Consider the following 60,948-nt stretch of genomic DNA (forward strand, 5'->3'; position numbering starts at 1 on the left):
TAGCGGACAAGAAAGGTAAATCCCTCTACCAGCAGTCCTTTCGGGGTTGAGGAAGAGGTAGAGGAGGAGGAAGATTTCAGGGGGAAGATAGAACCCAGAGGCGTTCTGAAGGTAGTAAGAGAGGTAGGGGTCGGGGTCGGGGTCGCGGTCGTGGAAACCGCAGAGCTAATCTATGACTCTCTACAGCCCGTCAATTCCGCTTCCCCACCCCCCGGAGTTCCAGAGGAAGGACCAGTTTCCAATCCCCCAGTCGGTGGACGTTTGAGTTTATTCAAAAGTTTTTGGATGCAAAAAATTCCAGACCCTTGGGTGCTACAGGTGATAGCATCAGGGTACAAAATAGATCAAATTTCCCTTCCTCAGGACAAGTTCGTCCTGACAAGGACTTTAGCACCCGACAAACAATCAATCCTGGAAGACTCGGTTCTCCAGTATATACAGAAAGGAGCATTAGAGGATGTTCCTCCTCGCGAATGGCGGCAGGGGGTTTATTCTCCCATCTATCTGGTACCAAAACCATCAGGAGACTGGCGGATGATCATCGTTATTTACGTTACTTAAATCGTTTCATCAGGAAGAAGCATTTCCGGATGGAAACCATTCGCTCTGTATTAAACATCCTGAACCCAGGAGATATGATGGTAACTATAGACCTGAAGGATGCTTACCTTCATGTTCCCATCTACCCAGCACACAGGAAATATCTCAGAGTTGCTGTGGCCTTGCAAGGGGTAGTGAAGCACTACCAGTTTGCTGTATTGCCCTTCGGCATATCCTCAGCTCTGCACACCTTCACAAAGGTAGTGGCTCCTGTGGTTGCCCATTTAAGACTTCTTGGGCTAGAGGTCGTACCGTACTTGGACGATTGGCTTTTAAAAGCCGCAAACGCAGACGTCCTGCAGAGTCAGCTTCAACAAGCTCTCCAGATTCTCCAGGGTTTAGGTTGGCTGATAAATTGGGACAAGTCACACTTAATCCCGTCAACCACGAGAACGTTCTTGGGGTTTGAGATCGATTCACAACTGATGACCCTGTACCTGTCCCCACAGAGGAGGGACAGAGTAATAAAAGCCGCACAGTCTCTTATACCACCCAGACGAGTCTCCATAAGGGTTCTTATGAGGATGTTAGGCCACATGTCAGCATCTGCAGAGGCAGTTCCTTGGGCTTTATGGCACCTACACCCACTTCAGGAGGAGGTCTTAGGAGCTTGGAGTCACAAGCCCAAAGACCTAGACAGAATGCACTCCCTGTCGGTAGAAGTCCGTTCTTCGCTCAAGTGGTGGAAGAACCTAATAGATGGGAGGTCTCTGGTTCAACCTCGTTGGATCACGTTGACCACGGACACTTCCCTGCTGGGCTGTGGAGCCCATCTGGAGGACAACCCAGTACGAGGTACTTGGAATCCCCAGGAGAAAATCCTCTCATCCAACTGGAGAGAGTTGAGAGCAGTCAAACTAGCCCTCCTTCATTTTGCTTCTCTCATCCGCGGTCAGGCGGTGAGAGTCCGGACAGACAACACAACTGTGGTCGCTTACCTGAACAGACAGGGGGGGGACGAAATCCCAAACCCTCCTGAGGGAGGTGGGTTCTATTCTCTCTTGGGCAGAGATCAACCTATCCCACCTAATGGCAGTCCATATCAAAGGAGATCTCAATGTGGTGGCAGATCGCCTGAGTCGGGGCCTGCCGGTTCCAGGAGAATGGTCCCTGAACAAGAGTATCTTCTCCATGATAGTCCAGCGGTGGGGTACCCCGGAAATCGACCTGATGGCTACCCGATTGAACGCCAAGGTGAGCAAGTTCTGTTCCCTTTACAGGGAGGACAACCCGGTAGCGATAGACGCTCTGTCCATAACTTGGAGGTTCAGGCATATATCATCCCTCCAATTTCCATGATACCGAGGGTATTGATGAAGATCAAGCAAGACCAGACCTTGGTGATTGCCATCATGCCATTCTGGCCGAAGAGATCTTGGTTCACCCAGCTCATGCAGATGAGTCAGGGCATTTATTGGAGACTTCCCCTAATACAGGACCTCGTGTATCAGGACACAGGTCCCTGTCTAGATCTGAGGAGGCTCAATCTGACAGCCTGGAGATTGACAGGTCCCTTCTAGAAGCTAGAGGGTTATCTGCGGAGGTCTTGAGAACAATCTCTCACTCCAGAGCGGAATCTACAAGCAAAAAGTATTCTAGAATCTACAGAATATTCCTGCAATGGTGTAATGACAGAGAGGCAGTTGCCTCAGACCCTCCGCTCTCCGCTATTCTACAATTCCTCCAGGATGGTCTAGACAAGGGTCTAAGCCCATCTTAGCAGACCGATTTCTCAGGACCACCTAATCAAGAGATTCCTGAAGGAAGCCGAGAGGCTTAAACCCAGAATCTTGAGACCAATCCCGCAGTGGGATTTAACAGTAGTTCTAAAAGGGTTATGTGTTCCCCCTTTTGAGCCTTTGAATGAGGTAGACTTGAGGTTCTTATCGCTAAAGGTCACCTTCTTACTGGCTATCTCATCAGCTAAGAGAGTTGGGGAACTTCAGGCTCTGGGGGCTTCCGAGCCCTATTTAAATTTCCTTCAGGACAAGATCCTGTTAAGGTTCTTGCCAACCTTTTTGCCAAAGGTTCCTACCTTTTCTAATATCAATCAGACGATATGTCTACCCACTTTTTTACCGCCTGCGTCTTCTCCCGAGGAAAAAAGGCTTCGTAGATTGGACATCTCAAGAGGTCTTAGGGTGTATTTGGACAGAACAAGCGATTTTAGAAGATCGGAAAACCTCCTTCTGACCTATTCAAGGAAGAACAGGGGTCTGAAGGCCTCCAAACCCACTCTGCGCAGGTGGATTAAAGAAGCAATTCTACCAGGGCTGTATCCACCTCTTATGCTGAAAATAAACTGATCCCTTTAGACTAGATTTGTGCAGCCGCTTCTTGGAGTTCCCAGAACACCTTCATCTCACATTATCATCTAGAGGCCAGACGAGCGGAGGTTTCTTGCTACTTCCCCACTTGTGCTGCTGTTAGGACAAAAGGGAAGCGTCAATTTTGACGTAAATTTGTTTTCCCTTAGTCCTAACAGCAGCACACAAATTTCCTTCTCTTTGTGTGATTTATTATCAGTTACTTGTTATAAAGCAACCCCGTCCAGTTAGGGGCCGGGTTATATGGGGTAGGGGCTTAATTAATGACTAATTAGGATACTTAGGCAGAAATTTTTTGTTCAATAAAAATTCCGCCTGTCCTGACCAGCTTCACAGGGGCAAATACCCCACTTGTGCTGCTGTTAGGACTAAGGGAAAATTTACGTCAAAATTGACGCTTCCACGTGTTAATTCATAGTTTTGATGCCTTCAGTGTGAATCTACAACTTTCATAGTCATGAAAATAAAGAAAACTCTTTGAATGAGAAGGTGTGTCCAAACTTTTAGTCTGTACTGTATATACACAGTGACTCCACCAGCAGAACAGTGAGTGCAGCTCTGGAGTATAATACAGGATGTAACTCAGGATCAGTACAGGATAAGTAATGTATATACACAGTGACTGCACCAGCAGAATAGTGAGTGCAGCTCTGGAGTATAATACAGGATGTAACTCAGGATCAGTACAAGATAAGTAATGTATGTACACAGTGACTCCACCAGCAGAATAGTGAGTGCAGCTCTGGAGTATAATACTATATACAGTATAATATACAAAACCTACAAACTAAATGTGCACACCCAGGTCATGGAGATGCGCACAACCATTTAGAATCTTTATTAAATACAGTTAATACAATTAATAAGAGAATTAAAAACAAGAGCTGTCGCGGCCGGCACTGCCACATGTGTCTATGCCAGGCATGGTCAACCTGCGGCTCTCCAGCTGTTGCAAAAACTACAATTCCCACCATGCCCTGCTGTAGGCTGATAGCTGTAGGCATGCTGGCAGTTGTAGTTTTGCAACATCTGGAGAGCCTCAGGTTGGCCATCCCTGGTCTATGCGATCACAAATAATCATTTGCACTGGCATTCAAGAAACTTCGCCGTTGTGCTCTGTCAGTGATTTAGTCCTTATAGTAATTTGTACTGAGGGAAAAGAAAGCCCCGCGGCACTCGTCACTAATCTCAAAGTGCAGTTTATTCCATTGTTGCACAAAAGTGGTGGACGCGGAGGATACGCAGGTGCATGAATCGGCTACAGCAGTTCTGCGCCGTCTTGCGCTTTGTCAAGCCTCCTGTGATGTAGAGGGGAGGGGGCTATAAATACCTCCACCCCATATACGTCACTGGTATACATTTATGTGAAATACAAAAACATATATACTTAAAACCAAATCAAATGAAGACAGACAAATAATTTTTGTCATTTAACCCTAAAGGTCCCATGGCTTGCGTTCTGATTATCCATGCGGCTTCTCGCTGCAAAAGGATGCGTTTTCTACCCCCTCTCATGGGGGATTGGACTAATTTAATACCTGCACATTTTAACACTTCACTACCCCCCCCCCCCCATGTCCGGCATGTATATGCTCAATTAGCCTAGTTGCTCCGTTTTTAGTTGTTATTGATTTCTTGCGCTCCCTGAAGCGCACATATAAGCACCTATGTAAAACCTCCAACATGGGCAAAAAATCACGTATACTACATACTGGGTCTTACAATGTATAAATTGTTTAACTATGTGTCCTACGTTGCCCATCTGCAGATATTTCTGTTTATATACATGTTCACATGCGTAATTTCCTAGGAGGTTGGGGGGCGGTTTTACATTGGCAAGACACATAGGTGCTTATATGTGCGCTTCAGGGAGCGCAAGAAATCAATAACAACTAAAAATGGAGCAATTAGGCTAATTGGGCATATACATGCTGGACATGGGGGGGGGGGGTAGTGAAGTGTTAAAATGTGCAGGTATTAAATTAGTCCAATCCCCCATGAAAGGGGGGGGGGGGATAGAAAACGCATCCTTTTGCAGCGAGAAGCTGCATGGATAATCAGAACGCAACCCATGGGACCTTTAGGGTTAAATGACAAAAATTATTTGGCAGTCTTCATTTTATTTAGTTTTAAGTACCGGTATATATGTTTTTGTATTTCACATAAATGTATACCAGTGACGTATATGGGGTGGAGGTATTTATAGCCCCCTCCCCTCTACATCACAGGAGCCGATTCATGCACCTGCGTATCCTCCGCGTCCACCACTTTTGTGCAACAATGGAATAAACTGCAATTTGCGATTAGTGGCGAGTGCCGCGGGGCTTTCTTTTTACTCAGTACAAATTAATAAGAGAACATACAACGGAGTCTACATGATTCAGTGGGATAAAAATGTACACAAAGGGCGACCATGGGAGGGGGCTGATGATTAGTTATGTATATAAAAGGAGCAAAAAAGCATAATTTTAATCAAACCTCAGAGTAATTCTCAACAGTTTTGTTGTAAACCATGTCCAGCTCACTGCTGTCAATTCTCAACAGTATCTACCGATGGTAAGTAAGTAAAATACAACAAAAACCTCCCAAACAGGCACAGGGCTGATGTTCCTGGGGGGATACACCAAATGGAAAAGGATTTAGGAAAACTAGAGGAATAGTCAAAAATCTGGCAACTAAAGTTTAATGTTGATAAGTGCAAGATAATGCACCGGGGGGGTAAAAACCCAAGAGCAGAATATACAATCAGTGATACAGTCCTAACCTCAGTATCTGAGGAAAGGGATTTAGGGGTCATTATTTTAGAAGACTTAAAGGTAGGCAGACCATGTCATAGAGCAGCAGGAAATGCTAGCAGAATGCTGGGGTGTATAGGGAGAGACATTACCAGTAGACAGAGGGGGCGCTCATGCTGCTCTACAGAGCACTAGTGAGACCTCATTTGGAGTATTGTGCTCAGTACTGGAGACCATATCTCCAGAAGGATATTGATACTTTGGAGAGAGTTCAGAGAAGAGCTACTAAACTGGTCCATGGATTGCAGAATAAATCTTACCAGGAAAGATTAAAGGACCTTAACATGTATAGCTTGGAAGAAAGACGAGACAGAGGGGATATGATAGAAACTGCTAAATACATAAAGGTAATCAACAAGGTAAAAGAGGAGAGAATATTTAAAAGAAGAAAAACTGCTACAAGAGGACATAGTTTTAAATTAGAGGGGCAAAGGGTTAAGAGTAATATCAGGAAGTATTACTTTACTGAGAGAGTAGTGGATGCATGGAATAGCCTTCCTGCAGAAGTGGTAGCTGCAAATACAGTGGAGGAGTTTAAGCATGCATGGGATAGGCATAAGGCCATCCTTCATATAAGATAGGGCCAAGGGCTATCCATAGTATTCAGTATATTGGGCAGACTAGATGGGCCAAATGGTTCTTATCTGCCGACACATTCTATGTTTCTACATGTGAAGACGTCCCATCAATTAAAGTGCATAATAGTGCCAAGGAGACCAAGAGACAGGGAACGCCATCTGGTGAAACGCGTTGGCTAAGTGGGGGGCACTGGGATTGGGCTGTAATATTGTTTCTATGAATTTCAGAGGAGCCTTCTGACACTCTTGATCTCCTTGGCACTATTATGCACTTTAATTGATGGGACGCCTTCCTATGTGCTGCCTGTTTGGGAGGTTTTTGTTGTATTTTACTTACTTACCATCAGTAGATACTGTTGAGAAGTACTCGGAATGCTTTTCTTGCTCCTTTTTTATACTTAACTAATACCCATTGTCGCCCTTTGTGTACATTTTTATTCCGCTGAATCATGTAGACTCCGTTGTATGTTCTCTTATTAATTGCATTAACTGCGTTTAATAAAGATTCTTGGTCAACTACATGGCCGTGCGCGTCTCCATGACCCGGGTGCGCACATTGAGTTTGTAGGTTTTGTATAATTTCCGTGTGGCCCTGATAGGTCGTTTCTATAGGTATACACACACACCATATTCTATAGGTAACCTGTATCATGGGGCGAGGAGGTGACGCTATACAATCCCGCACGCTCGGTAAGATGTCTCTCTACCATCCACTGCTTTATTAAAATAAAAACCTTTCATAACAAGTCCACACATACGTGTTACATATCAGCCCTCGTGCAGCACGTGAAATGAAGATACAAAGTACACCTGAACTTGTAGAATATTTTTTTTTTTTTCTTTTTAAACTATACAAGCACCTCAGGGTGGGGCCCCGGGCGTCTCTGCTCTGTACAATACCATAAAATACTTCATCATTTGGGGGCTCTAAAATATTGGGGAACTTTACCTACATCTAGCTCTTAAAACAAATTTGAAATGTTATATCACCGATCACCTCTAGGAGGCACCCCGACACCCAGGCCTGCAGAGCATACCATCCAGGGGGGTGCGCTCTGCAGTATTTCTTCAGTAACAGCTATGTGCCATGGATCAAGGTAACGGCTAAACCCAGGAACATGGTAGGACCGCTGCCCCAGTCCTGCATCACGGTCGGGGGGGGGGGTCATACCTATATGCCTACGAGACTTGTCTATGGAAGAACGCTGTAGATTATATCCAGCCATTTCTTAAAGGACATATGGCCATCATAGGTGGTGGTGGGCGATCCTCACTCGTGGCCCGTTTCCAGGAGTCACGGGAAGCACTGAAGTTTTCTTGACCCTTCTTTGCCCTCACGTCAGCCAATACTGCCACGGTCCAAATACCCAAGTAACCCGAAAGACTGGTTTCTAGGCCTTTACACCCCGACAACCTTATTGACAATACCAGTTGTCAGACAGCAAATCCCTAGCAACCGGACAGGAGTCAAGCTTGAGTGGCGCGGTGCAGATCACGTCAACCATGATCTCAGAAGGACTCAGACCCTCTTGGAGTGATGTGAAGCTACTGTAGGGGGCAATCGGTTTCCTTGAAGGCTCCCCCAAGTAGCCATCATACCGCAGCCTGAACGCTGAGGATGGAGGGGAGACCACAAGGAATTTGAGCATCTCCGGCTGCAGAGGGGATCAATGGTCATGACATTTTATCAGGGCGACTGCCAGTTAAGCAACTACTTTTAACATTTCTGGCTTAGCGCCTCTACCCCGAAGCACTCTGATAGAAGTTTACACCCCCCCCCCCCCCAAAGGTGGATCATCATTTTGCTTTTCGGTCCAAAATTCTTTGCAGATCTGTATGGGGGTCGGAGTGCTTTTTATCTGCAGCCTCCACTAGGGGGAGACCACTGTATGTGATTATACAGCTCCCCCTAGTGGTGGGAGCAGGCAGCTCAGATCTTAATGGAAAGAAATAAAACACAAAGCATATGAGAAAGTTTAAAAAAATGACCCCACTGGAAGATGATTAAAGGGGCAAGGAGCAGAAAAACATGGCTGCTTTTCAGTACAGCTGAGCTGCCAACCACGCACGACCTGTGAGCAAGCGTGGCCCTGCTTCCTAGAGAGGCAGCCGTGTTTTTTTTTTTTCCTTTTAAATAAAACCCTGGAGAACCCCTTTAAGCAGATCAACTGTGGAAAACCCCTTTAAACTAACAAAACGGGGTATTAAAAGTTACTATGGTGACAGCGCAGTACTTTAAGGGGCGCACCCCCCCCCCCCCCCATGTGGCAGGTTCCTAGGTTTCTCGTGTGTATCCTTCAGGTAGAAGACCCTGGTAATGGCTCTTACAGCTACAATGTCATCTAGATATGAGAAGCTAAAGCGGGATAAGACAAGTCAGCCCGATGACCGCGGGGGCGGTGGGCCGTCTGCAGGGGGCGCTGAATGCTCTATCTCCGCTCCGTTCGGAAAATTGGCGGGATTTTGGTAGTGGCTCGGCGATGCTGATAGACACTTGGTGCAGTTCTGTATCCATAGGACAAAGTAATTAAAATAGGTGAGGTCCGTAATGCTGGTTCTCGTCCTTTTTTGTTATTTTTTTTTTTTATAGAAACAAGTTTGTCATCTGTTATAGACAAGTCCGTCTACGAGGAAACCGCGGCCGATCATCAGTCCCTGTTTGTGTTATTGGCAGAGAAGGCGTGGAGGTTTCCCATCTGACTCAGACCACTCTGAATGTGCGCCACGTGGATCTCCACATTGTCCTGAAAACACCTGCAAAAGGAGACACACACTGGTTTAAGCCTCCAGATCGGTTAATAGTGAGTGCAGCTCTGGAGTATAATACAGGATGTAACTCAGGATCAGTACAGGATAAGTAATGTATGTACACAGTGACTGCACCAGCAGAATAGTGAGTGCTGCTCTGGAGTATAACACAGGATCAGTACAGGATAAGTAATGTATGTACACAGTGACTGCACCAGCAGAATAGTGAGTGCTGCTCTGGAGTATAATACAGGATGTAGCCCAGGATCAGTACAGGATAAGTAATGTATGTACACAGTGACTGCACCAGCAGAATAGTGAGTGCAGCTCTGGAGTATAATACAGGATGTAACTCAGGATCAGTACAGGATAAGTAATGTATGTACACAGTAACTGCACCAGCAGAATAGTGAGTGCAGCTCTGGAGTATAATGCAGGATGTAACTCAGGAGCAGTACGGGATAAGTAATGTATGTACACAGTGACTCCACCAGCAGAATAGTGAGTGCAGCTCTGGAGTATAATACAGGATGTAACTCAGGATCAGTACAGGATAAGTAATGTATGTACACAGTGACTCCACCAGCAGAATAGTGAGTGCAGCTCTGGAGTATAATACAGGATGTAACTCAGGATCAGTACAGGATAAGTAATGTATGTACACAGTGACTGCACCAGCAGAATAGTGAGTGCAGCTCTGGAGTATAATACAGGATGTAACTCAGGATCAGTACAGGATAAGTAATGTATGTACACAGTGACTCCACCAGCAGAATAGTGAGTGCAGCTCTGGAGTATAATACAGGATGTAACTCAGGATCAGTACAGGATAAGTAATGTATGTACACAGTGACTGCACCAGCAGAATAGTGAGTGCAGCTCTGGAGTATAATACAGGATGTAACTCAGGATAAGTAATGTAATAGTATAGTATAAGTGATCCATTTACAAGACGACTCAACATTTGCTGTAGATTACTTGCGTATAAAGCTATGGTGGACATACTCTTTATAAATGCCAGTTCATATTGAAGTTCAGATTTTTTAAAACCATTTTGTGGAACAGAGTAAAGAACTGATGAGCGACTTTTTAAAAACCAAGATGGGAAAGACTGCAATAAGCCTGGCTACGGTGACGTGACTAGGACACGAGGGCCACAATGTGTGTGGAATACCGGTTTCATGTTGCCCCACATTTCATTCGAAGCCAACAGAAGGGCAATTGTTCCTTGTGTCTTCATTTACAATAGACAGGAGATGCGTTCTCCTGCCACCTCCACACCGGTGCGGGTAAACAGATTTTCAAGCAGATGTCTGCGCCTTTTCTCACCAAATCCGCATGTGTTACAAGCGGATTTTGTTGGGACTTTCCCCCGATCTCACCCTTTGCATGATGCAGATTTCAAAATCCCTGCAGAAGATCAATTTCCGCGTAGAAGAAAAAAAACTAAGTGCACAAGAGATTCGTGTAGACTTTGCTTGCACTCTATTACGCTACGGGTTTTCCCCACAAAAATCGGTGGAAAAAAATATATAATTACACCGTGTAAAGCAGTGGTCAGCAGCCTATAGTTTGAAACTACAATTCCCAGCATGCACCTTTACTCAGCCACTCTTGAAACTCCCATAAAAGTGAATGGAGCATGCTGGGAATTGTAGTTACAGCTGGAGTGCCGGAGGTTGCTGACCCCCGGTGTAAACTAAAGACAGTGAAGTCTAAAAATGCTCCGGAACTGTCACAGCGGCTGATGCTGGACGATAAATCTCTCCCGGCCTGAGACGGTCTCGTCTAACGTTACGCCAGAATACGGCGCCAAAATGTTGGCATCTCAAGCTACACCTCCTGTATAATAGGTCTCACCCACTTGTCATACAAGTCTGAAAAGAGGCCCTAAACACTGTCAGTTGTTTAGCACTGCATTTGGTATTGTAGTTATTCTGCTAGATTTATTTCAAGATGGCCGCTCGGGGGACGTGTCCTTTCTCCGGCAGCTCTCTCCCTAGCACAGCTCAGGGGGCGTGTCCATTCTGCTGTAGCTCTCCCCCTAGCACAGCTCAGGGTGTGTGTCCTTTCTGCTGTAGCTCTCCCCCTAGCACAGCTCAGGGTGTGTGTCCTTTCTGCTGTAGCTCTCCCCCTAGCACAGCTCAGGGGGTGTGTCCTTTCTGCTGTAGCTCTCCCCCTAGCACAGCTCAGGGTGTGTGTCCTTTCTGCTGTAGCTCTCCCCCTAGCACAGCTCAGGGGGCGTGTCCTTTCTGCTGTAGCTCTCTCCCTAGCACAGCTCAGGGGGAGTGTCCTTTCTGCTGTAGCTCTCTCCCTAGCACAGCTCAGGGGGTGTGTCCATTCTGCTGTAGCTCTCTCCCTAGCATAGCTCAGGGGGCGTGTCCATTCTGCTGTAGCTCTCTCCCTAGCAGAGCTCAGGGGGTGTGTCCTTTCTGCTGTAGCTCTTTCCTTGCAAGTGCCACAGCTTCTAACAGAAGATATGTCTGGTGACAGCTGAAGATTTAGGGTCCATTCACATATCTGCAAAAAACACGGACACCGGCCATGTGCGTTTCGCATTTTGCACTATAATAGAAATGCCTTTTCTTGTCCATGGCTGAGGACAAGAATAGGACATGTTCTATTGTTTTGCGGGGCCGCGGACCAGAATTGCGGATGCGTGGACAGCAGGTCTGCATCTTTTGCGGCCCCATTGCAAATGAATGGGTCGGTAACCGTTCCGCAATTTTGTGGACCCATTTCGTAGACGTGTGAATGCACCCTTAAACTGAGCGTGTGCGATCACCTCAGTGAGCTGGACAGAGAAATAAGGAAAAGAATAAACAGCAGGTGGCGCTATCCAGATACATTTTATTGAATAGCTCAGCGGCTATGCTACATTTTTAAACACACGGAATTACAGAAGTATTCAGTATTCAGATCCAGGAGCCGGTTTGAAAAATGTAGAATGTTTTTAATGGCACAAGCCCTTTAAGACATCCACCTACTGCGCTCCTGGAATATAAAAGTATGTTCACACACGGTGGAAAAACTGCAGTGCATTACAGTAAAAGCAAAGTCAATGAGACTAACAAATGTGATCCACAGGCAGTGGAAATACTTCCACACGGTAACAGAACTGCGCTTTTGTGGGTCGCCTGCTAGTTTCTGCGATGACTTCTTGTCACGCGTGACCACTGCCGCCAACCACAGTGGTCACATGAGTCAAGATATCATCCCAGGAGGCTGGATGCACAGAGGGCGCCAGGAGACCAGACGTGAGCTGAAGTATCATTTCTTATTTATGGTACCCGGTGGGTTTCCAAGGGTGAAATCCACAAGTAAATCTGCACCAATTTCCACATTTGGTTTGGATCGGCAGCTGCAGATTTCTGCGCAACTGCTGTGGGAAATTCATAGACTATTGTTTGCTAGAAAAACTGTTCAGACAGCGGTTGTGTGCTGGCGGGAGCTTGTAATGGATGTGCGGGCTCTGGGCATGACTCCAAGGAGACGCCCGTGACTAATGTCAGCTGTCCACCGTTATTAGGCAGAGGGCGAGGACTTCTTGGCGCGGTGCTTATTATACCAGTGCGCAGCCAAGAGATACAGATGCAGACCAGGCCGGGCAAAATGGCTTGTGTGTATGTCACCATAAGGACGCAGATATAGGAATAAAAAATAATGGGTCCCTAAAGCAGATATTTCCACCCCTATGGATCTGGACAAAGGGTGTCAGGCAGAGGGGTGGACATATAGCTAAAAACGGGGAATGGTGCCTGAGGCCAAACGAGGGGTCTTCCTGCCTCCGATAGGTTGGTATAGCTTTTATCTTTGCTGTACAGAATAGCGCAGTAGAAGACTGCACTACTTCATCCAGAGGCACCAGTATACATATAGAATAGCGCAGTAGAAGACTGCACTACTTCATCCAGAGGCACCAGTATACATAGAGAATAGCGCAGTAGAAGACTGCACTACTTCATCCAGAGGCACCAGTATACATATAGAATAGCGCAGTAGAAGACTGCACTACTTCATCCAGAGGCACCAGTATACATATAGAATAGCGCAGTAGAAGACTGCACTACTTCATCCAGAGGCACCAGTATACATAGAGAATAGCGCAGTAGAAGACTGCACTACTTCATCCAGAGGCACCAGTATACATATAGAATAGCGCAGTAGAAGACTGCACTACTTCATCCAGAGGCACCAGTATACATAGAGAATAGCGCAGTAGAAGACTGCACTACTTCATCCAGAGGCACCAGTACACATATAGAATAGCGCAGTAGAAGACTGCACTACTTCATCCAGAGGCACCAGTATACATATTACTGTTACAGTGGGAGTCAGTGGGTGATGTATGTATGCCTATACACAGTAGCGCACGTCAGAGTCTTCTGTTGGGGGCAATACCCTGGGTTAGGTGTGAGGGGAGTAAGCCTCCAGGGATGCCCAACCTGCGGCCCTCCAGCTGGAAAACCAACTCCCAGCATGCCTGGACAGCCTACAGCTATTAGGGCATGCTGGGAGTTGTTGTTTTGCAACAGCTGTAGGGCCGCAGTTTGAGCATCCTTGCTCTAGGTATTAGCTGGACAGTTCCTTCTTCCTGGGACCATGCATCATCGTCCATCAGAAGCTCCTCCGGCATCACGGCTCAGCCGGGTTACTCGGTGTCTTCTGGTGAGCATGGTGTCCTAACGCCCCCTTATTTCAAAACCACCACCATGGGATAGATCAGGCACCCCCAAAACCAGGGTCCAGCTGTACCCACACACTTCCACATGGCACATTTCTTTTATATTCCTACAGCCTCTGATGTGGCATAATATTAAAAAAACATCTATGCAACGGTAACGAGATTTTTTTTTTATTATTTTCAGTTTCTAAGTCGGGGGTGGGGGGTATGTTGGCTGTGCTGGGTACAAAAACAGGATTTAGGTAAAAAAAAACTATTGAAGATACGTGTGATAAATTCTAAAACAATCCTTCATACAGAGTCCTGGTTTTACGGGGCAGGTGTCGCACTGATAAATGGTGTCCTTTCGGATGCCCCTCTTGGAGCACACTCTGCACCTTTTTTGGGACCTTCCCCTCTTCCCAGTTTGAGGAACTTCCCCTGGAAAATGCTGCCCGGGTACAATACGGGTTTCCTCACTTCCAGAAGACGTGCTCGGGCCCTGCCCCTCCTGGACCCCAAATATTGGGGAGGTGTGATAGAGTCTAAAACAGTCCTTCATGCACAGTCCTGGTCGGATGGAGCAGGTGTCGCACTGATAAATGGTTTCCTTTCTCACCCCCTTCTTGGAGCACACTCTGCACCTCTTCTGGCTCCTTCCCTTCTTACTCGTTCGGGGAACTTCTCCTGGAAAATGCTGCCCTGGGACGATACGGGCGGCCTCGCTGCCGGAAGGTGTGCTGGGGCCACACTGTTCCCAATGCCCAAATATTAGGGTCTTTATGACCACCTCTTGGAATTCCAGGAAGGTTCCCCCATGGCCTGCATATCGGGACAGCACATAAGCGTTATACAACGCCATCTGTACCATGTGCACCGCCAGCTTCTTGTACCAGACCCTAGACTGCCACATGGCGCTGTACGGCTTCAGCGCTTGTTCCGACAGATCGACCCCTCGCATGTACCTATTGTATTCCTGGATACATACTGGCATAGACGCTCCTGGGCTGGCACCTTGTACTGGGGTGGGGGCGCCATCGTGGCTGTGCATTGTCGTCAATACCAGTACATTCCTCTTGTGCTTATACTGGACACACAATACGTTTTCGCTCAATACTGCCCTGCTCTCGCCCTTTTCGAGCGTTTGCCTGAGCAGCGCCTTAGGAAGGCCTCTCAGTTTTTTCCTGACTGTGCCGCACGCTACAGTATCTCTGGATGCAAGGCACTTAACCAGTGGAACGCTCGTGTAATAATTATCCAGGTAGAGGTGGTAACCCTGGTCCAACAGCGGGTTCATCAGGTCCCAGACTATTTTTCCTCTAATTCCCAGGGAGGGGGGACATTTTGGGGGTTCAATTCTGGAGTCCTTCCCCACGTAAATGTTAAACCTGTGGATATATCCTGATGCACTCTCGCACAGCTTATACATCTTCACGCCGTACTGTGCCCTGCCAGAATGAAGCCGCCTCTTAAAGTGTATCAGGGACTCGCTGACCGATATACACTTCACAGGGGCGTACGTCTGGGCAAACTTGGCACTGAAATGGTCTATGAGGGGTCTGATTTTAAATAAACGGTCAAAACTGGGGTCATCTCGGCGTGGGCACCGGTCATTATTATTGTAATGGAGGAAATTGAGTATGGCCTCAAAGCGGGTCCTAGACATGGCCATGCAGAACATGAGGGTGTGGTATAAGATGTCCACGCTCCAATAGGCCCTGACAGATGGCTTCTTTAATAGCCCCATATTCAAGAAAAGGCCCCAGAATTTCACCATCTCCGCTGCGTCTACAGGGGTCCATCTGCGGGGCTGGGCATAAACTGATGTGGGGTGCTGGGCAATGAATTGCTGGGCATACAGGTTGGTCTGGGCCACCATTGACTTAATCAACTCATCGGTGAAATAGATCTTGAAAAAGTCTATCTTTCTGAACCCTGTGGTGTCAAATCTGATCCCCGAGTTGCCCGTAAATGGAGGAATCTGAGGCTTGTAATTCTTGGGCAGGGGTGTCCATATGGGGTCACTAGTCTCGGTGGCTGCCTCTGTGTTTGTCCTGGGGCTCCTTCTTGGGGGTTCCTCCTCCTCGCTGGATGAGGAGGACGACAGGATAATTGAGGTCTCATTGTCGCTTGCAGGCTCCACGTCGGAGGCAAGAAATGCATATGCCTCTTCAGCAGAAAATGACCTGTGGGACATTTTCATTATATGTACGTGTACCTTTTGTACAGACAAAAACTATACTACACAAAAAAGAAAAAAAAAAACGAAAAGCTTTGTACAATTTAGTATAATAAACTTGGTTTTCAAAAAGTTTAGGTGTGTACAAGTATAGCTAAATACAGATCGTTGTATGCATGTACAGCTTCATGAAACTATATTATATACACTCAGAAGTTCAGAGCGGGTGGTCACGAGACAACAGACTTCAGCCGGAAAAGTGACTGGCCGGTCAGCACTTACTGACCAGCTGCCACCAAGATGGCTGATGCTGGACCACGGCGACTGGTCCTTGGGCGAGAAGCAATCACAGCTCTGTAATGATGGGATTTAAAATAACATGCACTGGGCAAATGTACTCCATTGTTTCACTCACTATAAGGCTGGAATCACACAGGCAGTTTCGTGTGCAGTTTTAGGAGCCAAAGCCAAAAGTGGATTCATAAGGAATGAGAACTATAAAGGAAGGACCTTCTACTACTACTTCCTGCTGGATGCATGTCTGGCTTTGGCGCAAAAAACTGCATCGTAAAAGGATAGTAAGTGTACAGGTGTGACCAACTGGTTCGGAAATGGGCAATAGGGCACCAACCTCCTCAGGGTCAGTGGTCGTCCCACCCACTGGACTCCTACCAATGACACATTTAGGGCCTTGTTCACACAGTGCTGTCAAATTCCGCAGTGGTTTCTATCGTGGTTGTTCTCTTTGGATGCTGCGGACCTGCTCGCAGGTTACTGCCACTGAATGGAGCTAAACTGCGAGAGGACACCCACAGTGACTAGCCGCACACCACGCCAGGAAGGGACAAAGGGAAGCAGAAGACACACGGGCCTGTGTCCGAATTTTGGGGTTATGTCCACCGCGTGAACAGGCCTATATAGTATATTCAAAAGCTATGAATATTATTCCCCTTCGTTTGCTTTATTTTTGTGCCAAAACCGAAGAATAAGCAACATCAAAATAGGTATAAAAAAAAAAAAATACAAAAAAAACCAAAACATGTAGCTTTCCATGTTATCCGACCACTTACCTGATGTTCGAAGGGTTTATTGAATTCTTTATGTCATTAATCGACTCTGTTAACGACTTAAACTCAAACGAATTCAGGTCTCCTCCCTCCGCGAGGCACTGCAGGAGAAAGGAAAAGACCCTGGGTTACAAGACGCTCTAACAACGCAAGGGCAGCAGTCGGATCTGAGGCTACAGTGCGGGGGTCGTACTTTTATCTGCAGAAGGATGGCTGTGAGCCTGGAGATGAGGTCTGTCAAGCTCTCGTTCTGCACACATGGCTGCCCGCTGGACGTGTTTGCTTGACGGACCATCTCCTGAGCCTCTTCCTCGCAGCGCCGTCTCATGTCGGTTGGCTGGTTCGCTGGCTGAAGTCCCTGATCTTGAGCAAGCTACAAAAATACAAAAGCAAAAAAACTAAAAACATATATAAAACATGACGTGTTTTTGGATTACAAAAGGCCGCTAGTTTCCTAGTCGGAGCAGCAGTAATGCTCTGGATCAGGCATCCTCAAACTGCGGCCCTCCAGCTGTTGTAAGACTACAACTCCCACAATGCCCTGCTGTAGGCCGATACCTGTAGGCTGCTCGAGCATGCTGGGAGTTGTAGTTTTGCAACAGCTGGAGGTCCGCAGTTTGAGGGTGCCTGCTCTGGATAATGCTGCCACCGCTTCCTTCTCAAGGAAAACTTTCCTTTATCATCCTACCCGACAGGTCTGTTTTAGTGACTGCTTGCATTCCCTGTGTAACAACAATTCTGGTGCATCTATTCTTATGACTACGTTGTTCTGCTCCTCAGTTATTCATATTATAAATGAATAATTATGTAACTGGGTGTTAATAGTTTGGCAGCTCGGACTGGATAGCTTTGTAAATGGAACCAAGTCCTAAAAAACTTCAGCAATGAAAAGCTACAGGAGGGCTCATTACCTCACAGCAAAACTGCTGGACTTTATGGAGGACTTTGTTAAGGTCCTTGTTGAGCTGCTCCAGTTCTAGGACGATGGTAGCGTATCTCCTCTGGAACTCTATGCTGATTGGTGCAGAGTAGGATTTCTAAAAAAATTTAAATAAAATAATGCATTATAGAAGGGAGGGGAGATCACATTCTCTCACATGTACATTTAGGTCATATCAGTTACTAAAACTGTAAACTTCCAGTCCTCACCACACTTTAACCCCTTAAGGACAACCGTCATACATATAAAGCCTGTATTACACCGGACAATTTTTGGGCAGATGATCGCCAACGGGCAATCCAAATCTTTTGACAGGTTAAATAATTATCGTTTGCAGGCGGCAGATCGGGGTGTGTAATCACAATCTGCTGCCGGAAAACAATGATTCAGTATAGGGAAGAACAATGGTATAACGATCGCTCCTCCCTATACAGAGGAGGAGATCACTGCATGTAAAAGCAGCATTCTACTCTGCTAGCGAGCAGACGATTGCCGGGAAGGAACGCTTGTTAAATCGGGCTGTCTATTACAGCCTTAAGGCTAGGTCTACACGACGACAATAAGTTGCGCGACAGATAGGGCACAACTACACCGCAACATTTTGTTGCACCAATGTTGCGCAACAATTTTTATAATGGCAGTCTATGGTGTCGCACTGCAACATGCGACATGCTGCGACTGCGACAGTCGCAGAAAAATCCATCTCGAACGGATTTTCTGCGACTGTTGCGTCGCAGTATGTTGCAGTGTGACACCATTGACTACTATTATAAACATTGTCGCGCGACATTGGTGCATAAAAATATCATCATGAAGACCTGGCCTAAAAGGGTATTCCCATCTCCGACAATGGGGGCGTATCGCTGGATATGCACCCATTGTCCGATAGGCATTGGGATGCGCACCTATGTCGTAAATGGAGCCGGTGAAGTCCCGGAAGGTGCACCGCGCGCATGTCCTCCATTCATTTCTACGGGGCAGTCGAAAATAGCAGAACCCTCAGCTATTCCCGTCGGCCCCATAAAAATAAATGGGAGCATTGGCCGCCCGTTGCGAGAGATCCCAGCACCGCGCAGCATTCTAAAGTCCCCTCCTAGATCTCCCCCGATGTCATTCAGAGGACTCTGTGCATAATATCACACGACTCCTGTACTCCTCATGTAAGCGCCTGCGCAGTATTCCATCCCTGTACTGGCATCAGCCTCAGGGAACACACTGCGCATGTGGCGTGGCTCCACAGCCCCTTGGGCTCTTTTCCAAGGTGATTGACAGGTATATAAAAAAGATTTTACCCCCAGTGATCCAGAGAACGAGGGGTTCCCCTCTGAATAGAGCAGTTCTATTTTGTGGGATTGTGGGATTTTCCTGGGACAACCTCTTGAAAGATGCAGCAATGCTCAAACATCTTAAAGGTTTTAGGTTTTCTTGGTTACAGAAGAAATTTTCCCGGGAATATTCATAATCTAAACCAAAATGACCACTTAATTTTGCAAAAATACTATGGACACCTTTCAAGCTACTTTTACAGCTTCAGGTATATTTGGGCTTCTTTTTATTTACAAATACTGCTTTGTTCAGTTTCTGTAGCTTCTTTCCTCCACAGCACATGGTGTCAGAAAGGGACGGGCCTGGATCAGCCAGCCACATTTGGGTAATTTTAAACGCCTGTTTTCTGAACTCATCATTCATGGCTGGTCTGTGAAGGTTGTCATCTTGGAAGATGCAAAATCGCTCAATGATCTCCGATAGGATTTGCGGCCTGGTGTGGGCTTCCACTGAGCTATGGGTTCAGCATAAAGGACTCATCAACTACAGCAACCGAAAAAAATACAACACAACGGATCAGCTTTTCAGTAGCCATCTGCCAGTGGTTATGAAAAAAACGCCAGTGGTCGGCAGAAAACAGTCTGTAGTGCCCTTTCTGGCAGTCCAAATCCATTTAAAGGGGTCCTCTCACTTCAGCAAATGGCATTTATATGTAGACAAGGTTAATACATGGCACTTCCTAATGTATTTGGATTGTCCATATTGCCTCCCTTGCTGGTTGTGCTTGCACACAGTTAGCTGGGACTGTGGGAAAGCGCGTAGCATGGCATTTTTTCCTATAGCGTGCAAGCAAGACCACCACTGCTGGATTACAGGGTGGTCGTAACCCCTGGATGAGAGCAGTGTATAATGTGATGGAAAAATGAATCCAGCCAGCAAAGGAAGCAATATGGACAAACACAATACATTAGTAAGAGCCTTGTATTCACTTTCTCTACATAAAAATGCCATTTGATGAAGTCACACAACCCATTTCCCAAAGTTTCCAATCACAGTCAAAGCTACAGAAAGTGGAGAAGGATGGGGGACAAAACAATTGCATGAGAAAAATATACATTTTTGTTCCTATTTCAACAGAAATGACGGCGTGCCCAGCTCATGCAGTCAACGAACTGTCCGCTCTGACCATCTTTACATGGTTTATTAGGCTTGAGTACCGCAAAGGCTACTTTAACACTCACGTTTGGTGTGGATCCGTCGTGGATCTGCACAGACGGATCCGCACTGATAATACAACCGCCTGCATCCGTTCAGAACAGATCAGTTTGTATTATCTTTAACATAGCCAAAACAGAACCGTCTTGAACACCATTCAAATTCAATAGGGGACGGATCCGTTTTCTATTGTGCCAGATTGTGTCAGTGAAAACGGATCCGTCTGTTTCCGCATTGTCAGGCGGACACCAATGTCCGCCTCCAGAGCGGAATGGAGACGGAACGGAGGAAAACTGATGCATTCTGAGCGGATCCTTATCCATTCAGAATGTATTAGGGCAAAACGGATCCGTTTTGGACCGCGTGCGAGAGCCCTGAACGGATCTCACAAATGGAAACCAAAACGCCAGTGTGAAAGTAGCCAAGGTATGCACAGGAAGCTCAGCGTGCATGTGCAATATTCAATATGAAGGCCACCTACAGAAGAAAATAAAAAACAAAAAACTATACTCACCAGCTTTTCAGCTTCTGTATTCATGTCTTTTAGCTTTTTAATTTGTCCTTTCTTGACCATCAAGATCTTTGATAATCGGGTCTGAAGAAAAAAGAAAAGAAAAAAGAAAAAAATGAAATCATGAATTCTGTAATAGAAAACCTAAATATATTTAAATAGTCACTAACTTTTTACACAGGTTTGCATAAATCAATAGTCCAAGCGACCACAAGAAACTTTGTAATATGTTTTATCAGCTGTTTACCAATCCCATCCTCCCTCTAATTGCTTTGAATTTGGAAAAAAAATGCCCTTTTCCCAATCCAGGATGGATCATCTTTATAGGAGGATCCAATTACACATGTCAATGCAAGTCTAAGGAGAGGGGAGGAGTGAGGAAGAACTGCGGCGACACACACAGCAGGACTGCACAGCTACATAGGAAGGTTATCTCAGCACAAGTGTCACAAGCATACAGGCCAGTACGTCTCTGTAATGTCCTCCATTATCCTGGGGCTGCTTCTAAGTGACTGAGTTAGGAAGGAGAGTTTCCTCTACTTTCTGTCTGCGCAGTGGCTGGTGGCTGATCTCCACCCACCATGTCTGAGAGAACTGAAAACCAGATATTCAGCAAGCACAGTAGAAAACTGCTAAAAGATGCCAGATACTAGTAATACAGTGATCAGAAACAGTGTTATGCATCCTGTTCACACACTGTACTACTGATTAATGCAAAGTTTGTTGAAAGGCCAGTGACGCTTTAAAGACGGAAAGGAAAAATAAATAAATGTATAAATCGCTGGGCATCTGCCCTCTGATACCCCTAGAGATCAGAATAGAGGTCTTGGGGACCTCTGTGTGAATGGAGCAGTAGTGCACGTGTGTGACCATTGCTCTATTCACTTTCATGGGATTTCATAGCAGAGCGCCCGGCTATCTCTGGCAGCCCTCTGATCACCAAGTGCACCACCGCTCTACTCACACAGGGTATCTCAGAGACCCCCGTTCTCCTGATCGTTGGGGGTTCCAGCAGAATCAGACTCCAACAATCATACGACTATGGTGTTCATAAAGGGGTTTTCCAGGACTGTGATGGGTAGCGGTTGTCAATGGTACTGCAGGGCTGCAGTACCATTCATGGCCACTACCCAACGTAAGGCTCTGTGGTGTGGCAACAGCCCATTGGGACAGCTGTTTGGTGGGAGTGCAACAAGTCATACCCCCACCCATGTGATACTGCCAACCCACTTTTAGGGTACAACCACTTAGTGTTGTTGTGTCACAGCCATGCAGCAGTCAAGTACCGTGTGGGCGAATAGCATAGCCATATGATCACAGTGTTTAGTCGGTCTGTATTGTTAATGGGCGCAGGGTAATGCAGGTGCCGTGCGGCCATTAACAATGCAGACAAACTAAACAGTGCAGTCCTAATTAGTTTAATTATAGCCCATGGGAACTTGTATGTCTGTGCATTACTCGAGCACAGCACGGCCGCGCGGCTACTACGCCAAGTGGTCGTCATATTGAGATCATCAATATTATGAGCAATAAATAAATCATTGAGACTACATAGAGCCTGTGGACATTATTATATTATTTGTGGACATCATACGCTAGGACACGTCACTTATGGTGGGGATATTGAGGCAGGATACTTCGCAGTCATTTCCACTTACCACCTGTTCAAGGAATTCAACAGGAAAACCTCCTATAGTGTCACCGTCCGAACTGGAAGATTTTGTTTTCCAAGATTGTGCCAACAAGGCTTCCATTTCCTTAAACCAGTAATAAAATAATACAATCAGAACATGGAAAAATAATAAGGTTGACATTTTGGGGTAAAAAAAAAAAAGTTATTGTTTTTCAGTAGACCGCACCACTATAGGCCGTGACTGGTATTGCAGCATAGTCTCCTAATGTCAAATAAACTTTTCAACTTTTTTGGAAGGATTTGCAGCACAGAATGTTAGTGTTCTCACCAGGCTGGGCGATTGAGCATGAGACGGATGATGTAACCGTGGAGGGGTCATGTAGCTTCGGGGAGGCCGCTGTTTTTGACCAAAGGCAGCAATGGGCATAGTCTCATGGGGCTCGTTACTCTGCAAGACAAAGCACAAAATCCAACATCAGCAGAGGTTACAGGGGCCAAGTGACCCATCGATACACAACTACCTCAGTGGGAGCTGGAGCAGTAGGGAAAGTATCTAAAAGACAGGTTTAATGGGTTGCTATGCGTCACTTACTTTAAGACATGGACCCAATGCTTCTACAAAGTGAGGGGCACCCAGTTTAGACAAATCTACTCTGCCAGAACTCTATACATACCGTATACATTGTCTACAGTGACAACTTTTAAAGCCTCCTCACAAAGACTTACAAATTTTAAGGGTTTCTCACAAATGTTTTTGTTTAGCTTCTTTCGATTAATTACATTGTCATGGGTGCCGTCACACTACATTTTTTTTGCCATCTTTTTGTCTGACGTGGCGTTTTTTTTTAGCTGTATCTTTTTCTTGCAGCTTTTTAAGACCTCATTTTTTTCGTATGGAATCGTTTATAGGAAAATGTCTGAAAGGGCATCTGTCAGCAGTTTTGTACCTATGACACTGGCTGACCTGTTACATGTGCACTTGGCGGCTGAAGACATCTGTGTTGGTTCCATGTTCATATGTGCCCGCATTGCTGAAAAAAATTATGTTTTAATATATACAAATGAGCCTCTAGGAGCAACGGGGGCGTTACCATTACACCTAGAGGCTCTGCTCTCTCTGCAACTGCCACGCCCTCTTACTGGGCCAGGTGTGATGCGGTTTTCATTGCTTGACCCTGTCAAAGGGCAGTGGGCGCAGCAGTTGCAGAGAGAGCTGAGCCCCTAGGTGTAACGGTAACGCCCCCGTTGCTCTTAGAAGTGTATTTGCATATATTAACACTTAATTTTTCTCAACAATACGGGCACATATGGACATGGGACCAAAACAGATGCCTTCAGCTGCCAAGCGCACATGTAACAGATCAGCCGGTGTCCTAGGGACAAATCTGCGGACAGAGGCCCTTTAAAAAGTGCCGCTCCCGAAGCATGCTGTGATTTTGAAACACACGCCAAGGAGGAAAAACAACTTAAAGGGAACCTGTCATGTGGAAATTTGATTATAATCTAATTACATACAATCATTAACTACTAAAAAGTGCCTTAGATGTATTCACTTACTGGTGTGACAGATGGTTACCGCATAATATACACAAAGATGCCGCATACTAATGAGCTGATTTGAGTCCAGCGTGATGTCATTGAGTCCAGCGTATATTTAATTCAGAGCTATAGCCACTCCCCTGCCCACCTGCTGCTGAGTCATATGGAAACAAACTGTCATTCAGCAGCAGGTGGGCGGGGAGAGTCAGGAGCTCATGAATATTAATTATCAGCTGGAGCTTTTCAATACAAGATGTTGGCAGATTGACTGGGTCAATTAAAGGAAGTGACCCAGCATTTTGCTAAGAGAATCAGTCACTTATTTATGTTTCCCTTAGTTAGGACACCATAAAACTGGTGACAGGTTCCCTTTAAGGTTTTAAAGTGTCATTATGAAAAAAGCTGCGTTTAAAGGGGGTTTTAGAATTTCCCACTGGCCGACCTATAACACCTGGCTGCCGCATATTTGCTTTAACTTCAGTGATGAGATGTTAACCACGTGATGATGTCGACATGCCATCATTGGAGCAGGAAAGCGTTGGTACCGTAGTAGCAATCTAAGTTTTTGTTATTTTAAACCACTGTGAGCCATCTTTAAACATGTAATGGGGGTTGGAAAACCCCTTTAAGGCTCTGTTCTCATCAGTGTTGTGGTTTCTGATTATAAAGGAAGCTAAAATGCTGTGTTGGGCAGAGGTCGCACTACGTTTTTTCCAGAAGAATAAAAATACTCCTCTGCCCATTTTTGAGGAGTATTTATACCCGAGGAGTACGAAAGTTGCGGTAATTCAAATACATAATATATACGCCTACACTTGCTCACATATGCGTTGGAGGTGCTGTTGCAGATTCTGTTGAAAGACCACACAAAAAAGCAATATATGCAGGACTTTTTTGTCTGGTAAAAAGACAGATCCTGAACGGAAACTGAACAGATCTCATCATAGTCAGCGGAGTCTGTTCAGCTTCTTTCCCGTCAGTTAGGCCTACATGTTTTTTTTTTTTGCTGAACTTTGCAGGATGGATGGAAAAACGTGGTACACTACGCTTTCCCATCCTGCAGAGTTCTGAAAACTAAATTAAAATAAATAAATGAGATTATATATGGCATCTGTCTGAGGCGTCCGTTAATGTATATGTTTTTTGTGTACATTAAATGTATCACAAAAACCCAGCCTTGCATGCCCGATCCAGCACTTCTATTTTTGTTGCTCTGCTCATCTAACAGAGCAGAACAACAGAAATAAATAGCGCTGGTGTGAACGTGGCCTAAGAGGTGGATATTTATGCGGGGGAACAATTACTGGTCTAAATAACATCAGGCAATTATAGCCAAGTGATAAAGTCCAGTCCAATATAGTGGATTTAACCCTGTACTTTATCACTTGGCTATATTATCCTGCCTGCATTCACTGCACTACATACATCACACACACTACACACATCAGTGTGTGATGTGTATGGTGCAGTGATGATCACACACTGCTGTCATCTTGATGTCCGGGGCCGTTTGTCACCTCTGAGGAGTCCTCTTCAGCTCCTCCGCCGCCATGTTTCCCGGGGTCCTTGTCCAGCGCGCCTGCTCTCCTAACTGTAGAAACTCCGGGGAGCCGGCCCCTCCTCCTTCCATCTCCCGCCAGCTTCCTCTGCTGCTCGGCGCCCGCCAAAACCAACCAATAGCAAAGCTCCTTACTGTATAGAGCTTTGCTATTGGTCATTTCAGGCACAGGCAGCATCGTTGCGCGTGCCGTTCACAGCGCGCCCTGCGCTGATAAATGTGGGGGTAAAGTCTAAGGGTCCATTCACACGTCCGCAAAATGGATCCGCATCCGTTCCGCAATTTTGCGGAACGGGTGCAGACCCATTCATTTTCAATGGGGCTGGAATGTGCTGTCCGCATCCACATTTGCGAATCCGCACTTCCGCATCCGTGTTACCGTTTCCGCAAAAAAATAGAACATGTCCTATTCTTGTCCGCAATTGCGGACAAGAACAGGCATATTCTATTAGTGCCGGCAATGTGCGGTCCGCAAAATACGGAATGCACATTGCCGCTTTCCGTGTTTTGCGGATCCGTGGCTCCGTGTATCCGCAAAACACATTGCGGACGTGTGAATGGAGCCTAAGGCGTATTGGTACACCTTAGACTCATTCCAGGGACTAATATGGCCTGAACAGGCGTCAATGACGCTTGTACAGGCGTTATTGCTACCTCTGGTGTTGGGTATGTTGAAAGATGGACACTGATGTTGCCCAACAGACCACGTTGACTCCTTATGTGGACTATTGGGTTATGCCCTGCATGGAGGGCTATTTTTGTCATTCAAACAAGACGTAATCAACAAAGTTTAGGATTCGCTCCAAGACTTGGTGCAAACTGTTTTTATCAGTGATAGGTAGGGTTAATCTGATCAAGATGGTTATGATGCCCCAATTGTTGTATATACTACACAATGCCCCAACATGGATACCACTTGATCGATTTCGGAAAATCAATTCTATATTTAGGGACCGGATATGGAAAAAAGGCCAATCTAGAATTAAATTGGAGACCTTGCAGTACTCAAAAGAGGCAGGGGGTCTGGCGGTGCCTAATCCATGGTTATATTACTTGGCGGCACAAAGTCAGCACTTTAGGGGATGGATAAATAGTGACATGACGGGGCAAATATTGAAGCATGCATTGGGGGGTAAGGAGCTGTTGTGGATATTGGAAGGGGCAGGAATACCCTTTGTAGATACCCGGTCACATTTGGTGAATTTGATGAGGAAGGTTTGGGGAAAGGTTAAACAGTTGAGGGGTGCAGTTGGTACTACAGTACTTACACCTTTATGGAATAATCGCAATGTACCTGAATTCTTACATCTCAGAGGATTTACCAAACATTGGCGGGATAGGGGTGTGACCAAATTTGGGGATATAATGGAGAAGGAGGGATTAAAAACATTTGATAAATTACAGGAGGAGTACGGTATACCCAAGCATTGCTTTTACCAGTTTTTACAGATAAGGCACGCATTTACTGAGATGTGTAGGAATGACAATACCAGGATACATAAAGACGCAGCTTTAGGTTTAATAGTGGAGAAAGGGGATAAAAAAGGGATTATTTCATTGATATACCAAATGTTACTGAATAAATATCTGGAAGCGTTTCCTCTTTCTAGAATGAAGGGGTGGGAAAAAGATATAGGGGAAATATCTCAGGAGCAGTGGGAGGATATATTGGAAGCCATACCGACAATATCATTGAGTGAAGGTGGGAAGTTGTCTCAACTTTTCATTATTCACAGAGTCTATAAAACACCAGTCTTTTTACACCGCATTGGCATCAGAGCAGATGCAAAGTGTCCACGATGTCAGGCAGAATAGGCGGATCTACTGCATATGCTGTGGCAATGTTCACGACTGGATGGCTTCTGGTCGGACGTGTTGGCAATGATTCAAGATATCTTCTCACTGCGGATACCTAGGGAACCAAAAGTGTGTGTCTTGGGGTATGTGGCAGATATTGGGAAAGAGGGGACCGACAGAATTGTAGCGAGTAGACTATTGTATGTGGCAAGAAAGTTGATTGCCCTACACTGGATTCAGTCAAGCCCTCCAGTTATTGAGGAATTTAGAAGGAAAGTAAACACGATGTTAGCATATGAGAAAATGGTGTTTAAGAAGAGAGGATGTCCGCAAAAATTTGAGAAATTGTGGGGGCGTTGGAGGTATAGAGCTGATTAAAAAAGGTGAAGTCCATTAAGTGCTGAAGTGGGAGTTGGGAGGGGTGGGTGGGGTGGGAAGGGTATGTTGCGGTTACACTGTCATTGTATGGTTGCCTGCTGTATCATAATCATCAGTGGTGTTAATTTATATGTCACAATATGGGACATGATATGCGTATATTTGTAACAATGCCACATTGTTGTATTTTAGTACAATAAAAATGATCTGATTAAAAAAATAAAAAAAAAACAAGACGTAATCAGCGACAGGCTCCAAAGCAGAGTAAGCACTGTATGAGCAGTATCAGTGTATAGATGAGATTAGGTGAAACTATTACACTTACCAGGACTTCGTAATCTGGGATAGTGTGAGTGCCGAGACCATTTCTATCGAAAGTAACCCTGTAAGTTGAGTTCTGGGTATCTACAGCGTCTATCTGGCCAGTGAACAAGCCGTCATGCATACCACGCAACCGGGCTGTGGAGAGACAGAAGAATGAGACTGACTAGTGCATTACAAAGTCTTCCCTTCTATACTTACTCCTGGAAAACTACATTACCAGCCGCTTAAAAGGAGGTGACATATTATAGGCATTTTATTGCATTAAAAACCATCTCGGGAAAAGATCTCTATGGGCACAGTGACTGATCACCCCATACAGCAGCCATATCAGATGATTTCTATGTCTGCAGCTCAGCAAGAGAGGAATCTGTATGGAGTCAATGTGTGTAAGGCGATGCATGAGCTGCCCATACAGAGCCAATTCCTGTTTCTAGGAAGCTGGACAAAGGTAGTACCCATTAAAGGGGTTTTCAAAGCCTAACATATTGATGACCACTCCATGAGATAAGTCCTAATTATCAGATTGGTGGGGGCTGGACACCCAGCACACCCACCAATTAAATTTTACCTGCTGGTGCGGTTCAAGAAAGTAATTAATATAGACGGAACTCCCCAGATACAAGGGAATAGGAGTCTAGGTGCAGTACCAGCGAACGGCCACTACACGGTGCACTGAGGTGATCTGACTCCATACACTGTTTACGTCCTGGAACCATAAGTACAGGTAACAGCTGATCGGCGGGGCGCCGGGTGCCAGTTCCCCACTGATGTCTGATAATGATCAATATTTTAGTCCCACAAAACTATTTTAAAGAATATCCCTACCTGTAACCTTTGTTCCTATTACCAAGGAAAGTGGGATTTCATCTGGAAGGTCTTTGAACTGTGAAACGTCTGCAACCTTCCTCTGCTGGAGAAGCCGGATCTTCTGTCGCTTCTGCTCTAGTGCCGACCTCTCCTCTTCAAAGAACGCAGCAGAGCATCTACAAATAGTATAGAATATTAAACTTTATTACAGCTGTATCCACAAAAAGCAGGATTTCTTAGGACAACTCCTAGAGTACTGCCCCAATAGACAAGAATAGACAACTGCTCCTACAAGAATACAACTACTATAATACTGCTCCTATGTACAAGAATATAACTACTATAAAACTGCCTCCTATGTACAAGAATACAACTACTATAATACTGCTCCTATGTACAAGAATATAACTACTATAAAACTGCCTCCTATGTACAAGAATATAACTGCTATAATACTGCCTCCTATGTACAAGAATATAACTGCTATAATACTGCCTCCTATGTACAAGAATATAACTACTATAATACTGCCTCCTATGTACAAGAATATAACTACTATAATACTGCTCCCTATGTACAAGAATATAACTACTATAATACTGCTCCTATGTACAAGAATATAACTACTATAATACTGCTCCTACGTACAAGAATATAACTACTATAATACTGCTCCTATGTACAAGATTATAACTACTATAATACTGCTCCTATGTACAAGAATATAACTACTATAATACTGCTCCTATGTACAAGAATATAACTACTATAATACTGCCTCCTATGTACAAGAATATAACTACTATAATACTGCTCCCTATGTACAAGAATATAACTACTATAATACTGCTCCTATGTACAAGAATATAACTACTATAATACTGCCTCCTACGTACAAGAATATAACTACTATAATACTGCTCCTACGTACAAGAATATAACTACTATAATACTGCTCCTACGTACAAGAATATAACTACTATAATACTGCCTCCTATGTACAAGAATATAACTACTATAATACTGCCTCCTATGTACAAGAATATAACTACTATAATACTGCTCCTATGTACAGGAATATAACTACTATAATACTGCCTCCTATATACAAGAATATAACTACTATAATACTGCCTCCCATGTACAAGAATATAACTACTATAATACTGCCTCCCATGTACAAGAATATAACTACTATAATACTGCCCCCTATGTACAAGAATATAACTACTATAATACTGCTCCTATGTACAAGAATATAACTACTATAATATTGCCTCCTATGTACAAGAATATAACTACTATAATACTGCTCCTATGTACAAGAATATAACTACTATAATACTGCTCCCATGTACAAGAATATAACTACTATAATATTGCCTCCTATCTACAAGAATATAACTACTATAATACTATATAAAATCTGTTTCTCTTCCGTTCAGTAGGGGACACAGGCATTGACCATGGTTATAGCTACTGCCACTAGGAAGCGACTAAGCAAAAGAAAGTGTTAGCTCCTCCGCTCAGCTATATCCCTCCTGCAGACACTAATCAGTTTGTACAATAGCAGTAGGAGCAGTCAGGAGAAGGCAACAGCAAAAAGTAAAAAGGAAGAAAACCAGAGAAGGGGTCATCCTGAAGAACCAGAAGGATCCATCTAGGAGAACCAGTAATGTACATACAGGGTGGGAGCTGTGTCCCCCAATGAACGGAAGAGAAACAGATCTTACGACAAGTACAAAAATCTAGTTTTCTCCTCCGTATCATTAGGGGACACAGTGTTGACCTGTTCCAGAGCAGTCCCCGGGGTGGGTCATAACTAAAGAAGCCATCCTGCCAATCCGAGGACCGCTTTCTGCAAAACTACGCCCCAGAGAAGTGTCAGAAGATGCAAAGTGTGCACTCTGTAAAACTTGGAAAAGTGTGCCCAGACGACCAGGCAGCCGCCCTGCACCCCTGAAGGGCCGAAACCCCATGATGTACTGCCCAACCATTGCCCGAGTAAAATGAGCTGTAACCCGGAAGGGTGGAGCCCGGTCACTGATGCGGTACGCTTCCACCATGGCCAAACAAATCCATTGGGAAATGGAAACTTTGGAGACAGCCAGCCCTCGTCTCGGTCCCTCCAGAATGATGAATCCGTCCGTCGGAAAGAGGACGTCTGAAACAGAAAGATGCGAATCCAAACCAGATGCCCGCTGATGATGAAGGGCGACCGACAGGCAAGAGCCGCTAGAGCCGACACCCTACGGATGGCAACTACTCGCCCTGTGAAAGAGGAGATGTATAAAAGGCTGATGCGGCTCAGAAGGGAACCAGCCTCTAGGGGTGACAACAAGGACAGTACGACCGCTCTACCCGGGGAGGGGAGCCATGTAGACATCCCACATATGCAAACTGAATAAGTGCATACCTAAAACTACATGGAGGCAACACTGATGCTGTCACCGTAGTAGAAGGTAGAGGCAATGCACTACCTGTAGAGGCCTGAAGCCCGCGCCCTAGAAATCGGCAGATTATACCATGCACCGAAAGCCGTACTAATTCCCACGAGAAGTGAGCAAACCCATACATATAAGGCCTGGAGGATCTATGGGTGATGGCAGAACATGAGCACAGTGCCACCTGTGATGAGGAAATGTAGGCACAATCACAGCTACAACTAGTGAGAAGGTTCCACCCCTAGAAGGGGGACAATGAACCAGAAATACTCCCCCTGGGACAGAGTCACACAGTAGGGACACAGAACAAGAGTAGCCATAGATATGGCCAGCGCAAGGCTGCCTCATAGGGGGGAGGCCATAGCCGAACCATGGTTTCCAGGACCAGAGGGGAGGCTCCCCCTGAGAAAGAGGCCAAACAGCAGTAAACACCCAGAATATGGTGCTAGCGCCATCCTCCACTTGAGGCGAAAAGGAAACTGACAGAGAATGGATGTCGATTGTGTTGAGTCCACAGCCTGTCAGCTACCGTCCCACCTAAGAAAGACTGAAAATGCGTAGAGCATCACTCCGCTGACTGAAAAGGGAAACCCGACACAATCCACGGGTAGTGTAAGCACAATGTCACGGATGGTGTAACAGAAAACAAAGTTACAAATAAGGATCCGACTGGCTTGATCCGAAACTAAGGAACAAAAGGGTGACCCGTATTTATGCCCTGAAACTCTCCCTGTCTTCTCAGCCCATGCAAAGATCTCTATAATAGAAAATTGCATGCCCTCGTGCCTCGACTGTATGACACTTGAACACCCTATAATAGTGAGGGGACACGACCACCGGCTCCCTACACTTAATACGGAGGGAGTCAGGGTCACCTAGGATCAAGCAAACAGGAAAACACAAATCAATGAACAGACTTATCTGTAGAAGGATCAGTTGTAGCATCCAGCATGTACACACTCCAGGAAGTTGTATAAACCGCAAAGTGATGCAGTATGGGAAGGGATTTAAAGGGATGCAATCAGTGCAACTACATGACAGCTGAGAGAGGCTAACGAGATGACAAAACAAAAGCAAAACAAAAGAACCTCAAGCAGGAGGTTCTGAAGAACGTCTGTCAGAGCTTCTCAGATGTCTGGTGGTGACAGTACCCCTCCTTCTACGAGTGGACTCCGGACACTCAGAGCCCACCTTCTCAGGATGGGACCTATGGAAAGCCCTGATGAGACGAGTGGTCTTAATGTCTGTCACTGGGACCCACATCCTCTCCTCAGGATCATAACCCTCCCAATGAACGAGGTACTGGAGAGAACCGCGGACAACACGAGAATCCACAATCCTAGAGACCTGAAATTCAAGATTACCATCAACCACAATCGGAAGAGGAAAAGACGAGGGTACAATGGGTTGGACATAAGGTTTTAATAAGGACTTATGAAAAACATTATGGATCTTCCAAGTCTGAGGAAGATCAAGACGGTAGGCAACAGGATTGATGACGGACAAGATTTTGTAAGGCCCAATAAATTTAGGACCCAACTTCCAGGAGGGAACCTTCAATTTGATATTCTTAGTAGACAACCACACCAGATCACCAACATTCAGGTCCGGACCAGGCACACGTCTCTTATCCGCCACACGCTTATATCTCTCACTCATGCTCTTTAGATTATCCTGAATCTTTTGCCAAATAGATGACAAAGACGAGGAGAATCTGTCCTCATCAGGTAAACCAGAAGACCCCTCTCCAGAGAATTTCCCAAACTGCGGATGAAACCCAAATGCACCAAAAAATGGTGACTTATCAGAGGACTCCTGACGACTGTTATTTAAAGCAAACTCAGCAAGGGACAAAAAAAGAACACCAATCCTCTTGATTCTCCACCACAAAACAGCGCAGATATGTCTCCAGATTCTGATTGACGCGCTCCATCTGGCCATTCGACTGCGGGTGGAAAGCAGAAGAGAATGACAACCGAACCCCCAAGCGAGAACAGAAAGCCTTCCAGAATCTGGAAACAAACTGCGTGCCCCTATCAGAGACTATGTCTGAAGGAATACCATGCAATTTGACAATGTGATCAATAAATGCCTGGGCAAACCAGGAAAAGGGATGAAATGCACCATTTTGCCAAAACGGTCCACTACTACCAGAATCACAGTCTTCCCGAGGAACGAGGCAGGTCCGTAATGAAGTCCATGGACAGATGTGTCCAAGGACGGGAAGGAATGGGTAACGGAAGGAGAGGACATGATGGCCGTGAATGAGGGACTTTGGCACGAGCGCAAGTCTCGCAGGCTGCCACAAAACCCTCAACCGACTTATGAAGCGCAGGCCACCAGAATCTCCGAGCGATGAGATCCACTGTGGCTCTTGCCCCCGGGTGCCCAGCAAGGACAGTATTGTGGTGCTCCTTAAAAAACTTGTGTCTTAAAGCGAGAGGCACAAACAACCTCCCAGGAGGACAAAGATCAGGAGTCTCTGCCTGGGCTGCCTGAACCTCTGCCTCCAATTCAGGATAAAGAGCAGAGACCACCACACCTTCAGCCAAAATGGGACCCGGGTCTTCAAAATCCCCACCTCCCGGAAAACAACGTGACAGGGCATCCGCCTTCACATTCTTAACCCCAGGGCGGAACGCGACAACAAAATTAAACCTTGAAAAGAACAAAGACCATCGGGCCTGTCTCGGGTTCAGACGCTTGGCTGACTTCAAGTAGGCCAGATTCTTATGGTCGGTAAACAGGGTTATAGGGTTTCTGGCTCCCTCTAGCCAATGGCGCCATTCCTCAAAAGCCAACTTGATGGCCAACAATTCCCTATCTCCCACATCGTAATTTCTCTCTGCGGAGGAGAGTTTCTTCGAGAAAAAGGCACACGGTCGCCATTTGGCAGGAGAGGAACCCTGAGACAAGACCGCCCCCACACCCACCTCAGAAGCATCAACCTCAACTATGAAGGGTAAAGATACATCAGGTTGTACCAAGATGGGAGCGGAAGCAAAACTCTCCTTGATATTAGAAAAGGCCTTACGCGCCTCTACCGACCAGGAGGAAAAATCCACCCCCTTTCTAGTCATATCAGTGAGTGGTTTAACAATAGAGGAATAATTCAAAATAAACTTCCTGTAATAATTGGCAAAACCCCAAAAACGCATCAGCGCCTTCTGATTCTCAGGAAGCTCCCACTCAGGCACAGCGCGGACCTTCTCAGGGTCCATGCAAAAACCAGAAGCGGAGAGAAGAAACCCCAGAAGTTGAATTTATGGAACCGCAAACACACATTTTTCCAGTTTAGCGTACAATTTATTTTCCCGCAGGATGAGCAAGACCTGACGTAAGTGTTCCTTACGAGTTTTGAAATCAGGAGAAAAAAATCTAAATGTCATCTAGATACACTAATACAAATTTACCCATTAAATGATAAAAAATGCTGTTCACAAAATGCTGAAAGACGGCTGGAGCATTCATCAAACCAAAAGGCATAACCAAATTCTCAAAATGGCCCTCAGGGGTATTGAAGGCCGTCTTCCATTCGTCTCCTTCTCTGACCCTGACCAGGTTGTATGCCCCTCTTAGATCCAACTTGGAAAAAACTTTAGCCCCAACAATCTGGTTAAACAGGTCCGGGATCAGAGGAAGCGGATAAGGGTCACGAATAGTGATACTGTTCAGCTCCCTGAAATCCAGACAAGGTCTTAAAGAACCATCTTTTTTCTTAAAGAAAAAAACCAGCGGCAACAGGTGACTTCGAGGGTCGTATGTGTCCCTTTCTCAGACTCTCAGAGATATAAGCACGCATAGCGACCCTTTCAGGTTGGGAGAGATTGTATAAATGAGATTTAGGCAGCTTGGTGCCTGGGATGAGATTAATAGGGCAATCGTACTCCCTGTGAGGGGGCAAGTCCTGAACTCCACTCTCAGAGAAGACATCCGAAAATTCAGAGAGAAAAGATGGTACAGTCTTAGTAGAAACCTCAGAAACAGATGTCGTGAGGCAATTCTCTCTGCAAAAGTCACTCCAACCATTTATTTGCCTCGCTTGCCAATCAATGGTGGGGTTATGTTTAGTGAGCCAGGGTAGCCCCAACACTAGAGGAGTAGGCAACCCGCTTACGACAAAACATGACATCCTCAACATGAGCATCACTCATAATCAAACGGATATTGTGAACTATGCCCTTTAACGATTTCTGAAAGTGGAACGGAATCAATAGCAAAAACAGGTATGTCCTTTCCCAAAGTGCATACCTGGAAACCATGAGTTATCGCAAACTGATTATCAATAAGATTGACAGCTGCTCCACTGTCTACAAAAATCTCACAAAAAATGTTCTTGCTCTCTAGCGCCACCCTGGCAGATAGGACAAAACGGGAACTACAAGCAAACGGAAAACCTTCAATTTCCGCATCAACCTTGCCAATAGTAACAGATAGAAAAAAATACTCTAAAAACGTTCCATTTGTTTCTTTATTACTCTCAAAAAACTGCCTGAATCTCCTAGAGGGACAAACATTTGCCAAATGATTTATACCTCCACAACAGAAACAAACCTTCCTATGAGAGCTGAATCCTCTATTGTCAGAGGCAAGCAAACCCAGCTGCATGGGCTCCTGCTCAGAGGGGATTGAGAGAGACTGAGACCCCTGCGCACTGAATGAGACCACCGCACTGTCCTGGGACTGAGTATGACAGGAAGGAGTGATCTCTCCTCTCTCTCTAAGACGCCTGTCATCACGAACGGCCCGAGACATGGCAGTGTCCAAGGAGGTAGGTCTCATGAAAGGCAAATGCATCTTTCAATCCCTCTGAAAGACCATGGCAAAATTGACTTCGGAGTTCAGCATCATTCCAACCAGTATCAGCTGCCCATCGCTGAAATTCTGAACAGTATATCTCTGCGGACTGTTTACCCTGGTATAAAAGACGTAGTCTAGACTCGGCCAGAGCAATATGATCCAGATCATCATATTTCTGACCCAGGGCTAAAAAAAAAAATTCATCCACTGATCGGAGGGGCCGTGCCCCCTCCGGCAGCGAAAAGGCCCAGGACTGAGCGTTATCCCTGAGGAGCGAGATGATGATCCCCACCCTCCGTTCCTCATCACCAGAGGAATGCGGAAGTAGGCGAAAATGGAGTTTGCAAGCCTCTCTAAAATGAACAAAATTCTCACTACCCCCGGAGAACGTATCCGGGAGCGAGATCTTAGGCTCAGAACAAACTCCATGAATGCAAGCTGAACCGGTCACCTGAAACTGATATACAGTTTTACGGAGATCTGCTACCTCCAATGAAAGACCCTGCATGTGTTCAGTCAAAAGTGAAACCGGATCCATGCTAGAGACGGTTTTGGCGGTTTATAATGTCACGGATGGTGTAACAGAAAACAAGAAGTTACAAATAAGGATCCGACTGGCTTGATCCGAAACTAAGGAACAAAAGGGTGACCCCTATTTAAGCCCTGAAACTCTCCCTGTCTTCTCAGCCCATGCAAAGATCTCTATGATAGAAAATTGCATGCCCTCGTGCCTCGACTGTATGACACTTGAACACCCTATAATAGTGAGGGGACACGACCACCGGCTCCCTACACTTAATACGGAGGGAGTCAGGGTCACCTAGGATCAAGCAAACAGGAAAACACAAATCAATGAACAGACTTATCTGTGGAAGGATCAGTTGTAGCATCCAGCATATACACACTCCAGGAAGTTGTATAAACCGCAAAGTGATGCAGTATGGAAAGGGATTTAAAGGGATGCAATCAGTGCAACTACATGACAGCTGAGAGAGGCTAACGAGATGACAAAACGAAAGCAAAACAAAAGAACGTCTGTCAGAGTTTCTCAGATGTCGGGTAGTGCAAGCACTACTGGTACTACGGGTAGTGCAAGCACTACTGGTACTACGGGTAGTGCAAGCACTACTGGTTGCGCAAGCACTACTGGTTGCGCAACTACTCCACCAATAGAAGGAGGGTAATGCTACCGGATCTACAGTATGCAATTGTGGTGCCACTAATCCACCTATAAAAGGGGGAAAACCAAAAGGACAGATGACAACCAGTATAAGTGCAATTACTCCGCCTGCGGAGGGGGTAATGCAACAGGACGTATGGTATCCAGCGGAAGTGCAGTTACCTGCCCAATAAAGGAGGGTAATGCAATCGTCTGTATAGGAACCAGTAGTAGAGCAACTACTCTATACAAAGAGGGTAATACCACAAAATGTACAGTATACGAAGTATACGAGTAAGTGCAAATACTCCTATTACGGAAGGAGAGGAATGCTAGCGGAAGGAGGGTAGTGCTACAGGACTTCTGGTATCCCATGGTGGTGTAAATAGTCCGCCTATGGAAGGATAACAATGCTACCTGATGTACAGGAGCCCACCGAAGGTGCCAATACTCTGCCTAAGAAATGTGCAAGCACTCCGTTCCTTTAAAAAAAAGGAGTGTAATGCTACCGGTCGAACGGCACCCACTGGAATTGAAATTACTCTGTCCAGAGTTAGTGGCGCTACTCCGCCTATGGAAAGAATATAATGGAATGGACTGTACGGTACCCCATGGAAGTGCTATTACCCTGTCTATGGAAGAAGGGTAATGGTACAGGCTATACAGTACCCAATGGAAGTGCGAGTACTCTGTCTAAGAAGGAAGTTTAACGCTACCGACTGTACGGTATCCAGTGCAAACGCAAATTACTCCGCCTATGAAAGGAGTGTAATGCTACAGGAAGTACAGCATCCAATGTAAGTGCAATTACTCCACCTATGGAAGGAGGGTGATGCCATAAGCTGCACGGTATCCAGTGCAACAGCAATTAATCCGCCTTATGGAAGGAGGTAATGCTACAGGTAGTACTAAGTGCAATTACTCCCCCTATGGAAGGAGAGTAATGCTATAAGCTGAACAGTACCCAGTGCAAGTGCAGTTACTCCGCCTTTTATGGAAGGAGGATAATGCTACAGGCTGCACGGTAACCATTGGAAGTGCAATTACGCCGCATTTTTTATGGAAGTAGGGTAATTCTACAGGCTGTCCGGTATCCAGTGCAAGTGCAGTTACCCTGCCTTTTGTGGAAGGAGGGTAATGCTACAGGCTGCACGGCATCCAGAGCACGTGCAATTACTCGGCCTATGGAAGGAGGCTATGCTTGTGCAACTACTCCACCAATAGACTTTTTTTTTTATATACAGCTCAATTCTAACCAGACAGACCTAAGGGAACTGCACCCACATCCATCTGTACTAATAATCAGCACCGCAAACCTCAGCAGAGCCCAGAAGCACCTTCTTCAGCACAGTAGCACTGAGGCAAGGAAGGGGTTAAGCAGAAGGCAGGGGCGGAGCTTATTGGCAGCTGGTGGGACTAGAGCAATTACTACACCAGGTTGGACTCTCATCAACAACACATACCGCTTGGCTTCCAAATGCACATGCAGGTTAATCACCAGATTACTAGGGCATTTTTCTTAGGCCTCATGGACACGGCCGTTGCTTTGGTTCGCATCTGAGCCGCAGTTTTTGCAGCTTGGATGCGGACTCATTCACTTCAATGGAGCCGCAAAAGATACGGACTCTGTTACGTGGTCCGCAAAAAAAAATAAAAAAATAACCTGTCCTATTCTGGTCTGCGTTTTGCGGACAAGAATAGGCAGATATATTAATAGCTGTCCGTGTTTTGCGGATCCGCAATTTGCGGACCGCGAAACACACAACGGTCGTGTGCATGAAGCCTTACGCTGGGTTCAGACCTGAGCGTTCGGGATGGAGCGCTCTGTATGCGCGATTGTACGGGCGTTTGCAATCGCGCATACAGAGACAAGCGAACGCCCATTGTCGCGCGTTCCCGCTAAAGTCTATGTACGGGAACGCGCGACAAGACGCCCCAAAGAAGCTCCTGTACTTCTTGGGGCGTCGGGCGTTTTACAGCGCGATCGTACGCGCTGTAAAATGCTCAGATGAGAACCATTCCCATAGGGAATCATTGGTTCTTGCCTGTTGAGCGTTTTACAGCGCGTAGGAACGCGCTGTAAAACGCTCAGGTCTGAACCCAGCCTAAGGAAACAACCTAATAACACACTGAGCTATTAGAAAAATTCTGAGAATAAACAGAAGTCTCTCTAATACTGCTCCTATGCATAATGCTCCTATGTACAAGAATATAACTACTATAATACTGCCTCCTATGTACAAGAATATAACTACTATAATACTGCACCTATGTACAAGAATATAACTGCTATAATACTGCCTCCTATGTACAAGAATATAACTACTATAATACTGCCCCTATGTACAAGAATATAACTACTATAATACTGCTCCTATGTACAAGAATATAACTACTATAATACTGCTCCTATGTACAAGAATATAACTACTATAATACTGCCTCCTATGTACAAGAATATAACTACTATAATACTGCCTCCTATGCACAAGAATATAACTACTATAATACTGCCTCCTATGCACAAGAATATAACTACTATAATACTGCCTCCTATGTACAAGAATATAACTACTATAATACTGCCTCCTATGTACAAGAATATAACTACTATAATACTGCCTCCTATGTACAAGAATATAACTACTATAATACTGCTCCTATGTATAAGAATATAACTACTATAATACTGTTCCTATGTACAATACTATAACTACTATAATACTGCTCCTATGTACAGGAATATAACTACTATAATACTGCTCCTATATACAAGAATATAACTACTATAATACTGCTCCTAAGTACAAGAATATAACTACTATAATACTGCTTCCTATGTACAAGAATATAACTACTATAATACTGCTCCTATGTATAAGAATATAACTACTATAATACTGTTCCTATGTACAAGAATATAACTACTATGGGGGGCGGAGTTTGGCCGCTGAGCTGCATGGCTGCCGGTGACTGAGCTCCTCATCCTAGCCGGCACAAACCCCCTTTTATAGCACCTTTTAGAAGCTTGAAATGGGCAAAGTGGAGAGAGATCGCCCCAGGGAACCTGCTGACCCACCTGTGAGCCGCTCCAAACAGCCTGACATGGAGAAATTCCTGAGGAAAGCTGCCAAGGGCACCGCTGCTGGGACACCTAAGATGGCGCCGGCTCCTTCTATTCATTCCGATCCGGATGAATTTTCGGAAGCGGGAAGTATTTCGGATGCATCCGAATATAAAAATCGCAAGCGGGGAACGAATCTTTCAAAAGCGATCCTTCGCGAAATTTTGGACTCTGCGCTAGCTCCCCTGAAGCAGGACTTGACTGAAATAAAGACCGATCTCCGATCCATCGGCCAGAGAGTCGCTGCACTGGAAAACTCGCAAGACGCGATTATTCGCTTCGGTGAGGAAACTTGCTCCACCCTTGGTTCGCATAAAGATCTTCTTAACGATGCCCTCCTGCGAATTGAAGATCAGGAAAATCGCAGCCGGAGACGTAATATTCGCATCCGCGGCCTCCCTGAAATATTCGCATCGGAAGTTCTTGAAAAAATCGCGAAAGAAATATTCGCGAATCTTTTAACTCCAGAAAGAGCAGCAAATATTGTCATTGAACGCATACATCGCGCTCTTCGCCCCAAGCCAAAGGCTTCAGACCCTCCGAGAGATGTTGTCTGCGGTATCCTCAGTTTTGTGGACACTGCGGCTCTATTGAAAGCCAGTAGAGAGGCGGACCGCCTGGAATATGAAGGCTCGCAGCTGCAGTTCTTTCAGGACTTGGCACCTTCCACGTTGGCAAAGAGACGTATTTTGCGTCCGCTTCTTGAAGTTCTTAAATCTTCCGGGACCCAGTTCCGCTGGCTGTACCCCTTTGGCTTGGCCGTCGTCAAAAACGGACGGCAGATCACCATACGCACGCCTCAGGACCTATCCGGGGCCTGGGTCCCACTGGGTATTGCTCCAATTGAAATTCCGTCCTGGATGCCGGCAGACCAGGGAGATCCTATACCCTCGCCTCCGACTGCAGACACCTGGTCCCTTGTGCCTGCCGGGAAGAAATCCCGACCCAGTCAGAGTTCCCAGGCCTCCGCTGCTGCGGGTCGCTCTCCTCATCGCTGATTCCTCTCTGCTACGTTGGCCACCATTTTCGCCGTTCACAGTTCAGGTGTTCTCCTGAAGTGGACCTCCGGAAGTTACGGTTGTCTCCTGTTATATTGTTCAGGACATGCATAGGAGCCGTCTAGCCTTTTGACATGGCCTTTCTAGGTGTATCCAGGCCTCTGTTCACCTCCCTGAGGACTTCACCCTCCTGAATGTTATCTACCTCTTCCCTCCCACCCCCTCTGCACAGGGGATTTGTTTGCCGTTGTTTCCCTCATTGACTTCCTTGTTACCTGATGGCCTTTTCATGGCCTCTCCCAGCTCTACGAGACCCCCCGCCTGATGGATCCCGGCACCAGGCCGTGATGAGAAAGGATCCTCTGATTCCCAGGCGCTCCGTGGAGCTCTTAGTTCTGCATTCTGTGATTATGATTTACTGTTTGCATTATTGTCTCCCTTCTTTTGCCCTCATGTGTTTCCCCTTTTGTGTCCTCTTATCCCATCCTAATGTTCTTACTTGGTTCGCTCAGATTATGATTGCTTTGTGCTTTCCTGCTGACTTAACATGGCTTCTCTTATAGTTTCTTCCCTTAATGTCCGGGGCCTGAACGAGCCGTGCAAAAGATCCCAAGTGATTTCCTTACTACTAAAAGACAAAGTTTCGATAGCCTTTTTTCAAGAAACACATTTCCGGGCAGGTAAGATTCCCAATCTTCCTTCCAAAAAGTTCACTCAGTGGTTCCACAGCGCACAGGCCTCCGCTAGCCGGGGTGTCAGTATTGCCATTCACAAGCAGGTACCCTTTGCGGTTACAGCCTCCTCCTCGGATCCTGATGGCCGGTGCTTATTTGTGAAGGGCTCTATAGCGGGCACACCGGTTACACTGGCCAATATTTACGCGCCAAATAGGGGACAGGTTGCATGGCTGGTTCAGACCCTCGCTGCGCTGGCTGCATTCAAACAGGGTATGGTAATTCTGGGGGGAGATTTTAATGTGACCCTAGACCCACTTCTGGATTCCTCCTCGGGGAAATCGGCTATCACTCACGTACGTCTTAGACGCCTGAAGGTGGCTCTGCGTAAACTAGGTGTTATTGATACCTGGCGTACCCTGAACCCCACGGGTCGTGACTACTCGTTCTACTCCCATGCCAAGTCCTCACACCACAGATTAGACTATGTCTTTCTCTCCTCTGAGCATGTCAAACAAATTGTAAACACCCGAATAGGCAACATCACGGTGTCGGACCACGCCCCTGTCTTTCTGACAGTTTCGCTGTCCACCCTCCCTACACGGGAATGGAACTGGCGTCTCAATGAGACCATCATCCAGGACCAGGCGTCATCTGAGAAAATAGCCACCTCCCTCCAGGAGTTCTTCAGTACTAACACCGCAGGTCCCTCCCCTCCCTCCCCCGCTGTAATCTGGGAAACCCACAAGGCCGTGATCCGTGGAGAGCTTATCGCTCTCGGCTCCCATCTTAAAAAACAAAGAGCCCAGGCCATGTCCACCCTCCTATCCCGTATCGCCACCCTCGAGCTTAGCCATAAGCAATCCCAAGCGTTAAGCCTTGCGGAGGAGCTTTCTGTCGCGCGATCTCAATTAAAAGATATGTTGAACGTTACTTCAGCTAAATTACTCCTTCGTGCGCGCTTCAAATCCTACGCACATGGCGACAGGGGGAACAGACTTATGGCGGCGCTAACTAAACAACAATTTTCTGACTCCTTCATTCCGGCGATCAAAGATGCGGCGGGCAATCACCTTAAGTCTACCCCTGATATAGCCAAAGCATTTTGTGCCTTCTACGAAGACCTTTACAACCTCCCGCCCCCTCCTGGGTCATCTCCCGGCTCCGTCGCGGAGGCCTCGAATAAATTCCTCTCCTCCCTTCAGCTTCCCTCTATATCCCCGGATCAGTCCTCCCAACTATTAGCTCCCATCTCTGGCCCGGAAGTCCTGAAAGTCCTAGCCACTATCCCCTCCGGTCGCAGTCCCGGCCCTGACGGTTTCACCATCTCTTATTATAAAACTTTTAAATCTGTCCTAGCCCCTCAATTTAGCTCCCTAAGTAATTATCTCCTGGGTGGTGGCCACCTCCCTGCCCAGTCACTCACAGCCCACATCACCATTATCCATAAGGAGAATAAAGACCCGTTGCAATGTGGCAGTTACCGCCCTATCTCCCTACTAAACACGGACATTAAATGGTGGGCTAAGATCCTGGCTCAACGGATTCAAAAAGTTCTCCCGGATGTTATTCACAAAGAACAAGTTGGCTTTGTCTCTGGCAGACAGGGTAATGAGAATACTGTTCGCCTCCTTCATCTCATGAACTGGGCACGGTCTACCTCTACCCCGCTAGCTCTGCTGAGCACTGATGCAGAGAAAGCTTTTGACAGAGTGAGCTGGCAGTATATGTCACTGGCTCTGTCGAAATTTGGCTTTCCTGACCAACTCATTTCCGCTATCCTCTCTCTGTACTCTGCCCCCTCTGCCAGGGTCAAAGTCAACGGCACTCTTTCACCCGCTTTTGCCATTACTAATGGCACTAGGCAGGGTTGTCCTCTCTCCCCCTCGCTTTTTGTGATAGTCATGGAAACTCTCCTGTGCAAAATCAGGCAAGATCCCGATATTGAAGGTCTCCAGAGAGCCTCCCACACTCACCTCACGGCGGCTTTTGCAGACGACCTCCTTATTATGACCACGAACCCTGAGACATCCTTCCCCCGGCTACACTCTATATTTGAAGAATTCGGTTGGGTCTCCAATTTCAAGATCAACTATAGCAAATCCCTTGCCCTGAATGTTACATGTAAACCCGCTCTTGTTGCGTCGCTTAAACGCTCCACCCCCTTCACTTGGGCCGCTCGGGACATCACATTTTTGGGGATTCACATCTCTGCGGATCTGAATGACCTTTACAGCCTTAATTACACCCCTATGCTCAACTCAATTAAATCCCATCTACAGTCGGTAAAACTTCCCTTCATCTCCTGGATAGGCAGGAAGAATTATCTCAAGACCTTCATTGTCCCCAAACTCCTATATCTGCTGCAGACGTTGCCCATATGGATCCCGCGCTCGTACTTTACAGAGTTGCGTAGGAGATTCTCCCTTTTCCTCTGGTCGAACAAACCATCTAGGATAGCTTATTCCACATTGACGAGGGAGAAGAGGTTTGGTGGCTTCGGCCTTCCCGATGTCCACCTGTATTACACTGCCACGCACCTAAATAGGTGCTTCTCTCTTCTTTCCCGTAGCCCCTCAAACCTATGCACAGCTCTAGAGCGAAGCCTAGTTACATATAAAGATTATCTCGTCCTGTGGGGGGTCCGTAGCTGTACGCCCTCACATTCCTTTGCCTCCCCCATTTGGAAGGGCATGCTCGTTGAATGGGCTAAACTCTATAGATCTAAAGATCTGAGATTCCCGAATCCTCGCCTCCCTCTGCACTTATTGCAAAACTTAGTTCATCCCGAGACCACTGCCCCTTCAGGTGTTTGGTATCAGTTGTCTAACCACACACTACAGGAGGTTGTGTCTGCGAGTGGGGACTTGGCATGGGACACGATTCGGGCCTTGCCTGAGGTTCGAAAGCAATCCTTCTTGGCTCTCGCTGCCTTTCGCAAGGATATTGCGATTTTGAAACTCCCTCCCTTCTGCACGGAAGAATCCACCTGGCTGGAAAAGAAACTAGATATGCCGATCCCCCCGAAGAAGCCCCTGTCAACTCTCTACAAGGAGTTACTCTCTTCCACACCCCCAGTACTATCCTTTTAGTGGCCTGGGAGAAGGAGCTCTCGTACCCCCTCTCGGAACCCGAAAAAGCATTTATCCTCTCCAACTCTCACGGATTCAGTCGTTGTATCAAAATACAGGAAAATTCCTTTAAGCTTCTTACGCGTTGGTACAAAACGCCTGAATTCCTCCATAATCTTAATCACGAAATACCCGATCAGTGCTGGAGGTGTGGAACAGAGAAGGGGTCCCTATCTCACATATGGTGGTCCTGCAGTCTAATCCGTCCCTTCTGGACACAGGTTGAGAGCCTAATCGGGCGCATTTGCGGCTCCCCTATAAGTCTAGATGCGCAATTAGTCCTGCTTTGGTGCCCCAATATAACCCTCGCCCCTTCTAAAAACAACCTACCAACGTTACTTCTAACTGCTGCCCGCCTGCTAGTCCCTCTGCTGTGGAAGAACGACTCTGCACCTACGCTGCTGATGTGGCAAGAGAAAGTGGATCAGATATGTCGTTTTGAAGAACTGGCTCACTGGGAATCTCACACTCGCCCTCGTTTTCTGGACATATGGAGTCCCTGGAAAGCCTATCGCCACCCGGCGTCTTGAAAGACCCTGTCATGATCTGACTGACACCGCCATTATTGAACCCATCACCCCCCCCTCCCTCCCTCTCCCTCCCTCCCTTCTTCTTGTTTGGTATTTCTTTATCCCTGTCCGTTGTCCTGTTTGTCTATTTGTGTTCCCCCCCCCCCCCCTTCATTTGTTTGGCTTTTGTTATATTTGATTGCACTATTCTGATGCCATCTGCGTATGGCGTTTGCTGTATTGTGGCACTTTATAACTATTTGCTTTCTCAATAAAAAGAGATTTGGTTAAGAATATAACTACTATAATACTGCTCCTATATACAAGAATACAACTACTATAATACTGCTCCTATATACAAGAATATAACTACTATAATACTGCTCCTATGTACAAGAATATAACTACTATAATACTGCCTCCTATGTACAAGAATATAACTACTATAATACTGCCTCCTATGTACAAGAATATAACTACTATAATACTGCCTCCTATGTACAAGAATATAACTACTATAATACTGCCTCCTATGTACAAGAATATAACTACTATAATACTGCCTCCTATGTACAAGAATATAACCACTATAATACTGCTCCTATGTACAAGACTATATCTACTATAATACTGCCTCCTATGTACAAGAATATAACTACTATAATACTGCTCCTATGTACAAGGATATAACAGCTTTAATGTTGCCCCTAGTGTGAGGCTCTGTATGGCTCCTTGCAGTACATATACTTAGGGCAGCACTGTATTCCACCCTGTGACGGCACAGACATTCGCACTTATCCGCGTGTATCTTGCCTCACGCTCCTTTGCTCACCAAGCAGTTGGTGCTGAGACTTTAGTAAATTACCTTCGAGGTTTTCCCATCAGTCGTCGAATTTTTCCCCATTCTACTCTGGTGAGTTTTCTTGTCTTAAGATTTGGAAAAGATTCTTTTAGGCAAACACAGAAATCATTATCCCCTTCAAAAAGAGGCCTGAAATTGAGAAAGAGGGGAAAAATAGCAAAATGTTAAAAAATAAATAAATAAATAAATAAAAATATACGATTGTGCCCTGAGGTAAAGCAGACATCATGCACGGAAGAACGTAAGATGACTGCGCAGTAACCTCTGTTTAATCTTATGAATTTTCGTGAAAAAAAATAAAAATAAAAATAAAAAAAATCAACAGCAGAGGAATCGTTTTTTGTCACTCACTTGTCAATATTGGAATAAAACCACTCGTATATACACCATTTATGCGCCTTGGGGAGTTTCAGCAGATTCCGGAGCCTGTAGCCTATTTTCTGCGAGGCTTTTTTCACCGGTGTGGTTGTGGCGGCTGCTAACTTCTAAAACAGAAAAAGGGAGCAACTTTTAATGTAAAAAATAAAAAAATCCCACATACAAACGGTAAACTAAGGTCTCTGTCACACGCCTGTGAGGACATCTGTGACGAGACGGGCAGTAGTTCACCAGTGAAGGATCCGTGTTTGGTCCATGTGTCATCCGTATTCCACGGACACTGCTAGGCTGAGAATTTCAAGGGCGTCTCCTAACGATGGTCCGTGATCATTGTTGACAGAACACGGATGGCATCAAGGCCCATAGGCTATGATGTGCGTGAGGGATCCGTGACCACACACAAAAATACACGGTGTCACAGTCTGTGTGAATACACACATTAAAGGGTCCATTCACACGTCCGGATGTGTTTTGCGGACCGCACATCGCTGGCACTCTCATACAAAATGCCTTTTCTTGTCCGCAATTGCAAACAAGAATAGGACATGTTATATTTTTTTGCGGAACAGAAGTGCGGATGCGGACATCGGATTCCGGCCCCATTGAAAATGAACGGGTCCGCACCTGTTCCGCAAAATTGCGGAACTGATGCGGACCCACTTTGCGGACGTGTGAATGGACCTTAAGGTGAATTGTTACATGAGGAGTCATGGAGACCACGGACAGTACACGTCTGAGAGTCACCGATGTGTGAAAGAGATTTAGAGGGGTTTTTCCGGAATTTTTATATTGATGACCTATTCTCAGGATAGGTCATCAATATCCGATTGGTGGGGGTCTGACAATCAGCTGCACTTTGTGAGGGTTTATGCCTCTCCCTAGGCCAAGTGACATCACGTTCATGGGTTAGTCGCAGCTCAGCCCTCATTCAGTTACGATACCAAGCACAGCCACTAGCAAACTGATGTCGCTGTGCTTGGTCAGCTGTCAGGAGCGCCAGTCAGCGCCGCGGTATACTCAAACTGCTGATTGCTAAGGGTCCGACTCGCAAAAAAAGGGGCAAAATGGATGTTTTTTTAATTTTTGGGTCGCTTCTCCTCCCACAAAAAAATAAAAAAAGTGATCAAAAAGCCGTACACGCCCCTGCGAAAAACAAAAACGCAAAGTCAAAAAACCTCCGGGCTAGAAAGGGTTGAAGTCATGACGCCAGTGTGAACAGAGCTTTAAACCGTACCCTTTAACAAACATCCAAGATGATCTGCTGGAGGACCCCTTTGGTACACAGAATATAAGCAGCGTTGGATGCAGGGGATGGGAGATTTAACAGACACGATCGGGTCAGGGCTCTGCAGGTGGCTGCACGTTACCTGTGGTGTCATGGTCGCCTTCTGGTTCCTTTTTGGCGATCGGGTATTGATCTGGTGATCTTCTTCATCACTAATAAGTCTGCTCCTTTTCGAACTCCGGTGGGGCTACGGAAAAGACAGTGCATCCGGTTGGCACTTGTTAGGGGGATACCGTGAGCTAGCATCATGGTCAATGCCTAGGACAGGCCTGGGGGGTTGGGGGGGAATTCCCGCTTTTTATCCTTTTATTGACGCTTTCTATTATAATCAGAACATTTGATTTTTTACAAGCCTTTCTGGGATCGCAGTCCCTTGTTCTTTTTTGGTCGAATACACACATATAAATTATAGGTATAATAAATTTAAGTTATGAAACAAAAATATATCTAAATATAGAACATTGATGTTAAGACGGGTGGAATAAATGTATTGTAAATTGTGTGTATTATTTATATACTCACCCATATTTTTTAGATGTTCTAATTATTTAGTTTCCCCTAGGGTGCCTTTTAATTTTTCCATTGGAGTCATCAGATTTTCTATTTCTTGAATTTGTAGGCGAGTTTCGATAAAAGTTTTCAATTTTTTAAAGAAATCATGTGGTTTTTTTTTTGCCTTTGTTATTTAATGTACCGATTTTCTCCATACACATCATATACTTCATTTGGGATATCACTTCTGAAGTTGTGGGGGTTGTCTGGTGTATCCACGATTTCATAATACATTTTTTAGCTACTTAGTACGGCATGGATTATTTGTGGGATTTGAGATGTTTGATTTTTTTCATCTTGCTCTTTGTAATTAAAAAATATACGATATCGGGTCCAGGGTTGTCACGATACCAAGATTTTGATTTGATTTCGATACCATAAATATGGTAAGTATTGCGATACTCGATACCACGCAGAAAAAAATAAAACCCCAAAAAATATAAAAAAAAATCCACATGCATTCCGCATTTTAGGGAACAGTCCAATACTATTTTTTGGGTGGGCAAGGTGACTAAAAATGGCGAATCTCCCGGTTTAGATTTTTTCACTGCATAGGAAAGATTAAAAATATTTTAATAGTTCACACTTTTTTGGGCGTGGCGATATGTCATTTTAATATTGTTATATATTATATTGTTTTATAGCATTGTAATATTTTTTATTGTTTATACATTTTATATGTAAAATTAGGAAAGGGGGCGATTTAAACTATTAGCATTTTGGTATTTTTTATTCTGGATAGATCAGCATCTGACCGGCGGGGGTCCGACACCCGGGACCCCTGCTGATCAGCTGTTTGAGAAGGCAGCGGCGCTGGCAGTAGCGCCGCGGCCTTCTCGCTGTTTACCGTAGGTCCAGTGACGTCATGACTAGCATCAATGGCCTGGGCGGGGCTCAGCTCTGTTCACTTGAATAGAGCTTATTCCCTCCCAGGCCATTGATACTAGTTGTGACGTCACTGGGCCTGCGGTAAACAGCGAGAAAAATGCAGCACTTCTGCCACCGCGGCTGCCTTCTCAAACAGCTGATCAGCAGGGGTCCTGGGTCTGCCGATCAGATGCTGATGATATATCCAGAAGATATATCATCAGTTAAAAAAAAACTGCAGAACCCCTTTAATAACTTTTAGCCCCCTTAGAGGCTAGAACCCTTGTCCTATTCACCCTAATAGAGCTCTATTAGGGTGAATAGGATCTTACACTCAGCAGCAGGGAGAATACCAGGGCAGCCAGGGCTTCAGTAGCGTCCTGGCTGCCATGGTAACCGATCGGAGCCCCAGGATTACACTGCTGGAGCTCCAATCGGCAGCAGCTAACCCCTCACGTGCCGGGTCTGTGATACCACTGCCGCTGGCACCCACTGCCTACACTTGAATTAATCTGTTAATTACATTTATTGGTTGCGCAGTGACCACAGTCCCTCCTCTCCTCCTCCCTGCTATACCCCTATTGGCAGCAGCGACACAGTGGGGGAGGAGGGAGCGAGCTCCCTTCTCCATTGTGCTGCTGAGGAAAACATGGCACGCGCTGAGAGCGGCGCATGCCATGTTCTCTGACACTAGACTGCGCAGCAGCACAGCCTAGTATCGTTAAATAGTAAGACCCGGTATCGCATCGATCCGGGTCTAAAAGTATCGATTGGGTATCGATACTTCGATACCCGGTGCAACTCTAATTGGGTCTAGTGGTAAAGTTACTTTCCAGTGTGTTTCTAGATATTTTTTATAAAATTTATAAATTGCTGCTTTTAATGGGGTTGTCTTACCTTTGATATCAGTGCCATATGCCACCAATATAAGATGGGTGCGCAGCATGCTGTCCAATCATTTCTATGGGAGGTCCGGAAATAGTCAAGCGAGCGTGCTGGGCTATTTTTTGGAAGTCCCATAGAAACAAACCCTCTGCGGGGGTCTTGTTCTGGAGATAGGTGTAGGTCTATCCTACCAATATGTCAGGGAGTTCCCAACCTGCAGCCCTCCAGGTGTGGCAAAACTACAACTCCCTGCATGCCCAGACAGCCTACAGCTATCAGCAGGGCGTGATGGGAATTGTAGTTTTACAACAGCTGGAGAACCGCAGGTTGCCCATCCCTGACATATGCCATCAATGTCTCAGAAGAAAGATACCCTTTAAGGGGTTTATCCAACCAATGAAAACAAAAAGTCTAACTTTTTCATGATGCCCGTTCTGACAAATTAAATCTAAAATTATTTTTTTCACCCTCATAGGGTGTCCGCACTCACCAGCTCGGTCACTGGGTTGCTTCCACCTTTCCACGTCAGGGTTTTCTGAGGAGAGAACTTTTCATTCCACGTACTTGATAGACTTCCTTCTGTAGAAAAACAAGCCGGGCTGCGGGTTCATTTACAATGAAATTCAAGTCCTAGTAATCCCACGATAACACAGTGACTGCGTGTGGGCAAGTGCCCATGCTTTATACTGAAGCACTGGTCCTAATCGTCATTTTACAATGTAATTTCACATATGACTTTTTAACAAGGGCTTTCAGATGTCTCAGCACATGTTTACTGCGCATGCTCTGCTGGGCTGCATCATCAGACGTGGCGCTTACACCGATGCAGTCCAATAGTCCTGGCTTTTACTCCTCCCTGATAATAACTGGCCCCGGGAATACATAAGGCTGGATTCACAGGACATTATGGGGCCGATCTGAGGAGGACAACTCCGCACCATGAGAGGAAGGGGAGTATCAGGGCATTGGTATTTGCTGCTTGGAGGACATGAGAGGGAAGAGCAGGAGTCTGTAGGGGGGCAACCGATATGCCATGGCTGACAGTAGTAGTCCCACAACTCCGGTTCACGTGATTTTTCAGATTTTACCAGTCACACAACTCGTTGCCGTGTTGCCCCAGCATAAAGGGCTATTCCCACCACAGACACTTGTCTGCCATACATATTTGACAGATTTGGGTGCCACAACTTTATACAGCATGGGGGTCCCCCTGTTTGGAGACAGGTGTGGACCCCAAATCGCAGTGAATATCTTTTTGTTTTTGCAGTTTTCTGATTGCAGCGCATGCGCATCAATGCTGTCAGCAGCATGTCTCCAATGTCAATAGGGATGTGCTGGTGACAGAGGAGGGGGATACGAGCGATCGGATTAACCAGCCCTCATTCATTTCCCCATCATCACCAACAGTAAGAATGAATGTCATAATGGACGGCGATCGGCTTGCAATCCTGTTGATCGACGCTCGTTATGGGCAGAGCACCCGCCTGTGTGAACGGACCCTTAATGAATCTATGGGTGTATGGAGGCTCTCACCTTTCAGACTGACCAGCGCCTTCGCTGAAGAATCTGAGGAGACAAAAAAAACACAATCAGAACATAATACAATACAGGGAAATGCTCAGCGCAGATCATGAGGCATTTGTTGTGCGAATATGATGTCGCGCAACATTTTTTATAATGATAATCTATGGTGTCACGCTACCACTGCGACACGACAGTCGCACAAATGTCCATCCACGTTGGATTTTTGGGCAACTGTCGCGCTGCAGTTGCAGCATCATGACACAGTGTGACACCATAGACCAGGCATGGCCAACCTGCGGCTCTCCAGCTGTTTTAAAACTACAACTCCCACCATGCCCTGCTGTAGGCAGTCTTATCATGCTGGGAGTTGTAGTTTTGCAACAGCTGGAGAGCCTCAGGTTAGACTATCATTTTAAAAAAGATCACACAACATTAATGCGACACACGTCACAATGTAGTTGTAATCTGAATATCAGATTGGTGGAATCAGACTCCTGGCACCCCCGGTCCTCAGCTGTTGAGGGGGGACGATCGCTGCGGCCTCTTCCTCTCTGAGCACATGGCCTTTGTACACCTCGGTTCCATTTGAGTGAACAGGACTGAAGCTGCAATACCAAAAACAGCCACTATACAATGTACGGCGCTGTGCCTGGTCTACTATGCAGAGGTGGCAGAGCTTGGCTGGGCCTGGCTGACTGTGGGGGGGTATCGGGGGGAGTCAGACCCCCACTGATTAGATACTGATGATACAGGCCATCCATATTTCAAAATTATAAATCCACTATGAATCCAATCAAATCCGTGAGCAATACATAATGTAGAGGCAAAAACTATAAAAAAAAAAAAAAAAAAAAAAAAAAAAAAGAAGAAGATCATCAAACATTGAAGTACGTAAAAAAAATTAAAATTAAAAAATGGGCAGTCTACACTCAATTCCAGAAGGTACAGTCAGTCTGTAGCAGTGATGGCTAACCTTGGCACTCCAGCTGTGGTAAAACTACAACTCCCAAGATGACCCCCTTGCTTGGCTGCTCCCAGAACTCTATAGAAATAAATGGAGCATGCTGGGAGTCGTAGTTTCACCACAGCTGGAGTGCCAAGGTTAGCCATCACTGGTCTATAGCATCATTTAACCCCTCAGGCACCAGGGTACGCATACGGAAGATCCAGTATCGCCTCCCTGTGGACAAAACGATTTTTTCTGTGCAGAGGTTTCTGTTAAAGAATCAACAGTTTTAAAACTGATGAATCTCTGTTACGGGCTGAAGAAGAATAATGCTGAATAATCACTGTGGTTCCCCCTCCCTAAATGGAGGTTACTCCGGTGCCTTTTCTTCATGCGCTGAATAGTGCGACCGATGCACCACAGAACGCACGGACAGAAGATAAACTACAAAAGGTAGAGGAACGATTAAAAAAAAATTAAAAATGTAAAGAAATTCATTGGGTCGCTGCAGATCTGAAGGACAGCAATGGCGATCAACACAAGGTTGGCGCCAAGAATCGGGCACAAAGAAGATGATAAATCTCCCCCCAAGATATGTTCTTCTCTATTCACTCCTAAAGATAAATTCTGAATTTTGCTGGCTTCCCGTTTCCTGAGAGCAGTGCATTGTGGGAGGTCAGGTGACCGTTATGTCAGGTCTCCACCTGACGTCTCCCATCGCTCAGATCTTATCCTTTCCGATCCTGCCTGGTGGTCGCTTCTCTTTCCAAGCAGAACAGGCAATCGGGTATTCAGGGGAATAATATCAGGTCCTTGATGAGGCCTCGGGGGGCGGCTTCATCAGCCCCACTGACAATCCGAAGATGCAATGACAACGTGACACTGATCTTCATGTCGCCGTGTAATTCCAGCTTCACTGTGAAATGCGGAGACCTGGCGGTGACTGAGCATGTGCGACCACCAGCACTTAGCACATTAGGTGGACGTACACGTTGCCATTCACTCTGAACACCAGATGGCGCTATACTATGAAAATAAATGACTTAAAAGGGTTATCCAAACCCGTAACGACCCGCACTACTCAATTTATTGAGTACAGTGAACACCATAAAAAAAACAATGCCAGAATCACCACACACAAAAAAAAAAATATGGAAAAAAAAAAAAGAGGGGAAGAAGCGATCAAAATTACCCCAAAATAATGATACCAATTAAAACTACAAGCAAAAACCAAACCCTCACACAGCTGTGTAGAATGAAAAATAAAAAAAGTTATAGATCTTGAGATGTGGTGATGTAAAAACATTTTCCTTTTTAGAAAGGACTTTTATTGTACAACAGTAGCAAAACCTAAAAAAAAAAGCTACGTATTTGGTATCGCTGTAATCGTACCGACCCAGAGAATAAAGTTATGTTATTTATATAAGGGGTTGTCTTACTTCAGCAAATGGTATTTATCATGTAGAGAGAAAAAGTTTCCCGGACATATCCCCTTCTTCACCCAGTCAGGCCCCCCCCCCCCCCCCACTAATATGAGCATCTGAGCATTTCACAGTACGAGGCCCCATTCAAGTCAATGGATCCGCCAAAAATACGGAACACATCCGTACTTCATCCATATTTTGCGGATCCAAACTGTAGAAATGCTATGCCCAGCCCATATTGCTCATGTGTTTGGTGATTAGTAAGTTACAGTTTCTGTATACGATCCGCAAAAAACTGATCAAATACGGAAACCATACGGATATGTTACGTGCAATAACGGAACGTTAGAGGACTTAAGGCCTCATGCACACAACCTTTTTTTTTTTTGCGGTCCGCAAACCGAAGATCCGCAAAAAACGGAAGCCACCCGTGTGCCTTCTGCAATTTGCAGAACGGAACAGGTGGCCCATTGTAGAAATGCCTACTCCGCAAAACGGACAAGAATAGGACATGTTATATTTGTTTTGCAAGGCCACGAAACGGAGCAACAGATGCAGTCAGTACACAGAGTGCTGTCCGCATCTTTTGCGGCCCCATTGAAGTGAATGGGTCTGTATCCGAGCCGCCAAAACTGTGGCTCGGGTGCGGACCAGAACAACAGTCGTGTGCATGAAGCCTTAATCAGAGAAGAAGAAAAAAACTCAGATACGGAAAAACGGACTGTAAAACAAACCTGGATGGGAATACTTTTATAATTGCATTAAAATGTGAAAAAATGGAGAAAACATCAAACCCCGGGTTAGGGTAAACAGCCGGGGGGCATCAGCCGGGATCAGAGCGACCACCTGGTGCTGAAAGGACAGCAGGAGAACAGTCCCTGTCCACACAGCAGCACGTCTCCAAACCCGGCCAAATCTGCAGCACTGAAATGAGAATGCTCCGGTGCCAGCACAGCCTACCATAAACAGCAGCAGTGACCCGGACAGCTCCTCCGACACCGGGGAGGGATGTTTTGGGTTTCAGCAGAGGACTATTCATATCGGGGAAGGGGGTGGGGGATAAACAGGTCGACCCCTCGTACTAGGAGTGACAGCTATACGGGCTGGGCTTACACACTACAACTCTGAACATCCATCCTAATGAGGATGATGATGACTGGGCACAACACAAGGATTCTCCTCGTTACAGACACTCCCGTCTGTGAGGGCGATTTCTACAGCGATGAAGAAACTCAATCTCAGCGCAAAAGAAAAAAAAATAATCAGAAAAATTAAAACTGCAGTATAGGGCACTATAACAACCGAAAAGCAAATGCACCGCACAAATAAAAAGTCACCTCTGTGGAATCTGCCGGCGCTATACGGTGTATAAAACGGTGATAAATACACTGCACGGCGGTGTCCGCTAGGTCGGGTGCGGGTACGACAGGATCCCCGAGGCTGAGGCATGATATCACCCCTTACAGAAGTGGAGAGTCACCGCACATGACAGCAGGGGGTGCTAGAACGGTACTTGTGCGGTCCCCAGACTGACCCCTCTGATTTACAGTGCAGGCATCTCCTGACAGGAAGGCTGATGCTGACTACAGAGGGGCCATGATGACATTTTGGAGGGGGTCTCACCTGTCATACAGCATTAGCTGGGGTCCTGCAGCAGGTGAGGAAGACTAGGGGCCTGGGGGGCATCTACCAGGGGTGCCAGTGTAGAAGCGGGCACAGACCCTGTGCCTTCAGCTCCTATGCAAGACAATGCGTCTCCATGGTTACAGACTACAAACTGAAACCTAAGCGCAATAAAGCCCAATTTTGAGGTGTCCCTAGGCACAGTATTGGGGAGTCCGGCCCCGAGCTTCAAGTATTTCCATTTACCACCGATTGGGGGCTTCCGCTCTAATGTGGGGGTCCTGGTCATACAGGACGTTAGGAATGCTGACTGGACCCTATATCGGTTGTCACCCAGCTTTCCCACATACGGATATAACTATTAATAGACTGACACAGGACAGCGACTTAGATACACTGAGCGCCTTTTTTTATTTTGGGGTACTGTTGTACATGGGATTTGGGGGTCCTACCTTTGTTTACATAGGCACAAACCAGGAATAAGCCCCCCTGAGGGGTCCAGCCCCCTCTAGCAGGATGCACAGTGCTGTTATGGCACGCCCCCTCTGGGGTCCAGTCAGGTTTTGGGGTGCAGGACCCCCCCACTGCGCAGCGCCGCCCTCCACCTATTGTTTACAGCGGCAGCGCCCTCTAGTGTCCGGAGCTGCTGAGGACGCTCAGGTGACAGAGCCGCCGCTGTGCCGGGCGCCCGGGGCTCTCAGTGACAGGGGCCGGCCCCCCCGGTCTTCTCCGCTCCGGCTGTCTCTCCGGCTTCTCCCCCCTCTGTCTGTCACTCTGCCTTCTGTCGCTTACCTTCCACGTCCGCCAGATCCGGGCCCTGCACGTCGTCTTCGTCCTCCGCCTCGGCTCCGGTAGCCGCGGCGGTACGCGCCGCCTTCATCCGCTTCATGTTGCCGAGTCACGGGCAGGACGAGCCTCCGTTGGGTTTGAACTCCCCTCTCTGCGCCGCCATTCGCGATCCCGCTCGCGTTGCTGGGCGAGAACGTGACGTCACCACAAACACACGACGCGGCGTGCGTGCGCGCGTCCGCGGCGGCGCGAGGACGCGCCACCAGACTAGGGGGGTGGGGTCACGCATGCGCTTCCCGTCCAAAGTGGAGACGCTTTCCCGAGAACGTGAGGATTGCGGCTGTGGAGGCGAGAAGCCGCTCCTGTGGCTACAGAGAGAGATATGACGTCAAAGAATAAATATATTATTACAGCAACGTCACTTTCTTTACAGGAAATTTTATATTTTGCGCGCAGTGTGAGCGACCAGATAATGGCGGACTATTCTGGGGATCGGTCATCAATATTAAAGGCGCGGCGCCAATCCGCTGGGACATTTTATCTGCCTGCCTCTGAGTGTGTAGCTTCCCTGTAAGTTGGAATTCGTCCGCTTTTCCGGTTTTTGGGCAGATGAAAGCCAGCTGGACCCCATCTGCGCTGTTTAAGCCGGTCCGCAGCGTCACTGGCCGTGTGGGATTGCATGGTCGGCTAATCAGCGCGGTGTCAATAGTTTAGGTCTCGGTGCGGCCCTTACGGCTGCGCGGTTCCTGATCGCAGCGCAACCACATCCTGAACGCCGCACGCAGCATGGTCGTAACCTAATGGGTTGACTCCTCCGATGTAACCATGCAAATGATCGGCCATCTATTTAAAGGCTATGTAATCCTTCATTTAATGCTCATTTTAGGCTTTTTTTTCAATTGGTTTTATTAAAAATATTGAGCCGTTCTGTCATAAAGGGTTAACTGTCTATCTGTGTGACTGGTGACCGTCGTCTAATAACCCTGATCTCTAAATTCTAAGAGGTCATAAACACTTATCTAAGCCATCACTACGATAAGACCGGAGCTATAGTGTTTATAAGGTCGGAGAGAAAATTCAGATCCTGCTACTAGAGAATCTCAGGGCCGCACAGAGACAGGGGCTCAATATTTGTAATAAAGACCAATTGAAAAAAATTATTTTCAGCTCGAAATGAGTACAATGCAATAATAATAAAAAAAAATGTCCCCAAAGGTGTATGTAGCCTTTAACCACCTCCGGACCGCCTAACGCACATGTGCGTTCCGGAGGTGGCAGGCTGGCGCACAGTCACGCATATACGCGTCATCTCGCGAGACGCGAGATTTCCTGTGAACGCGCGCACACAGGCGCGCGCGCTCACAGGAACGGAAGGTAAGCGAGTGGATCTCCAGCCTGCCAGCGGCGATCGTTCGCTGGCAGGCTGGAGATCCGAATTTTTTAACCCCTAACAGGTATATTAGACGCTGTTTTCATAACAGCGTCTAATATACCTCCTACCTGATCCTCTGGTGGTCCCTTTTGTTAGGATCGACCACCAGAGGACTCAGGTAGCTCAGTACAGTCCCACCAAACACTACACTACACTACACCCCCCCCCCCCCCCGTCACTTATTAACCCCTTATAAACCCCTGATCACCCCATATAAACTCCCTGATCACCCCCCTGTCATTGATCACCGCCCTGTCATTGATCACCGCCCTGTCATTGATCACCGCCCTGTCAGGCTCCATTCAGACGTCCGCATGATTTTTACGGATCCGATCCATGTATCCATGGATCCGTAAAAATCATGCGGACGTCTGAATGGAGCCTTACAGGGGGGTGATCAATGACAGGCGGGTGATCACCCATATACACTCCCTGATCACCCCCTGTCATTGATCACCGCCCTGTCAGGCTCCATTCAGACGTCCGCATGATTTTTACGGATCCGATCCATGTATCCATGGATCCGTAAAAATCATGCGGACGTCTGAATGGAGCCTTACAGGGGGGGTGATCAGTGACAGGGGGGTGATCACCCTGATTACCCTGATCACCCCCTGTCATTGATAACCCCCCTGTAAGGCTCCATTCAGACGTCCGCATGCGTTCTGTGGATCCGATCCATGTATCCATGGATCCGTAAAAAATCATGCGGATGTCTGAATGGAGCCTTACAGGGGGGGTGATCAGTGACAGGGGGGTGATTACCCTGATCACCCCCTGTCATTGATAACCCCCCTGTAAGGCTCCATTCAGACGTCCGCATGCGTTCTGTGGATCCGATCCATTTATCCATGGATCCGTAAAAAATCATGCGGATGTCTGAATGGAGCCTTACAGGGGGGGTGATCAGTGACAGGGGGGTGATCACCCTGATTACCCTGATCACCCCTGTCATTGATAACCCCCCTGTAAGGCTCCATTCAGACGTCCGCATGCGTTCTGTGGATCCGATCCATGTATCCATGGATCCGTAAAAAATCATGCGGATGTCTGAATGGAGCCTTACAGGGAGGGTGATCAGTGACAGGGGGGTGATCACCCTGATTACCCTGATCACCCCCTGTCATTGATAACCCCCCTGTAAGGCTCCATTCAGACGTCCGCATGCGTTTTGTGGATCCGATCCATGTATCCATGGATCCGTAAAAAATCATGCGGATGTCTGAATGGAGCCTTACAGGGGGGTGATCAATGACAGGGGGGGTGATCAATGACAGGGGGGTGATCAGGGAGTCTATATGGGTGATCACCCCCCTGTCATTGATCACCCCCCTGTCATTGATCACTCCCCCCCTGGTAAGGCTCCATTCAGCCATTTTTTTTGGCACAAGTTAGCGGACATTTTTTGTTTGTTTTTGTTTTTTCTTACAAAGTCTCATATTCCACTAACTTGTGTCAAAAAATAAAATCTCCCATGAACTCACCATACCCCTCACGGAATCCAAATGCGTAAACATTTTTAGACATTTATATTCCAGACTTCTCACGCTTTAGGGCCCCTAAAAAGCCAGGGCAGTATAAATACCCCACATGTGACCCCATTTCGGAAAGAAGACACCCCAAGGTATTCCGTGAGGGGCATATTGAGTCCATGAAAGATTGAAATTTTTGTCCTAAGTTAGCGGAAAGTGAGACTTTGTGAGAAAAAAAACAAGAAAAATCAATATCCGCTAACTTATGCAAAAAAAAAAAAATTTCTATGAACTCGCCAGGCCCCTCATTGAATACCTTGGGGTGTCTTCTTTCCAAAGTGGGGTCACATGTGGGGTATTTATACTGCCCTGGCTTTTTAGGGGCCCGAAAGGGTGAGAAGAAGTCTGGGATCCAAATGTCTAAAAATGCCCTCCTAAAAGGAATTTGGGCCCCTTTGCGCATCTAGGCTGCAAAAAAGTGTGACACATCTGGTATCGCCGTACTCAGGAGAAGTTGGGGAATGTGTTTTGGGGTGTCATTTTACATATACCCATGCTGGGTGAGAAAAATATCTTGGTCAAATGCCAACTTTGTATAAAAAAATGGGAAAAGTTGTCTTTTGCCAAGATATTTCTCTCACCCAGCATGGGTATATGTAAAATGACCCCCCAAAACACATTGCCCAACTTCTCCTGAGTACGGCGATACCAGATGTGTCACACTTTTTTGCAGCCAAGGTGGGCAAAGGGGCACCTTTCGGATTTCGCAGGCCATTTTTTACACATTTTGATTTCAAGGTACTTCTTACACATTTGGGCCCCTAAATTGCCAGGGCAGTATAACTACGCCACAAGTGACCCCATTTTGGAAAGAAGACACCCCAAGGTATTCCGTGGGGGGCACGGCGAGTTCCTAGAATTTTTTATTTTTTGTCACAATTTAGCGGAAAATGATGATTTTTCTTTTTTTTTCTTTTTTCCTTACAAAGTCTCATATTCCACTAACTTGCGACAAAAAATAAAAAATTCTAGGAACTCGCCATGCCCCTCACGGAATACCTTGGGGTGTCTTCTTTCCAAAATGGGGTCACTTGTGGGGTAGTTATACTGCCCTGGCAATTTAGGGGCCCAAATGTGTGAGAAGA

The 60,948-nt window shown here is 46.2% G+C and overlaps 1 protein-coding gene across 2 annotated transcripts; it reads right to left on the reverse strand.

Annotated features, from left to right (window-relative positions):
• Positions 1–6,991: 6,991 nt before the first annotated feature.
• On the reverse strand, positions 6,992–57,134 carry LIN9 (lin-9 DREAM MuvB core complex component). 2 transcript variants are annotated; one of them, XM_044290860.1, is made up of 15 exons: positions 56,903–57,134; positions 52,127–52,159; positions 51,084–51,172; positions 48,372–48,476; positions 46,978–47,111; positions 46,630–46,755; positions 28,944–29,101; positions 28,120–28,253; positions 22,851–22,970; positions 22,548–22,646; positions 20,893–20,973; positions 17,869–17,994; positions 17,151–17,330; positions 16,961–17,058; positions 6,992–9,054 (listed from the first exon to the last, which is right to left on the reverse strand). In XM_044290860.1, exons 1-15 carry the CDS (start codon positions 56,997–56,999, stop codon positions 8,949–8,951), a joined length of 1,686 nt encoding a protein of 561 aa, XP_044146795.1. In that variant the 5' UTR covers positions 57,000–57,134; the 3' UTR covers positions 6,992–8,948. The 2 variants fall into 2 exon arrangements, with proteins under 2 accessions (XP_044146795.1, XP_044146796.1); XM_044290861.1 differs by lacking the exon at positions 48,372–48,476.
• Positions 57,135–60,948: the final 3,814 nt, after the last annotated feature.

This window comes from Bufo gargarizans, chromosome 4, assembly GCF_014858855.1.
Source record: "Bufo gargarizans isolate SCDJY-AF-19 chromosome 4, ASM1485885v1, whole genome shotgun sequence".
In the NCBI taxonomy this organism is placed as follows: Eukaryota; Metazoa; Chordata; class Amphibia; order Anura; family Bufonidae; genus Bufo; species Bufo gargarizans.

Coding starts and splice junctions, on each gene's coding strand:
- LIN9 (XM_044290860.1), bottom strand. CDS start 56,999: ATGAAGCGGATGAAGGCGGCGCGTACCGCCGCGGCTACCGGAGCCGAG. Junction 52,160..56,902: donor GGATCTGGCGGACGTGGAAG/GTAAGCGACAGA, acceptor TTGTCTCCTCAG/ATTCTTCAGCGAAGGCGCTG. Junction 47,112..48,371: donor AGGCGACCATGACACCACAG/GTAACGTGCAGC, acceptor TTTCTGTTTTAG/AAGTTAGCAGCCGCCACAAC.